Genomic DNA, 72,089 nt, shown 5'->3' on the forward strand with positions numbered 1-72,089 from the left:
GTATTTTACCACAATAAAATTTCAAACAAAACCAATAACCAAAGCCAAGAAGATAAGGGGATTATTTCTCAGGGAATTTTTCCAGCCTCTCCCTGTGCCTGGCCTGGCAGTGGGGACACCTGTGTGTCTGCGGGGTGCAAGGCCAGTAGGCTTTCCCAAAGACAGACTCCCAGTGTGGCCTCGGCTCACCTGGTGCACTGCCACACGGCCACTTTCCACTCTCTGCAGTCTTCCAACCATTCATGCCTCATCTGGGTGCTCCTCATCCCAAGTGCCGACAGGAAGCCAAAGTCTGCTCCCTCAGAAAACCCAGGATGACTTCTCTAAGCTCCCCTTGGAAAGGTCCAGAACCTAGATCTGCCCTGCCCCACCCCAACCCCAAGAAGCCAAGCATCTAGCTCCTCATGCACGAGTGACACACGACCCCTTCCTGGTGTGGAAGGATGATCATTGCAGGTCATGGTCAAAGGAAGGTGGCCAAAAGGAGGAGCCAGCTCAGGGTCACAAGCACGGGGCCAGAGGGGACTTTTGAAAGCCAGAGCACTCCCTCTACCCTCAAGGAACCAGACCCTCCCTCATGCTTTGGTGAGTGCCCCCCCAGCTGGGCTGGGAGCTTGTTTTGAGTGGATTATTCCAGTCCCAGATTGATGTCTAACAGGGCCATCATTGGATCTTGAGTCTGACATACTTAACCTAAACTCTAGTGCCCCTTGTTTACCTGAAATTCAAATCTAACTTGGCATCCTGGGTTTCACTCTCTCTTTTATTATATACCCTGAACCGCCCCCTCCCCCCCCCCACGGAGATGGCTCCTGCATTGTCTACTCATTGTTTTTGCTCGCTATTGTTGTCTGCTCACTGTCTGCTCATTGTTGCTCACTGTGTCTGCTCATCCTCCTTAGGAGGCACCTAGAACCAACCTGCTACCTCCCGTATTGGAGGCTGGCATCCTACAGCTTGAACCACATCTGTTCCCTGCTTGCGTTGTTTTGCTCATTGTTCATTGCTCCTATCAGTTGTCTGCTTATTGTGTCTGCTAACAATATCTGCTTGTTTTCTCTGCTCACTGTGTCCACTCGTGTCTCTCATCTGCTTGATGATGTACATAAAACTGAACCGGGACCTCCCATGTGGGAGGCAGGCATCCAGCTGCTTGAGCCACATCTTCTCCCATCTTTTTTTAGCCCTCCCTCTCTCCTGTGGTTTTTATTTTGTGTGTGCCAGCTGCTTCTCTGTGTCCATTCACTGTGCATTCTTCTGTGCCTGTATTTATTTATCTATTTATTTTTGAAATTTCCCTTCCCCCTTGTGGTGTGCTTGCTGTCTGCTCTGTGTGTCCATTCCCTGGGTGCTCTTCTGTGCTCTCACTTGTCTCCCTTCTTTTATTGTGTCACCTTGCTCAGTCGGCTCTCTGTGGCACTTGTGGGGTGGGCGGTGCTCCACAGCATGTAGGTGAGCCTGCCTTCAAAAGGAGGTCCCGGGACATGAGCCCACGGCCTCCCATATGGTAGACAGGAGCTCATCTGATTGAGCCACAGCTGCTTCCCCTCTCTGTTTTTTTAGGAGGTAGCAGAGATTGAACCGATGTCTTCATACATGGGAAGCAGATACTCAACCACTCTACTCTCTCTTTTTGTAAATTTTTTTATTTTGAAATAATTTGAAACTTGAAAGCTCAGTTGCAAAAATAGTACAAAACTCATACAGAGAACTCCAACCACCTCCCCAGATACCCACATCCACCAGCCTAATATTTTGCCACATTTGCTGCATCATTCCATCATCTATCTGTCATCTAAGTCTTTTCTAAACCTTTCAGGGTAGATTGTGCACTCATGCTTCTTGAATACGTCTTACAGCCATGTCCATTTCCTAAGAAGAAGATATTCATTTATGTAAACACAAGTGCAATTTTCTTTTCTTTTTAAAGAAGGTTTAGGTTACATAAGTGATATGCCAAAAATATAGGGGGAAGTGCAGTTTTCAAGTTCAAGAAATTTTCCCTTGAGATAAAGCTGACAGTCTATAATCCAATTTTTTTTCTTATGTCCCAGAATTGGCCTCTTGAGACTTTTCCCCTCTGTTGTTAGATCCCATCCAGGATCATGTATTGTATTTAATTGTCACTCTCTCTTCAGTTGTTCTTCCCCAGTTGTGGAAACATATAAATGACATCAATTTTCCCATCTTGACCCTCTGGAGCATAGCATTCAGTGGGCTTGATCACACTCAGTGTTGTGCTTCCCTCATCACCACCCTTTACCAGAACTGTCCATCACCCCAAACAGAAACCCAATGCCCATTGAGCAATAACTCCTCCCTTAGACATGGCACTGGCTGTTCTACTGCCCTGGAAGGAGTGAACACCTGAAAGCTTACCCAAAAAGCATGGATGAAATCCAGTCTGGGTGCTGGCTCAAGTTTCTTCATTCCCAAACACCCTCTGGCCACTCACCTGGCCCACCCTTGCCTGCCCGTGGGGGAGGACAGAATCAGAGCTAGAGCGGACAGGGTTCTCTGTGTCTGGTGGATGGGCCTCAAGATCCCTTCCCACCCTCTTATTTGGTCTGTGCTTCTGCAGCAATCTGGGAGAAAATGATCAGAAAGATGGTGAGAGCCCTGGCGAGGCAGAGAAGATGGAAGTGGCCCAGCAGCGGGTGAGGCTGGGGCTGGCCTCGCAGAGGGAAGAGGCAGTGCATTCTGGGAAGCAGGTCCTTTGGTGGCTTCCCCACAGACTGGGCTGGAGGCCAGGCCGAGGATGGAAACTTTCTCAAGCAGGCACAGAGGTGACCTGCAGGGCATGGCCAGAGCTTTTGGGGTCCCTGAGAGGCACCAGGAGCCAGGAGCACAGCTGGTGTGCTCTGCCACCAGAGCTGAGCACCCAGTGGCTCTGTGTACTTGTTGCATCAGTCTGCTCGAGTTGCATCCTCTCTTTGGGAAGGCAAAAAGATGCATTAGCTGATTATGATTAACTTTTTAACTTCCTCTGGGCTCTGACATCCCCTGATATGGAATTATCAACCCGAAGATGAGAGAAAGAACTGGCCATTCTGGAAAAACAGATAACCCCAGGCATTGGTTGTTTAAGCATAATTGCCATGTGTCTATTGAAGGTGTGTGTACGTACTTTGTGCAGAATGAAGGATGTTACTCTCATCTCTAGGAAGTTATCATCTAGCAGAGATTTTCCCCCCTATGTCTCATTTATTTATTTATTTATCTATTCATTTTACACTTTTTAAATTAAAGTTAGTAGATCACAAAGAACATTACATTAGAAAACATTAAAAACATAAGAGGTTCCCATATACCCCAATCCCCACCTCCCATACCATCATTTTTCTAAATTGCATTTTTTGAAGATATATACATCACAACAAAATGTTACATTAAAAAATATAAGAGGTTCCTGTATACCCCCACTCCCCCACCCCACAAGATTTTTTTTTTAAAGAAAGAATCTCAGCCTACCCACTTTGGGTTCATACAAAATACACACCAATGAAGGTTAGAAACAGTGTAAGCAACTGCCATGCTGGAGGCCCCACAGGAGGCACAAAGAACTGGAATTCTGGTGCAGATGAAGCAGTTGGAGGACTTTGGGGAGGGTGAAAGTGAGAGCACAATGATCATCTTGTTGGAATTCCAACTTTGGTTCTGCTTTTAGTCCCCAACTTGTTCTTGACAAACCTACCAAGTGCACGTTCATGGCACAGAACAGTCTCTTCAACAAATGGTACTGGGACAACTGGGTATTTATAACCAAAGAATGAAAGAGGACCCATATCTCACTCTGTATACAAGAATCAACTCAAAATGGACCATAGATCTAAATATAAAAGCCAGGACCATAAAACTGTTATAAGAAAATGTAGGGAAACATCCTAAAGACCTGGTGGTAGGTGGTAGATTCTTGGACCTTATACCCAAAGCACATTCAATGAAAGAAAAAATAGATTAATGGGACCTTCTCAAAATTTAGCACTTCAGTACCTCACAGGACTTTGGCAAAAAGGTGAAAAGACAGCCAACACAATGGGAGAAAATATTTGGAAATCACATATCCAATAAGGGTTTAATATTTAGGATATATAAAAAGATGTTATGGGAAGCAGACTTGGCCCAGTGGTTAGGGTGTCTATCTACCACATGGGAGGTCTGCGGTTCAAGCCCCGGGCTTCCTTGACCCATGTGGAGCTGGCCCATGTGCAGTGCTGATGCACCCAAGGAGTGCCGTGCCATGCAGGGGATTGTCCCCCACGTAGGGGAGCCCCACACTCAAGGAGTGTGCCCCGTAAGGAGAGCCGCCCAGCATGAAAGAAAGTGCAGCCTGCCCAAGAATGGTGCTGCACACATGGAGAGCTGACACACAAGATGATGCTACAAAAAGAAACACAGATTCTTGTGCCACTGACAGCAACAACAGCAGACAAAGAAGAACACACAGCAAATAGACACAGAGAACAGACAACCTGGGTGGGGGTGGGGGAAAGGGGAGAGAAATTAAAAAAAAAACAAATAATAAAAATATTTTAAAAATAAAAAATTAAAAAAATTAAAAAAATGTTATAACTCAACAATAAAAAGACAAATGACCCAATTGAAAAATGGGCAGGCTGGTGCCCATCCTCTATTGGAGGCACAAGCCTACTCGGGAGCTCTTCCGTGACTGGAATTGAAAGCTCCACTTCCCAAAAACAGGGGAGGAAGAGACAGTTGGGCACCAACTGCAGCTACTGATGAGTAAACTCAGTGGGCTAAAGTATAATCCTGAGAACAGCTAAAGTTTCAACATGTCCAAGTCAGAAAGAGGCCAGGAGCCACGGGGAGCGGGGCAGACTAGGAATCCCAGTGCTGGTGGGGACTGGCTTCTTTCCATTGAGGTCGGAATGCAGCTCTAGCCTCGGCCCCAGTCCCACCTCCAGCAGGGAGGAAGCTGCGGGGACCTGCGCCAGCCTCTCTGGGAAATTACCGGGCAAGCCGCCGAGGTTAGTAATTGTCCTGCTCTGATGGCACGAGCCACCCCAGGAGCTGTTCTGTGATGGGAATTGGAAGCCCCATTTCCCAAAAACAAGGGCTCAGGAGACGGTGGACTGCTTTGGCTACTGATATGTAGACTCCAGTAGTTAAGGTATAACCTGAGGAACAGCTGGGGTGTGAATCTGCCCAAGTCGGAAAGAGGCTGGTGGCCGCCATTTCACTCCCCCCCCAGCCTGAGGGGAAGCCTTACTGACAAACTCTCTGTGTGGGCAGGAACCGGTTTCTTTCAAAGGAAAGGGCTAGCATTGGCTTCAGTCCCACCTCTGGCAGGGAGGAGGCTAGTGGGCTCTGCACCAGGCTACCCAGCTAACTGCAAGGACATTTTGGCTGGCCCAGACTGAAAATCAGAAGTCTACTGGGGCAACTGAGGTCATCTTGGATCCGCACTGCATAGATTGCTGCCCACATCTGCAGCTCCATCCCTGCCACAGGCAGGGGAGAAAGGAGCATGAAGCTTCACCAGTCTCTCTGGGCAACTACAGTCTAGGCTTGCATGACTTGGATTGTTTCACACAGCTGCGACTCTGTCCCTACTCCTGGCAACGGAGAAGGTGGGGAGAAGGATCAGTCCCTGGGGCAATGAGGGCAGCTTGAGCCTCCACAGCTTATAGCGCCAACTACACCCTTCACTCCTACTGCACAACCAGCAGGGGAGACAGGGCAGGAAGCCCTAAAGAGAAAAACTGCACCCAGAATAAATACTCTAATAAACCAGATGCCAAGACACCAACAAAACATTACAATCCATACCAAGAAACAGGAAGCTATGGCCCAGTTAAAGGAACAAGATTAGCCTCCAGATGATGTAAAGGAGTTGAGACAACTAATCATAGATGTCCAAACAGTGTAAAGAGACTAGGGATATTAAGAACACATTGGATGAGCGCAAAGAAGAATTTGAAAGCTTACGTAGAAAAATAGATCTTATGGGAGTGAAAGGTGCAATAAATGAAATTTTAGAAAACATTAGAATCATGTAATAACAGATTTGAGGAGGCAGAAGAAAGGATTGGTGAGCTTGAAGAAATGGCCTCTGAAAATGAACATAGAGAAAAACAGATGAAGAAAAGAATGGAAAAAATTGAATAAGATCTCAGGGAAATAAATGACAGCAAAAGGCAGGCAAACGTTAAGTGTCATGAGTGTCCCGGAAGGAGAAGAGAAGGGGAAAGGGGCAGAAGTAATATTTGAAATAATAATGGTAGAAAATTTCCCAACCTTATTGAAGGACCTAGATATCCATGTTCAAGAAGCACAACATACTCCCATCCAAAAAAATCCAAATACACAAATGCTGAGACACATGCTAATCAGAACGTCAGCTGCCAAAGACAAAGAGAGAATTCTGAGAACAGCAAGAGAAAAGCAAGGCATTACATGTAAGGAATACCCAGTAAGATGAAGTGATTTCTCACCAGAACCATGGAGACAAGAAGACAGTGTTCTGATATGTTTAAGATACTACCAGAGAAAAACTTCCAGCCAAGAATCTTATATCCAGCAAAACTGCTCTCAAAATTGAGGGTACGAATAAAATATTCACAGATAAACAGAAACTGAGAGAATTTCTAAGCAAGAGACCAGATTTTCAGGAAATACTAAAGAGTGTGCTAGAGCCTGAAAAGAAAAGTCAGGAGAGTGAGGCCTGGAAGAGAGTCTAGAAAAGAAGTTTATATCAATAATAGTAACTAAAAGTGCCAAAGGAGTGGTGAAAATAAAATATGACAGATAAAACTAAAATAGTCAGGAATAAACTTAACCAACAATATACAGCACTTGTATTCAGAAAACTGCAGCTCAATGTTAAAAGAAATTTTTAAAAAGCTCTAAGTAACTGGATGAACATTCCATTCTCATGGAATCGAAGACTAACTATAATTAAGATGTCCATTCTACTCGAATTGATTTAGAGATTCTATGCAATCCTAGTAAAAATTCCACTAGCATAAAAAAATTTTGAAAACATGATCATCAAATTTATTTGGAAGGATAAGTGGTCCTGAATAGCCAGAATCATCATAAAAGATAAACAAACCCATGTCTCCAGACTTTAAGTCATATTAACTAGGTATAGTGTTAAAAACAGCATGGTATTGGTGTAAAGACAGACACAGAGATCAACGGAACCAAATTTATGGTTCAGAAACAGATGCTCACATGTATGATCAAGATTTTTTTGACTAGCCTGTCAAACCCACCCAGCTCGGGAACAACAGGGTATTCAACAAATGGTGCTGAAAGAATTTGATATCCATACTAGAAAGAAGGAAAGAGGACTCCTATCTCACACCTCATCCAAAAATTAATAAAAAATGGAACAAAAACCTAAAAATAAAAGCAAGAACCATAAAATTTCTGGAAGAAATTGTAAGAAAATATCCTCAAGACCTGGTGGTAGGTGGTGGGTTCTTAATGGAGATAAGAGGAGGACTGAGATGGACTACTGATGTTTAATGTATGTAGAAGTTTTAATTAGCATTATTGCAAAAGTGTAGAAATGTATAGAGTGAATGGTAACACATAGTGAGTAACAGCTAGTATATAAAAGGGGACGTGGCTGAAATGGTAGTGTAGGGATGTAAATGCCAATTGACAGAATGCTAGAGAATAATCTAGGAACTGAATAGCACAGTAATCCAAGAGGTGGATGAGAATCATGGTTGATGGTAACAGATGCAAGGGTGTCCTTTGTGAGCTAGTGCAAATGTACATCACTAAGAATGAGGGAAATGCGAATCAAAGCAACAATGAAATAATAAAACAACAAAACAAAGAAAATAAATAAGAAAGAAAAAGAAAAAAACTGCAATGAGATATCATTTCACACCTACTAGAATTGTCACTATTAAAAAGACAAAGAACTACATGTGTCAGAGAGGATGTAGAGAGATAGAAATACTTAATGATACAGACACTGTGGAGGACCCTTTGGCAGTTTCTAAAGAAATTGAATATAGATTTCCCATGTGACCCTGCAATACCACTCTTGGGCATATACCCAGAACAACTGAGAGCAGTGACAAGAACTGACATCTGCACACCTATGTTCATAGCGGTTTGCCAAAAGCTGGAAACAACCCAGGTGTCCGTCAACAGAAGGATGGGTAAACATACTGTGATATAGTGAAACGTTGGACTGTTACGCAGGAAGAAATGAAGTAAAACATTTGCAAAATGGATGAACCTGGAGGACACTATGTTGAACGAAGCAAGCCAGACACCAATGGACAAGTACTGTATGATTGTGATACTATGAACCAAATATATTGTGGAATATATTGTACCATTGAAAAAAAATTATATGTATCCAATAAATTTAATTGAGAAATGGATGCTTTTATTCAAATGTATTTTCTTTTTTCCTTTTTAATTATTTATATTTCAATTATGAAATGTACAAAAGAAAGATGTATCATTTCACTTATATAAAATAAATATAAATCAATTTATAAAGATGAATTTTGATTAATGGTTACGTAGGGCTAGGGAAGGCATCTAAGAAGTGTGGAGTTTTTCTTCTCGGAGTAAAGAAATAATTCTAAAGGTTTTTGTTATGATGAATGCACAACTTTGCAATTATAATAAAAGTCATTGAATATACACCTTAGTATCGTACGTGAATATTTCTGAATAAAACCATTGAATAAATAAATAATTATATTATTATAGCCAGTACTAGCAGCTCTGTACAGCAGGGGAAACAGATTGAGGGGTGAAGTTTCTTGTTTTCATGTTTATTATTATGATTGAAATAATGAAAATACACTGCTAATGATTGAAGTGATGCATGCACAACTAGGCGAGTTACCAAAGCACTGACGTATGGTAGGATTTATTAATATGTATCAATAGAATCACTTTGGGAAAAACAAAGTTCTCAGAACGCTGGCCAGGGGAAATCATTCCTGAAGACTGTCCTGAGAAAAGCCAAGCTGCCAAGTCTGAGAAGGAAGGAGCGCAGGAGCACTGGACCCGCTGAGGGCCTAGGTCGGGCTGCGACCGGCCAGAGCCCCTTCAGATCGCGCTTCCCCCAAAGGCAGCCCGGCATCAGGGACCCAGACACGCCCGACCCAGGCCAGGCGGCCTCCAGGTGAATTGAGGGTGGGGAAACCCCGCTGTGGGGGGATCCCCATGTCCTGCCACTCTCCAGCAATGAGGCGACCAGACAACCTCGCGCTCAAGTTCTAAGCGAGCAGGCCAGGTTTTGACTAAGCCCGGGGCTCGGCCTTTCCGGGTGTTCCCACCCTGTGGCTGGAGCCCCGCCTCCGCAAGCCCGGGGATTCACCCCGCGCTCTGGGTGGCTGGTGTACTGCCAGTCACCGCATCCCCCGACCGCGTAGGCCCACCCCGCCAGCAGCACGACGACCTTCGCCAGACGGACCGCGCATTGATTGGATGCCAGGAACTGTCCGTCACGGGGCTGCCACGCCCCCTTCAGGGTGGAGTCCCGCCTTCGGGTCCAGACCTCATTGGCCGGAGGTGCTGTCAGCGCTGCCGCCGTCGGAGCTCCGCCCAGTGCACGTGGACGCCGCGCCAGAAGAGACCGCGGCGTTTGGGGGCGCCCGGAGAACTGCTGCGCGGCCTCCGGCGGAGCCCCCGGGACGCAGGAGGGCACGAGGGACGTGGAGTGGCCCGCGGCGTGGGCGGGCTGCGCAGAGCGCTGGGCCCCGCGCCTCGGGACCCCGCCCGCGTCCCCCGCCCCGCGGAAGCGGTAAGTTGTACCCGGCGTGGCGTCGGGGCGGGCGCAGGCCGGGCGGGGTCCCCCCCAGGCGCGGAGAAGTGGGCGAGCGAGCCTCCCCGTGCTGCGCTGAGGGGGCGCCCGTCCCGCGCCCCTTCAAGTTTCTGCTCGCTCGCCTTCGCGGGGCGCGGGGTCCCGGAAAGTTGTGCGCGGCACCGCCGCCGCCGCCGGTCTTGCGCCCCTCAGGGCCCGGGTGGGGGCCGGGCAGGGCGGCGCCTGGCTGGGTCGCTGCTTCCCCGGGTGTGGAGGGGACGGGCGGGGCGTGCAGGGTCCCGTCGGGGGTCCTCGCCCAGCCCTGCTGGCCTGCGGCGCGGGCCCGGTGTCAGAATAAGGGTCCCGAGGCCCACGGGCAGGGCGGCCTGCCCCCTCCCCCCACGGTCACTCCTCCGCGCAGGGTCCCTCCTACCCCCCCACGGACCATCCTACCCCCCGTGGTCCCTCTTGACCCCCAAAGTCGCTCCACCCCTCCCTACAGTCCTTCCCCCACCACAGCCCCCCACGGTCCCTCCCCTACCCCCACTATCCTTCCAACCCTGTAAAGTCCCTCCTCCCCTGTACTGTCCCTCCCCCTCCAGGATCCCTCCTGCCCTCCCCCTCCCGCCCCCTGGTCTCCCCATAAATAGACTTAAATCTGTTTAGGGATTTACCACCTTTTGTTATCCATGTCACAGCTAATAGACATTCCTGTTCGTATTTTTTCCCCCGGAGTTTTGGCTGCCGTGGACTTATCCTAGGAATTGACTCAGGGACATGATTTCCTTTGTCTTGGATAGTTTTCTTGGAGTGGAATTATCAAGAATTGTGGTAAGTTTATATTTTCAAGAAACTGACAAAATGCTTCCCAAAGTAGCAGCACCATTTTGCATTCTCACCAGAAATGGTTGAGGGCTCCAGTTTTTCCATATCTTCTTGAATAGTTGGTGTTATGTCTCTTGGTTTTAGCCCTTCTAGTATGTACAGCAGATTTCAACTTGTATTTCCCTAGTGAAAAAATGGATTGAACTTTTCTTCTCTGGTCAATGTGTATTCCCATTTTTTCCATTTTTAAGTGCTGTTTGCCCTTAAAAAACAAAACAAAACAAGTTTATTCGTACATATCAAGAAAGCATACAGTTCATCCACGGTGTACTATCAGTGGTAGTTGGCACAGTCACATAGTTGTGCCTTGATCACCTCGGTCATCATTACAGTGTTCTCATTATTTTAGTAATAATAATGATAATAATAAATGTAAAGTAAGAAAATCCATGCCCTCGCCATCTCTCTCGGCTTCCCTTGCTGTCCACAGATCCCATTTCTGGCTATTTTTGCACAAATATATTTTTTCCCTGTATAAATTGTTTCATATTCATTTTATATAAATGGAAGCATACATTATGTTCCATAATCCACATAGGTCATTGTAACACAAGCTTCCTGCATTTGTCCTTTTGTGTCTGGCCTGCTTCCCTCGACCAAAGTCCTCCGGGTTCATCCATGCTGTCATATGGTTTATGACTTACTTTCTTCTTACCTCTGCACAAGAGTCCGCCGTGTGAATCCACCACAGTTTATCTGTTCATCGGCTCATGGACACCTGGGTGGCTTCCAGCTTTTGGAAATTGTGACTAACGCCCCTGTAAATGTAGGTGTGCAGATGTCTATTCGTGTTGCTACTCTCCGTCCTTAGCCTTATTGCAGGATCCCGTCGCAATTTTCTATTCAACTTCTTCAGGAACTGCCAAACACAGGAACTCCTCCACAGTGGCTGTACCATTCCGCATTCCTACCAACAGTGAATAAGTGTTCCTATCCCTTGACATCTCCAACACTTGCAGTTCTCTGGCTTTTTAATAGTGGCCATTTTGGTAGTAGTGAAATGATATCTCATTGTTTTGATTTTCATTTCCCTAATCATTACTGATGTTGAACATTTTTCATTTTGTATTTCTTCTTTGGACAAATGTCTATTAATATCTTTTGCCCATTTTTTAATTGGGCTATTTTTCTTTTTATGGGTGACTAGTAACATCTCTTTGTATATCCTGGATATTAAACCCTTTCGGAAGTGTGATTTCCAAGTATTTTCTCCCATTGATTCGGCTGTCTTTTCACCCTTTTGAGAAAGCCCTGGGAGGTGCAATAGTGTATTTGTCTGTTAGGTCTAACTCATTTCTCATATTGTTTTTAAGTTCTCTTGTTTCCTTCTTGATCTTCCGTCTAGTTCAATCTAATGATGTGAGAGGTGTGTGGAAGTCTCCAGTGATTATTGTAGAGATGCCTATTTCTACTTTCGGTTTTCCCTGCACTTATCTCATGAATTTTGGGGAATCTTGGTTAGGTGCATAGGTATTTATATCTGTTCTATCTTCCTGGTCAATTGTTCTTTTATTAATATTTAATTGCATTCTGTATCTCTTAAAACTTTTTTGCATTTATAGTCTGTTTTGCCCATATGTATATATGGACTATCCCTGCTATCCCTGGTGTTTTTTGGTTACTATTTGCATGGAGTGTCTTTTTCCAGCCTTTCACTTTCAGGCAGTTTGTTTCCCTGGATCTAAGGAGGGTCTCTGGTAAACAGCATATGGATGGCTCATGCTTCTTTTTTTTAATACATCCTGTCAGCCTATACTTTTGATTGGAGAGTTTAATCCATTCACAATCACTGATATTACTGTAAATGAATTATTAATTTCCAGCATTTTGTTCCTTGGTTATCATGTGTGATATCAAATTTGGGTCTGTCTTTTCAGACTTTGTTTATCTTTTCTGCTATTTCTTCTTCTGTACTCTTCCCCAAGATTCTCTCCTGTCTTGTTTTTTCAGGTTCTAAAGCTTTAGCTCTCCTTCAAGGTGGATTCTTTATTAGAACTGTCTCAGTTCCTGTTTGCTTGTGAGTATTTTATATTCTCCCCTGAATATTTGAAGGAAAATCATGCAGAATGCAGAATTCTTGACTAGCGGTTTTTCTCCTTCAGTCTCCCCATTGTGTCATACCACTGTCTTCTCTCCTCCATGTTTTCTGGTGAGGAATCTGTACTACATTTTACTGGATATCCCTTGGAAGTGATGGTTCCATTTTCCCTTACTGCTCTCAGAATTTTCTCTTTATCTCTGATATTTGACTTTCTGAGAAGCATGTTTCTTTGAATAGGTCTAATTGGATTTATTCTAATTGGGGTATGGAGGGCTTCTTGGACATGCAGGTTCATTTCTTTCTTGAGAGTTGAGAAATTTTGAGCTATTATTTCCTCAAGTACTCTTTTTTTTCTGCCGTTTCCCTTCTCCTCTATGTGGAACTCCTATGACATATATATTGTTGCTTTTTGTGTTGTCATTCAGCTCCCTGAGCCCCTGCTCAATTTTTTCCATTCTTTTCTCTCTTCAGTCTCACCTGTTCTGTCTTCGGTGTCACTTCTATCATTTCAAGTTTGCTGTTGTGTGGCTTTAATGAGCTTTTGATCTCACCTATTGTGTCTTTCATTCCCATGAACTCTGTTACTTTTCTCTTCTGGATATCAAATTTTTCTTTGTGCTTGTTCAGTATCTTTATGATCTTGTTTATTTCTTTAGCCGTGTTGCCTTCATTTCATTAATTTCAGAAATTTGTGTGAATCTCATTGATTAGTTCTCTGAAGTTCTGCATTTCTTTGGGGCTTTGATATCTTCCTTTTCCTGGAATTTTCTTAGTCTTGTCAATTTTTGCTGATGTGTGAGCATCTGATTAGGATGCAGTTTATGCACATGCTTAATATCTTTTTCTTTTAGTGGGATTTAATGCAGGAGGTTGTGGCTTACTGCTACTCTGTGATTCTTGGTTCAAACTGGATTGTTAGGGTTTTCCCTGTTCGTTGCTCAAAACTGGACTCTGGTCCCACTGTATTAGTCAGCCAAATGGGTGCTGATGCAAAGTACCAAAAGTCTGTTGGCCTTCATAAAGTGTATTTATTTGGGGTAGAAGCTTAGTTACCAGGCCATAAAGTGTAAACTACTTCCCTCCCCAAATTCTGTTGCCCCGTGTTGGAGCAAGATGGCTGCCGACATTTCCCAAGGTTCAGGCTTCCTGGATTCCTCTCTTCCCAGGATTCATTTCTCTCCAGGATCTCCTCCTCTGTTTTCTCCACAAGGTCCACTGTACTCTGTGGCTCTTTAGGCTTTGCCTACAGGCAGACAGCTGTATCCTCTCCCTGGGGCTTGAGCTGTGTCTGAGGAGCTGTCTCTGTTCCTCTGGTGGTGGTCTCCTGTGTGTTCACTTCCTGGGCTCCAGCTGAAAATCTCCAACCGTCTCTTCTGCCATGTTTTCTGTGTGAGTCCCTGCCCACCAAGGGGGTAGGAATGCAATGTCTTACTGACACGGCCCAATCAAAGCCTTGATAGTTCTTTAATCTTGTAATCCTCGGAAACCAGTATAAACTAGTATGGCCAGAGGAAAAGACCAGTTTTCAAACATAATCCTATATTTCTTTTTTGAATTCATCAATCATATCAAAGTGCTGCAGCCAGTAATGGGTTTTAGACCTGCTTCCTAGGGTCTTGGGAGGGACGGCGGAAAGGCCAGCGAAACCCTAACTTACTTATTTTCTCATGTGTACTACCTATTTCTGCCAGCAGGTGGCACTCCTTGGCAGCCCTTCCAGTTCAATGCAGGGTTGGAGTGTTTTTGCTGTAACACAGACTGGAGGAGTGTGATGGAGGTTCCTGCCTGGAGAGTAAGAGCCTTGTAATAGACACTTTCTCAGAAACAGTTCTTCAGCTTTCTCTGGCAGCCCTCTCCCTTTTCCTGGGTAGGAAATGATTCCACTCCCTTCTCTGTCCTCAACAGTCATTCCTCTTTAGTAGAGAAGGAGACTGAGAGGGTCAGATCTCTTTAGTCCCTTGCAGGCTCCCAAGGCAAAGTATGGCACAGCCCCACCTGGCCCAGTAGGGCTCATGGGACACAGCAGATCAAATTTGTGGTTCAGAAGCTGAGTCAGCCTTAGGCTGTGTCCCTCTCCTGTTTCCTGGGGAGGTGCATCCTCAACAGTCAGTCCAGGGTATAAGAGCAGGAGACTTAGAGTGTCCGATTTCTTCATCCCTGTTTAGTCTCCCAAGGTAAACAACGGTGTGGTCCCACCTGACCTGGAAAGGCTGGTGTGGACACAACCGACCAGATTTGTGGGTCAGTAGCTGTCAGCCTTAGGCTGTGTCCCTCTTCCTCTCCTTTGCAGGTGTGGTGGCTCTCCTTTGTCTAGAGTTCACTCAGAGACCTGAGTATTCTAAAGACTCTTTAGAGTTAGGGAGGGTGCCAGGAGCAGAAGCTGCTGCTTTCATCTCACAGTTTTGCTGTGTGGTTCCCTTCCTTTGTCCCTCTCTGTTCTGGGTGGTGTCCAGCCTTTCCCTGCTGTCCTAAACCCTAGAAGATCTTTTTCCAGCCCATCATCCCGTGCTCCAGCTACTTTTCTAGAGGAGGAGAGTTCCATGTATTTCTTGTCCATCATCTTCCTGAAAGTCCTCACTAGTATATTCTTGCCATCTCCAGTGAATTCAGCCTCCATGGATCTGCATAAACTGACACTGCATTTACCATATATCCTACAGGAATTTCTACTTGATTAGAAGCAAAGTTTTTTTTAGGTGGAATCATTTGAATCCTAGGCAATCTATTCTGTCACATTTATTCACTAATCTTTGTGGTAAATACAATAATTATAGATTTGAAAATATTGATATCTTAGCATTTAAAAATAATCACTTAATAATAGTGTATTTTTCCATCCAGTCTTCCTTTTCTCCACATGTGTTTTCATTGATTGAATTACTGACTCTCCATCTTTGGCCATTAACAGTGGGACAGTCATGGAGGATGCGTAGGGTCAGTGCTGGCTCCCTCTAATGCAGATCTCCGGTTGCATTTCAACAAAAGTTTTGGACACCAAGTTAAGAACCAAGTGGAATCTAAGTTCTTCTTTGTCAGAAATTTGAGCCTCTAGAGGGTCCACATTAATTATATAATCCAGTACACTAACTTTTCTTCCCAATGCCTGTGCTTTTTGGAAGAGCTCTTGGCTGTGGTATCACTGTGATGGTTGACAGGTCATTGTATGTGATGCCTCACAACTCTCAGGATTTTGATCTAACCCAGAGTGATATAAGCTTTCTTTTAGTTTTGGACAGCAGGATCTATGCCAGTATTACAAGTTATCTGCACAGCTAACCTCCCTAGGCCGTGTGATCATGGAGGCCACCTTATAAAGATGGACAGCTTGGATTCTCTGTAGGCTCAGTAATTTTAAGCACATGCACGGATGGTGGAACTCCCTTGCAAGGTTTCCTTTTTTTTTTTGTTTTGGTTGTCTTTTGGTTCTTTTTTTAAAAAGATTTATTTTCATTTCTTTATATCTCCCACCCCCTCATTGTTTACACCTGCTGTTCTGTTTCTCTTCTTTTGTTTCTTTAGGAGGCACCAGGAACTAAACCTGGGACCTCTGATATTGATGGGAGGTGCCTAATCGCTTACACCTCCTGAGTTCCATGTCCTTTTTGTTTTTGTCCTTCTGTTTTTCCTCTTGTGTCTCTTGTTGCATCAGCTTGTTATGTCAGCTTGCCATGGCTGCTTGCCTTGCCAGCTTGCTCTCTTCAGGAGGCACCAGGAACCTTTTCTCCCTGCTTTGTAGTGTCTCTCATTATGTTTTTCCTCTTGTGTCTCTTGTTGTGTCAGTTTGCTGTGCCTGCCCATCATGCTAGCTTGCTGTCTTCTTTAGGAGACACTGGGATCCAAACCATTGGCCTCCCATTTCATAGGTGGGAGCTTCATCTCTTGAACTACATCCTCTTCCCTGCATGGTTTCTCGTGGCCCCATGACTGAGTGATGACTGCAGGTCTGAAATGCAGAGCATTGGAGCTACATGCTTGGGGTCACATTAAGGCCCATCCCCTTTGAGCGCCAGATCTGGAGCAGTCCACCTCACCTGGGAGAATTACACACAATAACCCCCACAAGCTCACACACAGTCTCATAGTCTGTAGCAGTTTGGTAGAATTATGAATCCCCAAAATAGGTACTGAATTATGTTTGTAAATTGGTCTCTACCTGGGCATGATTGAATTTTGATTGGGGCATGTCAGTAGGGTATTGAGTCCCCTCCCACTGGTGGGTGGGGACTCAGAGATGAAAGACATGGTGAAGTACAGAGTTGGAGAATTTGATTTTGGAGTTTTGATGCTGGAATTTGGAGCTGAAGCCCCAGGAAGTAAGCACACAAAGGAGCTTGGTTGGGGGGAAAGAGAAGCAAGCCTTTGGAAGAGAGGAACCCTGAGATCAGAGAGAAGAAAGCCTTGGGAAGAGAGGAACCCTGAGCCCATAGAGAAGCAAGTCCTGAGAAGAGAGGAACCCAGGAAGCCTGAACCCTGGCAGATGTCAGCAGCCGCCTTGCTGCAGCCCATGGCAAAAGACTTTGGTGAGGGAAGCAGCTTATGCTTTATGACTGGTAAATGGAAGCTTCTACCCCAAATAAACACCCTTTCTAAAAATCACCTGATTTCTGGTATTTTGCATCAAGACTCCTTTGGCTGACTAAAACATAGTCACACAACGGAGACTTACACATGGATTCCCTTAAGCCTTCTCACAGCCTAACCTGTAACCCCCAAAAGGAACAGATTCACTCCAGAGGACTGTGGAAGGGAGGGCAGAACTCTTTACTGGAAGACCATTCATCCTATCCCATATCCTCGTTTTACAGTGAGACTCCGATGGGCTAGGTCTCCAACCTAAAGTTTGCAGGAAGCCCCTTACTTTATCTCAGTTTCTCCCACAGTTTTGGATAAGCCCAGAATATCCACCATTTTTATTTGCTCTCAAGGTCACCTGCAGTGGTAGAAAAGAGAATACAAAGAGGGCAGGATCATGTTGTGTTGTTTCTTCAGGTCTTGGTGATTTATAAAAACAAGATGGGAAACTGTGGTAAAGGCAAACACCCCATGAATAAGCTCAGCACACACCTGTGGGAAAGGCTCAGGCTCTTTCTGGGGGATGTGATTCTCAAGTCCATTTTCGTGGCAGTGACAAACATCTTAGTCAAACGAGGGAAAATGGTGCTGAGATAATTAAAACAACCTTTCAATTTGGTTTATAACCAGATGCTGCCATTTTTAAAGCCCTCTTGTGCCAGGGATCTGCTCATAGGATTCTCCCTTTCAGCTCTTCCTTCTACAAAACATCAGCAAGTATGTGTAGGTATAACATCATATAATAAGATCTGTACTCAATGTGAAAAGAAATGTGAGAAAGAAACACTTCTATCTTAGACAAAAACCTAAGGTGAGGTCAGGTGGCCTTACCTCAGCATTAGATGGAGTCTCCTCCTCTGCCCTGTCACCAGGAGGCCCCTCAATCAGGTCTTCCATGGGAGCTAGGGGACCCAGAGGAGCCTCAGGGCACAGGGGTGCAGTTCATGTAGGACCTAGGGAACTTTGCTGGACTAGGACGAGGGGCTACAGCGTCCAGGGCTGGTTGGTTAGAAAGCATTATGTGAGGCCACTCAGACTTCCTTTGTGCAAGAAAGACTAATGAGGATGGGATAATAATCAGAAATAGAGTCCTTGGCTTTGTAGCTAAAGGCAGTCAAGATGAATATGAAATCGTTCGTGTAGTAAAGGTGCTAAAGTACATACTGACTCGAACACAGCCTCTACCCATGTCCTGCCCATTTTGAAGCCCAACTAAATTTCTTGTATGTCCTTGATTACTGATTTCCCTGTCCCATGTATTTTATAAGATTTTGATAATTTTACAAGTTGATATGTCTATAAGGAAACTTTCCATTCAAACCATTTATATCGGTACACTTAATTCATTGGCATTAATTCCATTAACAATCTTTGTTAACGTCACTGTTAAACTCCCAAATTTCTTCATTACCTGAAACAGAAACTCTTTATGTATTAACTATTAATTTCTTGCCCCTTTCCCGTAATTCTAATATTCCTTAATCTCTTTTCCTTCTCTATTTTCTTTATCTAGATGTTTCACATATACAGAATCATACACCCTTTTGTCTTTTTTGTCATCTCATTTCACTCACTATAATCATGTTGATGTCAGCCATGTAGTAGGATGTCTAAGAAGTTCTTTACTTTCTGTAGCTGAATTCCACAGTGTGGAGGTAGCACTTTTTCTTTTTTTTATCCATTCACCTTCTGATGGATACTTGTGTAGTTGTGACCTTTGGCTATTGTGAATAATGCTGCTGTGAACATTGCTTTGCAAGTATGTGTTTAATCCCACCTTGCAATACATATGTATACCTATGTATATATATGCATGTATATACAGATTTTGTTAGGTTGCCGGTCATATGGTAATTCTTTGTTTCTCTTTTTGAGGGACTGCCCAACTGTTTTCCACAATACAGAACAGAATACATTGGTCAGCATTCACAGCTTTTCAACGGATATTGAACCTATATTCAACGGATATAGAGGTAGATGTATTGATACTGGCTCTTTAATTTTGCAAACTAAAGAACTAATGTAGGATGCTGAGCAAGAAGATGAAAGATGGGAAGGGAAGATTAGGGAACTTTAGAAGTATCCATTAATTTTTATATTAATCTAAAACTGCTCTGAATAAAGTCTGTTAATGTTTTCAAAATTTGGAAGCATTATTTCAGGTGTGTTAGTGAGCCAAAGGTGTGCTGATACAAAGAACTGGGAATCTGTTAGTTTTTATAAAGTGTATTTATTTGGGGTAGAAGCATCCAGTCAGAAGGCCCTAAAAAGTCCCTTTCAAGGTAGTTTAAGAGGAGCATTCTCATTTGCCACATGTTGAAACATGATGTTGGGAATGTCTGCAAGGGTTCAGCCTGCCTTCTTAAGGCTCCATGATCCCATCTTCCTCCCAGCTGAGCTGTAGGCTGGCATGAGGCTCAGCTCCCAGGGATTCTCAGCTGCTCTCTTCTCTTCACCTCCAAACTATCAGCCTCATCTCTGTGTTTTTCTTCTGTGCATCTTATTCACTGTTCTCCCTGAGTGAGCATCTGCCTAATCTTGATTTCGTAAAGTAAAAGTGAAACCTTTGAATTTAGTACAAAGGGGTATCATGCCTGCAGGAACAGACCAGCTTACAACCATGATGAATATCTCTTTTTAGAATCCATAAACAATATCAAACTGCTACAGGAGGGATGTATTTCATCTAATGTTCAAAAATAAACTAATGGCCAAACTTTAGGTTGAAACACTGCCCATTATTAGTTGTGAACCAATCTTGAGTTGTGAATGCATCCTTAATTGGTGTGATTGTGGCACTTCTGATTTAATTATTAAATTACACTTTTCACATGTAAAAGAAGAATATGACTTAGGCATTTTATGGATTTTCCCTGTGTTTGGGGCTGAGTAAGCTACAGTTGTCATTCTTGAATCGACATAATGATTGCTTTTCCACATTACCTTCTGTAGGGCAGTGGCTCGATGATATCTTCCGGTACTCCCTCTTCTAAGCCAGATAGTGATTTTCATGGTACTCTCGGACTGGGTATCATGGGCAGTAGGTTTTTTGACTAAGAAGCAAATTTTCATTTTTTAATCTTGAGGCAAATACCTGGGAAAATCTTTCATGATTGAAAGAGCTATTGACAACTTAGAGTGAAATGTAGGAACATTATTAATGCTGTATTTAAAGTTCACAGTTTTCATCCCCTTATTTATAAGTTGCCTAGCGGACCTATGTGAATTAAAGTTGGGTTTCAAGAAAATCTTGTTGTTTTATGTTGACTTAAAATACGCAACGCATAGATATAAAGGTTTGTGAAATTTGCAGTAGGCGAAGTGACTACTTAGTTGGGCAATATTTGGAAACTCTGTAGGCTTGGTAAATTTCAGCAGTGTGCACAGATGCTAAATCTCCTTTGTGTAGACTCTACTATTCCCATTTCACAGTTTCAAGGGTAGGTTCATTGTATCAACATTGAGGTTACTTGATGGGGTGCATATTAGGCTCTTCCACATGAGATTGGGCACTTTTGTCTCTATGCCTGGGATCCTCCGTCTGAGTTGTGTGTATAATAAAGAAACCCACTACATATGGCTGTGATGAGGACTGAATGCATTCCTCTATGTAAACTTTGCAGGGTAAGATGCGATTATATTCTTGATGTAGTTGACAGTGGCAATTGTCCTGTGTAAATAAGACCTATGTCTAGGAGAAATATACAGTAGCACACATACATACAAACATGCACAATCACACTACACATACATTGACAATCTGCAACTCCACTTTATGATAAGCCAGACCACCCTAAGGGAACCTAGCTGATTCCAGGAACTGTAGTAACATGATGAAAGTTATTTTCCTGAAAAATCAGTTTCTCTCACCACACCCATAATCCTTGTTCTCACATGGGACGTGGAATCACTGCACTACCCACTCTAAAGCCAAGAAGGAAGCCCTGTCGTGGTTGTATTAGCCAGCTGAAGGGGTGCTGATGCAAAATACCAGAAATTGGTTGGTTTTTATAAAGGGTATTTATTTGGGGTAGGAGCTTACTGATACCAGGCCATAAACATAAGTTACTTCCCTCACCAAAGTCTATTTTCACATGTTGGAACAAGATGGCTGCCGATGTCTTTGGGCATTCAGGCCTCCTGGGTTCCTCTGGCTCAGCTCCTCTGTTTTCTCCACAAGGTCAGCTGTAGACTATGGGGCTCTCTAGACTTGCCTGTCTCCACAAGGTCAGCTGATTCACTTCCTTTCACGGTGGAGTCACTTGCACCTTCTACGCACCTTCTCGAATCTCAGTGAGTGGAATTGCACAGATTACCCTCTCTCTCTTCTCTGCCTGTGCCCCTTGGTCTGCCTCCTCTAACCTGGCATAATTAGGTGAAGATCCGTCCATGGGGTGTGCATCATACTCCACTCCTCTTTATTGCTCAGTAGGGTTCTGCGGTGCGGACAGGCCACATTTGCTTCATGCTCTACCCTTTCGCTGGGCATCTGGGTTGACTCCAGCTTTGGGCCTCTGCAGATAAAGCTGCTGTGACCTGGGGACACATTAGTGTCAGCATCCCATTTGATCTCATTTCTCTCGGGTAAAAACCTCGGAGTGGAATGCAGGGGCCGTGTGGCAGTCACTGGGTCTGGACATGCTGCTGCACCTGTTTCCTCCCTTCCCCCCAAGTAGCCACCCCAGTAGTCCTCATGGCTTCTTCCCTCCTGCCACACCCCAAACAGGCTCCAAACTGAGAACCCCCAGTTCCTTGCCATTTCTGTACACAGGACCCCTTTTCCAATTGGTCTCTCTGACATCCAATTTAAAATTGCTCTGTGCATGCCCAACATTTCAGATCCCCCTTACTCTGTGGGTGTAACACTCAGCATGTCTGACATCCTGTTTGTCATCGTCACCCTCCCACCAGCACCTCTCAGGGCACAGAGCTGTGTTCCCTGTTGACACCAGTCATCCCGATGCTTACTGAAAGGTAGGAAGCACTCACTGGTGGCTGTTGATTTCTCGGGTTCCCTTTTCCAGCTCTCCAGACCTGGTACACACCTCCTCTTTCCCCAGCCCCGTGTCTGCTGCGGGGCTGAGCGTGTACCTGCCCTCTGGTGAGGTGAGGCCCTCCTGTGTGGCTCCATTTGTGTCCTTCCTACCACCTGTGTCCACTCGGGAAGGATGGGGGCAGGGAGTCTTTTTAACTTTTCTGAGCTGGAGACAGTATGTCTTGGGTGAGTTAATTCAGAGAGAGGAGAGTGGAGGAGCATTCTGTCCTGATCTGCTTCTGCTGCTTGCTGCGTGCCTTAAGGGCCATCACTGCTCCCTCCCAGTCCCGGGGCTTCCCTCCTGCTTTGCGCCCACCTGGTGTGGCCAGCTTAGCTCCTCTGGCTCAGACCTTCGTGCTAGTGCTGTCAGCTCCCCAGGCAGGACAGGCATCCCTGGAAGGCGCCAGCAGAGGCCCTTGAGGTGCAGAGGGCAGAGGCGCCTCCTGGGGCTGGCAGGTTATGGCTTTCCTCAGGCGCCACAGGCTTTCTTTCTCCTCTGGGGAAAGCATCTTCCAGAGCAGATGCTCTTTCCATCCTCCTTGTTAAAAACCACTCACTGATTAGTGACAATCTAGGGCACATTTCATGAGTGGAATCCCAGACCATAGTTGGGAACCCTGGGCCCGCAGCACCGAGATGCCCAGCTAGAACTTTCCATGCCCCTGTAGGGGCACAGGCTAGTTGGAATCCAGGGAGCTGGATCTCCTGCTGCTCCCTGCCCTGCCCCACCTGTCCTTTTTTGCCTGGAATTGTCAGGTCCCCTGGGTTTGGGACTTGGTCAAGCACCTACCCAGGATCTAAGTCAGCTTCAGCCCAGATTAAACAGAACAAAGAAGAGGTAGAAAGCACCGTTTGTTGATTATTTTGACAGATTTTTTTTTTAAAGGGTCACCCCTCTCACTCTGAGTCCTTTATGGGTTTTCAACCAGATTTTGTCAAGGAGAAAATCGGGTCTCTTTTCCCATTCTTCTGTTTTTACTGTATATAGAGGGGAGGAAATCTGTAAAATGTCAGTTAAATCCCCCTCTTGCAGCAGTGCTGCCAGCTGTGGGCCAGAACGTGTCATTTTATTAGTGTGTGTGTGTAGACTTGCTAGTTTATTAACAGTGTTGTGTTTGCGGGGGTATTAGTTTATTTCCTTGCTCTTTTGTAGTTTCTTTCATTTCAGCCCTTTCCTCTTCCTTCCCATCTTTCCTCACATGTTTGCCACACTCTGTTGAACACAACCATGTGTGTATTTCCTGTGTGTGCAGGCATGCCAAACGCCACTGTACACACGGGGCCCTAGAGTCGTGCAAATTAAATTTCTCCCTATCTTTCTGAGAAACCCTAGGTGTCTTCTCTGTAACACAAGCAAATGCTAATGCTGTCTTTCACCTTCAAAAACACAGCCCACCTCCACCTGTTCAGCAGGGAGGTTCATGTCTGTTGTCAGGTCTGTCCACAGGCCTCCTTGTTCTCAGCCACAAGCTGGAGGCAGCGGTGGGGGAGGCGTTAGACCTTCCCTTAATTCAGAACACCCATGTGTCCATTCCCAGAGCACCAGGGCTCCTGGCCTGCTGGGCCCTCCCCTTCCAGGAGCTTGTCGTGGTGGTCTGAGCAGAAGTGCCCAGTGCCAGGCAGCAAAGTCCCCAGTGGGGCAGGAGGTCAGCTCCTCTGGTGACTGGCGGCATGAGAATGGTGAGTGAGCAGCACTGCGTGTTCTTTAACTGATGGCTGATGGGATTACCCACCTGTGTCTCACTAAAAGACACCTCTTGGCTCTAGGCGTTGCCCAAATCCATGGCTCAGTGCTGCAGCCCTGGCTGTGATTTGTTTCTTGGGGGCCTGGGATGAGGAGATCATGAAAATCATCCTTTACAGACAGACACTATCAAGATTATTTGGTTCCCTTTAAACAGTCAGCTCTTAACTGGCAGGTGTGGGTGAAGCCAGGAAAAGGGCAGGCATGTGCCATGTCTCAACTGAACCCCAGTTCTAGGAAGCATCTCCCGCTCCAGCTGCCCCACGTCCTCCCTGATCTTACCTTGTAATAGATATTCCCCAACTAACCATCCAGTAGTGGCATCTACCTGCAGACATTTCAAACATGCAAATTTTATATGTAAAAATGAACAAAGATTAAAGTCTCCCCAAAAAAGTAACAAAAAAGATACCTTATTGAGAGAAATATAAACTAAAAATGTTAAATTAGAAACACGAGAAATTCCTCTCAAATTTCCAATTCAATTGTAAATGAAATGTCAATAACATAATGTCACATACTGTGTAAGATGCTATAATGTTTATATAATTTCCCTTATCAAAAACAAATGTGAAGTTGGCTTCCTGATTTCTTTAAGATAATTAATTTTTAAACCTCTTCTAGAGAGTTGTGTGTGGTTTCTACCATAATACTTCCACCTGCATTCTTCATCTGTGTAACCATTTTATTTTTGTCACATCACTATGCCTGTTGAAAATGTTTGTATTGATCCATATTCCACTGATTATTATTTACAGATTTATTTCAGAGAATTCCATTCTTTTACCTATAGGGACCCAGTGTATTAGGTTCCCTGCTGACCCTCCAGGATGCACGTGACGTCAAAAGGGTTTATGAGTGTATAAAGGAATGAATGAATTTTGGAAAACTGTCCTTCACAATGGCTTTATGTATCCAACATCGGATGAGGGCTATAGTTTTGCAATCATCTGGTGAATCCAATCAAGAAGGACAGTGTCTGTCCCAAAGAATGAAGCATTGACTAGGTTTATTATATGTGTAATCAAGTTGTGAATCCTGGAATATAGCCCTTATTAGATTTATGGACTGTGTTTTCAATGGAATGCACAGCAGAGGTTATATTCACCTTGAGCAGAAGAAGCTGGACAGGGCAGGACTTAGGGAGAAGAGCAAAGTACTACTCTCTTCTGGAACTGGCATCACTACCTAATTGGCCTCACCCTGTCTTCCAAGTTTTGGGTTCTGATGAGTTCTCCAAACAATAGATGTGAGAAGACCTCATTTATTTATACTTTTATGAGCCTGACTATATTCAGATTTTTTTTATATCAAAGGACCATCTTACATTTTCTTTGGCCAACCTCTGCCTCACCATATTCATGTCCTATTTTGGCAGTTCGTGTGGTTTCCCTATTTTTGTCTTGAATCTGTTTCATTGCTTTAATTGCCTCTTCCAAGATTCTAAGTCTTTGGTGTTCACTGCTGTAAGCACTAGCCACATTTGGCTATTAAATTTAAATTAATTAAATTTAACTAACACTAACAATTTAGTCCTGCAGGAGCACTATACAGATTGCAAGTATTGAATAGCTACATATGGCCAGTGGCTTCTGTAATGCATTGTGCCAATAAGGAACATTATTTTCATTGCAGAAACTACTCATAAGCATATTGATCTTAATTGTAGGTATTCTATTTTTCTATTTATTAATGATTATAAGTCATTTATTTTTCTTTCTGTTAATTCCCTTCTGTGTATTTACTCAAATTATTTTTATTGTATTTTGTTTAAATTCTTAAGGTAAAGGGTATATATCATTTAAGTATTTCTATTAATTAATAGAAGTGTTTCTCACTATGTCAGGCAAAGAATTTTCCTGGGAAAATTGTTTATTCTTTGTGACTTTGACACTTTTACGTAATATATTCAACTATTATTGCTTTTCATAATGTATACTTTTAAATTTGTGACAGGATTATTTAGAAGAGATTTATTTCCCTTAAGTTTCAGGTCATAGATTATATTTTCTGTTTTCATTATTTTCTGGTATTAATTTCTTTTGAGTAGGGAATGTTGGTTATATCTTCCAAATTTTTGAAGTTTCCCTCCATCTTATTTAGTGAATCATTTGTATGATGTCCTTGAACTCCTTCGAGATAAATTTTCATTCTTTGGGATGTTGTACTTTTGTATATACATTTGTTGAATAATCGTGGAATTCATTCTACTTATTTTGAGAAACTGGTATTGCCCTTATCAAAATATGTAAGAGACAAAAGCATAACAGATGATAAATAAGTTTAGTAGGCCCAACATGGTGACTTCATGCTAAGTCTGTATGAGTAAACCAAAGCCTAATTAAGTTCCTGTGTCTTGTGAAGGGTTCTTCTCCCAGAACCTGAAATCTGAGAATACCCAGTCATGACTCACCAGCTCGTTTTTCCTCCTGTAGCTTAGTTCCTCTAAATAAAAGCTAAGCCAAGTAAGGTGAACTATCCTTAAAACTATGTTCTTTAAGACTATCTTACTCTGCGTATATGAGCCTTGCTCTTGGGTTGAATGTTACCTAAGTCAAGAGTCAGTTAATAAAGGTATAAGATCCAAAATATTAATCTCCTGGGTATTTTTTTGCACAGTTTTGGTGATGAGAACAGAATCTGAATGCACCATGAAGGGCCCTGGAGACAAGAAAGACAGAAGAAGGTTCCTGCTGAACTGAGTTTTCTATCCTGTCCACCATCTCCAAGATTCATGAGTGAGTCCCTCTTGGATCTGAGCTCCACTCGTTTGTGTCTGAGCTCTCCAACATCACAAGCTTTCAGTCTAAAGGTCATGGGTCAGTCTTTTTGATGAGAAAATTCAAATTTTGACCCTGAGTCTTTAGCCTTAAGGTTCAGTCCACAGTTTCATTTTCCCTGTGACTGGTTTCTTTGACCTGTACATGAGTTAAGAAGTGAAATGGTAAAGATAGGATACTCATACTCTTAAAATTTTGATTCTTCACCCTCTGGCACACTGGCATATTACATGTTCAAATATTACGGTGCTGGAAGCTGTACATATCAAACAAATTGGCAGTATCTGACCAAAGATAATCAAAAAAATTTTTTTATTCCCCCATTGTAACCTTTTTTTTGCATGCTGTCTGCTCTGTGTGTCCATTTTGCTGTTACATTCTTCTGTGTCTATATTTATTTAGTTTTCCTTCCCCCTTTGTGGCTTACTTGCTCTTTGCTCTCTCTGTCCACTTGCAGGGGGCTCTTCTGTGTTCTTGCTTGTCTCCCTTCTTTTGTTGCGTCACCTTTGCTGAGTCAGCCCTCTGTGGTGTCTCCTGGCTAGGCGGCGCTGCTCAGTGTGTGGGCAAACTTGCCTTCACAAGGACGCCCCGGGGTGCAAACTGAGGGCCTCTCATATGGTAGATGGGAGCTCATCTGACTGAGCCACAGCCGCTTCCTGACAATCTAGAATATTAATATCACTGTGAAACATTTCAAGTAGACAAAATTACTCATCCAAAGAGTGTGCTCCCTAATGGGACATCTCTCCTGTAAAGAGCTCTATTCAAATTGGCTTAGAGATACATATAAATATAATTTTTATGTAACATTTATGTAATCTAAAGCGTCTTTAAAAATAAAAAAATTAAAGAAATTGCAGTATTTTAAAAGTTTCATTGAATGATTCTTTGAAAAAGGCAAATGAGAAATTAAAAGCTAATGAGATGTCGATGTTTTCTTTATTTCTCTGTTTTTATGTTTGATTAGTGGTTTAAATTTTAAATTGGAAGTATAAACTCCAATTGTGTCTGTCTACTTGGTGTATGATATTTTCCTACCTTTGAATTTCATTTCCAAATTAACTTATAAAACTCCTTCAAAGAGCTCTATTCAAATTGGCTTAGAGATGACATATAAATTACCACTCCTAATGTTACAGAAATCAAGTAAGTCAAATGTTTGATATTGCCAGTGGGAAAAAATTGTTGCTAGAACTAAATCTAAATATTTTGAAGATAATTAAAGTTCACAAATTGGGATAAACCTTTGGAAAACAGGGCTCATTTACTATTAATAGTCAAATAATAATGGGCATGTCTTTGGAATTATTAATTTAAATACAATATAAACATATAATTTCATTCTACTTGGGTGTGTTCTTCCCAACTTTATGAAGTTACTGGTCAAATAAAATGGCATTATATCTAATAGATCTTTAAGTTGATGAAAATGTAAATTTATATTGAAAGAATAATTGTGTTTTGAAGGCTGTTAGCTTGAAGACTGTTTCCAAGATCTTTTTGCTCATTTAAGTATGTAAGGTTTGCAAGATGTGTTTTGTTAAGGGAAAGAAAGTTTTGTCTCAAAATGGAATAACTGGTGGTTGCAGAATCAGAAACAGGATTATGTTGGACAATCATGAATTGATACAGAAATTTGTATAAGTTTTGGAGAAAATGAATTTTATTTGTCATGGTCCTGGTTGGCTAAGACTTTATAGGTTTATAAGATTTTTTTTTTTTTTAAAGATTTATTTATTTATTTAATTTCCCCCCCTCCCCTGGTTGTCTGTTCTTGGTGTCTATTTGCTGCGTCTTGTTTCTTTGTCCGCTTCTGTTGTTGTCAGCGGCATGGGAAGTGTGGGCGGCGCCATTCCTGGGCAGGCTGCTCTTTCTTTTCACGCTGGGCGGTTTTCCTCACGGGCGCACTCCTTGCGCGTGGGGCTCCCCCACGCCTTGCGTGGCACGGCACTCCTTGCGCGCATCAGCACTGCGCATGGCCAGCTCCACACGGGTCAAGGAGGCCCGGGGTTTGAACTGCAGACCTCCCATGTGGTAGACGGACGCCCTAACCACTGGGCCAAAGTCCGTTTCCCTGGTTTATAAGATTTTGAGGAGTTTTCTTACCAGATGATATCTTCATACAATGCTAGAATTCGATTTTCTCTCTGTTAAAAGGAATATTTTCTTGATTATTTGTCTGCTCTTAATAAGAAGTTATGAAAAGTTTTCCTTTACTGAATATCTTGCTTAGAAGGCAAACATTCACATTCTGTATCTTATCAGAATAACTTCCTGTGCTTTATATTTAACTTATCATCCTTCATTGTTTTAGAGAACAATTCTTCTCAGTTTTGAAATAATTATGTATAATTTACAATCATGCTACCTCCCCTCCTTACTTTTTTTTTTAATTAAAATTATTTATTTTTACGAATTACATTCAAAAAACACGAGGTCCCAATCAACCCCACCGCCCCCACCCCCCACTCCCCCCACAGCAACACTCTCTCCCATCATCGTGAGACATCCATTGCACCCAGTAAGTACATCTCTGAACATCACTGCACCCCGTAGTCAATGGTTCACATCATAGCCCACACTCTCCCCCGTTCCATCCAGTGGGCCCTGGGGGGGTCTACAATGTCCTGTAGTTGTCCGTGAAGCACCACCCAGGACAACTCCACGTCCCGAAAACGCCTCCACATCTCATCTCTTCCTCCCATTCCCCAAACCCAGCAGCCACCATGGCTACCCTTCCCACACCCATTCCACATTTTCTCTGTGGACATTGGTTTGGTTGTGTCCACTGCACATCTATGTCAAGTGGGGGCTTAGATTCCACATGGATACTGGATGCACTCCTCCTCCTTTCAGTTGTAGACACTCTAGGCTCCATGGTGTGGTGGTTGACCTTCTTCAACTCCATGTTAGCTGAGTGGGGTCAGTCCAGTAAATCAAAGTGTAGGAGCTGAAGTCGGTTGAGGCTCTGGGCCTGGGCGTCTTATTATCAGTCCAGATATTCAAATCCCCTAAATATATCTTAAACCCCAGCACCAACTACAATTCCAATAAAGTAGCATGCAAGTCTTGTGGGAAGAGATCCCCTCCGAGTTCAATTCCATCATGTAGAAACACCAGCTCCAAAGAAGGGCCATCTGCCATGGCAGTGAACCCCATCTGCCATGACCTTAGAACCCGTGGGTCTCTTTATCCTCAGAAGAACCAATACCTGGGGTTGTATCTACTTTATCTGTCTCTTAGACTCTGCTCAGTTGTGCATAAGGGCATTCCTTCTGACAACCTCCAGGCTCTTTTTTAGAGACTCATAGCCTTATAATCTCATTTCTCCTTTCCATTTCCCTCTTATATTAGGTCAAACAGCATTTTGAAGTCATGTTATTATATGTAGACAAGGATATTCTGCTGATCCATATTGAACCTTTAATTCAAGGTCATTTTCTAGTTGCATCTTCAGCTAGTATGTGGTAGTGATCCCTCGGTGCCAGGGAGGCTCATCCCCGGGTGTCATGTCCCACGTTGGGGGGAATGCACTGCATCTACATGCTGAGTTTGGCTGTGAGAGTGGCCACATTTGAGTAACATGAAGGCTGTCAGGAGGAAACTCCCAGGCACAGTGCTACTCTAGGCCTTGTTCTTATTGCAGATGTATAGGCTCAAAAGCATAGCCATTAGTATCAGGAACCCACTGTTGGGCCCTCCTTCCTTCCTGGTTCTTGCCGTTGCCCCTGGCGGACTGCCGCTGCTCCCCAGGGTCCATGACCGTGAACCCCCGGCCAGGCGCCCAGTACCCGCCCCAGCTGTTGTTTTTAATTGTTTCCACTATGAGTATATCTAGACATTACTATATACCCTGGGCATATGCCCTGTATAACTCCCTGTCAGCCATATATATCCTGTCAATAACATCCTATATCAGTATTCCTCTGCTGCCATTGTTGAACCACTCTATATTCAAAACTTCCTGTAAAGTGAATCCCAACATAATGTCAGCTTCACAAGAGTCTTAGATCACCGAAATTCATATATACAATATACAGTACTTCCCCAGATCCACCATAAAACCTTTTCCCTTGCATAGCGATAATCTTTTAGCTTATTCATATCATATTTCCTGATACTGATGTACAGATTCCGGGACAATAGCTTTCAAACAAGGTGACATCTGTGCTTACTATGTGGTCCATACTTTAGATTGTACAGTTTTCTAAATTTTTTAGTTATCCTATGTTTTGCCTTATGGTTTACATTATTAGTCTGTCGTCCCCTATATGTTCTGGTGTAATATTATATGTTTTATATTCATCCTCGTGTACTCTCACAGAACTCCTTTCTTGCCCCCATATTCACCTTGGTTCCTTCCATTCCACATCCATTTTCCCCCTCCCCTTGAGGCCCACAACGCCAGCCAATCTCTATTTCCCAAGAAGCCCTGTTCAGAGATCCTTGCAGCAGTATTCAGGGCCTGACTTTCTCAACTGCCCTAATGCCCTGGGAGCCATCCTTTCTCTCGAGAGATACAGTTCTCTCTATTTGATGGCATTAGTCCTCTCCAGGGTGTGGGTCCACCCCAACTCTCACTTCTTGGGTCTCTTCCCAATGGTACAACCCACCTTGGCAAAATGAGCCTTCAGCTATTCCCCCGGAGTCCGTCCCGCATCAGACCATCCCCCCTGAGCATCCTAAACAGGTGTCCCTCCTACTTATACTTTGATACGATTTTCTCAACTTTTTGTTCTCAACGGACACCTGACACTCTCCCATGTTTGTATGTTGCCCCTCCCTCCCCCTAATTTTTGAACAATATTACCCCTCTTCCCATCCCCAGCCCCCCTCAAACCCACAAAGCCCCACCCGAAGGCAACCCCTTGCCCCCATTTTGTCCCTTCTTTTTGCTCATACTTACCGCCAGCTCATCACAGATTCCACCCCTACAGACGTTAACTCACATCCTTCCTCCACCCCCCGCTTTCCTGTAAGCCTCTTTTCCAGACTCTAGCTCTTTGAGGCAGTTTGCTTATTTCATATCATTGAGGTCATGTAGTATTTGTCCTTCAATGCCTGGGTTGCTTCACTCAACATAAGATTTTCTAGATTCATCCATGTTATCACGTGTGATTGTAGTGTATTTGTTCTTACAGCCGAGTAGTATTCCATTGTGTGTATATACCACATTTTATTGATCCACTCGTCTGTTGATGGGCATTTGGATTGATTCCAACTTTTGGCGATAGTGAACAATGCTGCTATGAACATTGGTGTACATATATCGGTTTGTGTCCTTGTTTTCAGTTCTGATGGGTATATACCCAGCAGTGGTATTGCTGGGTCATATGGCAGATCTATGGTTAGGTTTTTGAGAAACCGCCAAACTGTCCTCCAGAATGGTTGGATCCTTCTGCATTCCCACCAGCAGTGGATGAGTGTTCCCCTTTCTTCACATCCTCTCCAGCATTTGTATTCTTCTGTTTTTTTCATAGCTGCCAATCTTATGGGAGTAAGATGGTATCTCATTGTCGTTTTGATTTGCATTTCCCTGATAGCTAGAGATTTGGAGCATTTTTTCATGTGCTTTTTAGCCATTTGTATTTCTTCTTTGGAGAAGTGTCTGTTTAAATCTTTTTCCCATTTTTTAAATGGGTTGTTTATCTTTTTGTTTTCACGATATATGAGTTCTTTATATATGCAAGATATGTCTTTTATCAGATATATGGTTGCCAAAAATTTTCTCCCATTGTGTGGGTTCCCTTTTTACTTTCTTGACAAACTCCTTTGAGGTGCAGAAGGCTTTAATTTTGAGGAAGTCCCATTTATCTATTTGTTCTTTTGCTGCTCGTGCTTTTGGTGTGATATTCATGAAGCCATTTCCTATTACAAGGTCCTGTAGGTGTTTCCCTACACTGCTTTCCAAGATCTTTATGGTCTTGGCTCTTATATTTAGGTCTTTGATCCATCTTGAGTTGATCTTTGTATAAGGTGTGAGATGGTAATCCTCTTTCATTCTTCTACATATGGCTATCCATCCCCTCTTTACTTTTAAAAAGATCTTTTGTTTTTAAATTTTTTTGCCTTTTCAGTTATCTTTATTAAATGTTATTTAAAACACTGAGAATACATTGATATCATTTGTTGGGAGCGGTCAATACGAGTATACACTGAGTTCAGCAATGCTGGCAACATGGCCACCAGAGCAGAGCCCACTTCCTTGTTCTTCTCCCTCCCTGCTCCTTTGTTCTCCGTTTCCCGCCACTGCCCAGGCTGATAAGATAGTGCACAGGGGCAAGGCTCGAAACTAAGGTCTGCCTCCCACCCCGGCGACAGCAACAACCAATCCTTAGCCTCTACTACCTCACTCCCCGCTCCTCCCCCACCCGAGGGTATATATACTTTGCCCCCTTTAATAAAGTTGCAGTTTGATCAGAACCCTGTCTTGCTGTCATTCTTTGTGTCTCTTGTCCCACCATTCTTTCTCGGCAGGTTTCGGGTCTCCCTTGCCGTCCCGCGGGTCGGGGCAATCATTGACAATATAGTAATATTATTTACTCAAATTATATATATTTGAATTTGTATGCATTAGTAGTGATCGATTTTTGAATTTAGAAATGGAAAAATATTTCTACTTTATCTTAAGATCTGATTTTCTCCAATGTAAGTGAATTCACAGGTGAATTAGTCCCATCATGCCGTCATTTTAAAAATGTTTTTTATTTACTTTTAAAAGACATATTGATCACATGAAATGTGACACTGAAAAATATAGGAGGTCCCATATAGCCCACTCCCCAAACCCCCTACATTTCCCACATCAACAACTTCTTTATCAGTGTGGTACATTCATTGCATTTGATGCATACATTCTGGAGAACTGCTACACAGCATGGATTATAGTTTGCATTTTTAGTTTACACTCTCCCAGTCCTTACGGTGGGTTATGGCAGGATATATAATGTCCTGCATCTGACTCTGCAATGTCATTCAGGACAACTCCAAGTCCTGAAAATGCCCCACATCACAACTCCTTTTCCCTGTCCCTCCCTTCAGCAACTCCCATGGCCATTGTGTCCATATTGATGAGAAAATGAGAAAATTTCTTCGGGAAACGGACTTGGCCCAGTGGTTAGGGTGTCCATCTACCACATGGGAGGTCTGCGGTTCAAACCCCGGGCCTCCTTGACCCGTGTGGAGCTGGCCCATGCGCAGTGCTGATGCGCGCAAGGAGTGCCACGCCACGCAGGGGTGTCCCCCGCGTAGGGGAGCCCCACTCGCAAGGAGTGCACCCCGTAAGAAGAGCCACCCAGCGTAAAAGAAAGTGCAGCCTGCCCAGGAATAGCGCTGCCCACACTTCCCGTGCAGCTGATGACAACAGAAGCGGACAAAGAAACAAGATGCAGCAAATAGACACAGAGAACAGACAACCAGGGGTGGGGATTAAATAAATAAATAAATATTTTAAAAAAATGTTCTTCCATTGCAAGACTCACAATAACTTGGTAGTAGAATGCTAGTAAGTACACTCTAGTCCATGTTTTATTCTTCCATTCTGAGGACCCTGGGATGGTAATGCCCACTCTACCTCTCATTTGAGAGTTGGGCTTTGATCCCACATGGCTGGTGGATGGGACTCTCATGCCCAACAGCTGTAGTAGACTCTCTCAGTTTCTTGGTGTGGTTTCCATCCTCACCTCCCTGTCAGCTGACCTGGGTAAACACCTACTCTCCAGGTCATTGGACTTACCCAGGTTGGACTTTTTAATCTTTTTATTGGAATTATCATTCATATGTGATCATCCATAAACAGTAAGTGTAAAGTTTAAGTTGTGATTTTGTAAAACAGATATGAATATCATCATATATTCAGGTCTCCCATCCATGACCCCACCACCAATACCGTGTATTGTTATGAAACAGTTGTTACAAATGATGAAAAAGCATTGTGAAAACATTATTACAAATATAGCCAGTATCTTTTTTCCCCTTTTTTATTGTCATTTTTTAAAGATACATAGATCTAAAAAAAAAAGACAATTAAAAAACAAATGAAAATAGTGCTATTAAAAAATAAAGATACATAGATCACAAAAAATGTTACATTAAAAAATAGAAGAAGTTCCCATATACCCCACATCCCACCCCCACCCCCAACTTATGCATCAACAACCTCCTTCATCATTGTGGCACATTCATTGCATTTGGTGAATACATTTTGGAGCACTGTTGCATCGTATGGATTATACTTTACATTGTAATTTACACTCCCCCAGTCCATTCAGTGGATTATGGCAGGATATATAATGTCCAGCATCTGTCCCTGCAATATCATTGAAGACAACTTCAAGTCCCAAAAATGCCCCCACATCACATCTCTTCTTCCCTCTTCCTGTCCTAAGCAACTACCGTGCCCACTATCTCCACATTAATAATAGAATTTCTTCCATTGCTAAAGTCACAATAGTTCTCAAGTAGAATACCAGGATGTCCACTCTAATCCATATTTTATTCCTCCATCCTGTGGTCCCTGGGATGGTGATGTCCACTCCACCTCTAAATTGAGAGAGGGCTTAGATCCCACATGGTTGATGGAAGTGATTCTCCTGTTTCTAGTTGTGGACACTCTCAGTTCCCTGGTGTTGTGGTTGACCATCTTCCCTTCCCTGTGTGCTGACCTGGGTAAGCCCAACAAACTGGAGAGTAGGATTTGCAACTCTGCTGAGGCTCATTGCTCAACTGGCACATGGTCAGTTCAGAAATTGAAGTCTCCTGAGTATACACTAACTCCAGCACCAATCACAATTTCAGTAATAGTGACAAAAGAGAAGCATGTATAGAAATGTCACATCTGAGTCCAACTGCATCACACTCAGGAGCACAAAACCAAAGCAGGGCCCAGTGACAAGGCACTGAACTCCAGAGCCGTGACCGTAGAACCTGTTTGTCTCCATAGCCCTCAACAACACCAATACCTGGGGTTGTATCAAATTTGGCTATCTCTGGGATCCTGCTGAGACAAGTGTAAGCGCAACCCCTCTGATGACCTCCTGACTCTTTTTGAAGTCTCGTATCCATATAAACTCATTTGTCTTTACCATTTCCCCCTTTTATTCAGGGTCTTTTTATAGTGCATCACCAGCTGGTAGTTGGTAGTAATTCGTCAGCACCAGGGAGGCTCATCCCCGGTAGTCAAGTCCTGCACTGCGGGAAGGTAATGCATTTACACGCCGAGTTTGGCTTAGAGAATGGCTACATTTGAGCAACATGGATGCTCTCAGGTGGTAACTCTTAGGCACTCTGCAGCTCTAGGCCTAGTTGAAATTTCAGGCATATAGACTCATGAGCATAGTCATCAGTATCAAGGGCTCATCACTGGAACATCCTTCTTCACTAGTCTTTGCCCTTGCACTTGGGGGATTGTTGCTGTTCCATTGAGGAATGTGGCAGAGCTCCTGTGGCTAGGAACTCAGCCCTCCCTCAGTTGTTGTTTGTAACTCTAACTACTATAAAAATACCCTAGGAATATCCTAATATATTTATATACCTTATATACATACCCTGGAGAAATCCCTCCCAACCATGCATCCCCCATCAATGACACCACACACCAGTGCTCCTTCCCTGACATAGTTGAACCCCTGTGTGATCTAGAACTTCTTCAGTAATGAAGCCAAATATATTGCCAAATCAATTAGTAGGAAAATAAAATAGTAATGATAGGTTTAAAGATTAGAAATAGAATACATACTAATTTAGAAAAACTAAAATGAAGTGAAAAATAAGTTGGGGTATACCTTTGGTGTAGTTTTGCCCAAACTCACCCAGTTAATAATATCCTGTTGTTAGTATTATAGACTTGTTATAGTTTATGAGAGAATATTTTTATATTTGTTTCATTAATCATAGTCCATCTCCTACCACAGGATTTGTTGTGTTATACAGTCTCAGGCTTTGTACAGTCCATTCAGAGTGTACACTCAGTCGCTCTCAGATTCATCACAGAGTTGTTTTGTCATCACTCAGTCAATTTTCGAACATTTTCATTACTCCAAAGGGAAAAATCCCATATCTGCTCATACCCCTATTGTAGTCTGTAAGAACTGATATAATATCTTTGCCATTGCTGCAAAAATCTTACAATTTCACTGTTAACTCTAATCCATAGAGTTACATTTGTTGTAATTTTCCCATGAACTACCATATACTTAACAATTTGTAGAGGAAGAACTTTTCTTACACTATTAACAACAGTCTTCAACAACAGCACTGAAATCATTGTTATATAATCCCTACATTATTCTCTAGCTTCCTTTCAGTTGAAATATTATATCCACAGACTATGCCTTTCTGCCCCAAACACATTTATAAATCTATAGTTATATTCACTATAATGTATTATGGTCACCCTTATTCGTTACCGTACATTTACAATAATTCTTATAAAAATTGTACAAATGTTAGGCATCAGGTCCCGCTCTTAACCCACATTCAATTTCCTAGTAACTTATACTCTAGAATTTACCTCTGTGAGTTTACTCATTGTTTTAGTTCATATTAGCGAGACTGTACAATATTTTTTCTGTGTTTGACTTATTTCATTCTACATAATGCCCTCAAAGTCCACCCTCAAAGCCAAACGTGATAACATGACATATAACATTCCCACAATCAAACCATAAATGATGTATTCTTGAACTCATACCATCGTTGGGATTTTCCAGAGAGTCCCTGGAAAATCACAAAGAATTTTTTCTTTCACCTTGCTAAAACTAGTTTTATTTATTGATATGTTATCAGCTGCATGAGAAATAGTATCAAATTGAAAAGGATTTTCTAAGATTCCTTTGGTTAATTTATGTGACAAAATGTCATCAGTATAGTAATTCCAGAAGTTTTATAAAGTTCTTAGACATTTCTCAATATGCTCACTGTCTTGGAGATGTCTAGGTATTTGTGAACCTGATATTGGACAACAATATTATTTCTGTTCATAAGTTCAGTTATTCTTAAAATAATGTTTAGGGAAACGGACTTTGGCCCAGTGGTTAGGGCGTCCGTCTACCATATGGGAGGTCCGCGGTTCAAACCCCGGGCCTCCTTGACCCTTGTGGAGCTGGCCCATGCGCAGTGCTGATGCGCGCAAGGAGTGCCGTGCCACGCAGGGGTGTCCCCTGCGTGGGGGAGCCCCACGCGCAAGGAGTGCGCCCGTGAGGAAAGCCGCCCAGCGTGAAAAGAGGGAGCAGCCTGCCCAGGAATGGCGCCGCCCACACTTCCCGTGCCGCTGACGACAACAGAAGCGGACAAAGAAACAAGACGCAGCAAATAGACACCAAGAACAGACAACCAGGGGAGGGGGGGAAATTAAATAAATAAATAAATCTTTAAAAAAAAAAATGTTTAATGAACTCTAAATCATTTACTTTTTTATCTTTTAAAACATTTATACTTGTTTTTATTTTTTTAAAGATACTTAGATTACTAAATGTTACATAAAAAATGTAGGAGATTCCCATATGACCCACTCCCTAACCCTCCTACACTTTCCCCTGTTGACATCCTTCATTAGTGTGGTACATTTGTTATAATTGATGAGTACATATGGAAACATTGCCACTAAGTATGGATTATAGTTTACATTATAGTTTAATGCGTCTTCACAATTTTGTAAGTTATGACAAGATATATAGTGGCCATATTTAGTCATTGCAGCATCATTCAGAGCAATTCAAATGTACAGAAAATTCCCCCTTATTACACATATTTTCCCTTCTCCCTCCCCTCAGAACCTCTGGTGGCCATTGCTTCCACATTAGTGATAAAAGTTTTTCCATTGTTAGAACAACAACAAGTGTATAGTAGAATAACAATAAGTCTACTCTAGTCCAATCCCCCAATCCTGAGGATTCTTGAATGATGATACCCACTCAGTCTCTGATTGAGGTTGTGCTTAGATCTCATGGGGCAAATAGATGGAACTATCTTGCTTGCAGTTGTAGACTCTCTCTTTTCCTTGGGATGGTCATTGTCCATCATCATTTCCCTACTAGTTGTTCTTGGTGAGTCCAATGAACCGGAGAGTAAGCAGTGACACTGCTGAAAACCAGGGCTTAACTGACACATTGAAAGCCAAAGATTGAAGTCTCTTGGACATAAACGTATCAACTCTAGTACCAACTATAAGTTGAAATAGAAAGGGAAGAAAACCATGTGTTTGGAAACCACAAGTCAGAACTCAGTCCAACTCTGTCACACTTAGGAGCATAATTGCCAAAGTAGGGCCCACTGGCAGGGTGTCAAACTCCGGAGCTGTTAGCCCCACCTGTGTCTGGATGTCTCCAGAACACTCAGGAGCCCCACTATTTGAGGTAATATTTACTGTGGCAGTCAATGAGATCCTGCTGAGACATGCATAAGCATAACCTCTGGAATGATCTCCTGACTCACTTTGAAGTCTCTTAGACATATAAACTGATTTGTCTTTATCCTTTCCCCTTTGGGTCAAGGTCTTTTTCCGGTTGCATTGTTAGTTGTTATTTGGTAGTAATCCCTAGTGCCAGGGAGGGTCATTGCTGGGAGTCATGTCCCACACTTGGGGGAATGTAATGCATTTATATGCTGAATTTGACATAGAGAGAGGTCACATTTGAGCAACAAGGAGGCTCTCAGGAGGTAACTCAAGCAATCTATAATACTGACTAAAATTTCAATTTCAAAAGAAATGGTTCCTAAGTACAGTCACCGATATCAAGGACCCATCAGTGGTCCATCGTCCCTCACAAGTCACTGCTCCTGTAATTGGGGGTTCTTGCTGCCCCATTAGAGAATGTAGCAGAACTCCTCAGGATGGGAACTGGATATTCTTTCAGTTGTTATGTGGCTCTTCACCCACTGTGGCAATGCCCATGAACACTTGAATACACGCATATGCCTTATAGGTATGCCCCATCTGAACCTCCTCCCATGCATCCCCCATTGTTGATACCCTGAACCAATGATCCTCCCCTTCCACAGTTGTAATCCTTCTGTGATCCAAAACTTCTTTAAAAATGAAGCCAAAACACAAAAAATAAAATTTATAAGAGAATGAAATAACATGGCTTTAAAAATAACAAAATACAAAAATTTTTAAAATTTTTGATGTAATAAAAAAATTAAAAAAGAAAATTAAATTTTTTTGGCATTTTGTTTATCAGTGTAAGATCTTTTATCTTGTATGTATAGTGATATTTTCTTCCATTTATTTCCCCAGTGTCCAACACTGTCGTGTTCCTTGCATGAGTCTGCACCCACTGCTACCACTCGCTATGGCAGGATGAACACTCACATACTCCCTAGAAGCCTGCCCCAGATGCACCCTCTCCTGCATTCCTGCCACATCCAACACCCTAAACCAGTAACCCTCCCCTTGTGTGTTTGCCAAAAGAACATTCCCAACATTATAGTTCAACCACATACCAGAAAATCCCCTGTGCCCATCTGTTCCCTCCCCTAACCCTACCCCAGTTCCATGGATAGTGCAGACCAACCCTCCGCCCTACCATCCTCACAGAGCAGCACCACCCAACCCAACAACATCACTGTACCGCTGCCAAGCCCATCCACTGCACAGCTACTCCTTTCCACCTTATCATATATTTTGCCCATATTGGCATTAGCTCACAATCATCTACTCTTTCTGTCTCCTGTGAACCTGTCTTCCAGAATATAGTTCTGTAAGTCTGATCAATTTCTTTAATTTATAAATCTGTGAGTTCATATAATATTTGTTCTTCATTGCCTGACTTGCTTCACTTAATGTAAGGTCTTCAAGGTTTATCCAAGTTATCCCATATGTTAATACTGCATTCCTTCTTATAGCTGAGTAATATTTTATTGTAGGTTAATACCACAGTTTGCTTATTGATTCATCTGTTGTTGGACATTTGGGTTGTTTTCAACATTTGGAATAGTGAATAATGCCGCTATGAACATTGGTATGCATGTATCTGCTCATGTCCTTGCTTTCAATTCTTCTGGGTATATACCCAGCAGTGGAATTGCTGGATCACATGGCAGTTCTATACCTAGCTTCCTCAGGAACTGCCAAACTGTCCTGTACAGTGGTTGCACTATTTTGCGTTCCTACCAGCATTGGATACGTCTTCCAATTCTTTCACATCCCTTCCAACACTTGTAGTCCTCTCTTATTTTAAATAGCCACCAGTCTAATGGGAATAAGATGATATCTCTTTGTAGGTTTGATTTGCATTTCCCTAATAGCTAGTGATGTTGAGCATCATTCCTGTTTAGCCATTTGTGTTTCTTCTTTGTAGAAGTGTCTGCTCAAATCACTTACCCAATTTTTAAATGGGTTATTCATCTTTTTATTTTTGAGGCTAGGATTTCTTTATATATGCTGGATATGTTTGTCATCTACAGAATATTTTAATTCTTATGGTTCTCTTGATACAGTTGAAATGAGTTACAGGCCAGTGTGCTTCTTCGGTAATAAAGGACCACCTTAGAGACCTATGGAAATGACTATATGCCACATTCCCTAAGGCACCAGATTGCAATGACATTAAGTAATTTTGAAAGAATACCACTCAACTATGTCAAGATTTCCATAATTCTAATGAAGAAGCTGATGGGTTCATGGGATTGCTAACAATATCTTTCCTCAAGAAATCTGAATTCTTATGAGATCCTTCTACTTTCCTCATCTTCACCTAAAGTGCTGCAATTTTCTTAACCCTACTGCTTTGCTGCTCTTAACTAATGAGGGGGAACCCCATGACTGTAAACTGGTAAATTCACAATTAATGGCTTAATATATGCTCTTTTAGCCAACCCAGATGCCATTCTGATTTTTAATGCTTCTTATGATAGAAGTTCTAATGGTCAGTTCCAAGCAGGCAATGTGGTTACCACTCACTTCAGTGAGAAAGCCTTCGACAACACTTTTCTTCCCAACATGATGACCCCTGCTCTTACCTGCTTTCTGTCTGAAGGAAAATCTGTTAAGATCTACACTGATAACAGATATGCTCTAGGTGCAATCCACAATTTGTCAGCCTGCTATTGAAACAAAGGTGTGCCTTACTTCTGGACCTCCACCTAAAAATGTCTAAGTAATCATTTCCTTTCTGCCATTTTACTCCTAGCCATGGTTGCCATCATTAATATATAGGCTCACACAAAAAGAACTGAGCCTGAATATTAAAAAATGTCCTTGCAGATTTTTATGAGGTATCAGCAACTACTAAACTAGCTGAGATTATAAACTTAACCTAAAACTGTTTAAATGAATTGAAGAAAGTGGTTTTCCCTGGCCCAAAGTTTTACCTTTGCTCCTAATAATCATTCCTAACACTCCCTTTGGGAAATACAAACTCTCCCCATATGAAATTAATATGGGGGGTGGGGTGGGGAGTATATGGGGACCTCATATTTTTTTAATGTAACATTAAAAAAAATAAAGACAAAAAAAATAATATGGGCAGTCCTATGCCTCTGGGAATAAAGAGACTAATCACTTATGGTGAAATCATGACATGAACAAATTTGCAAATCTTCACTGCATTATGCTCTGATTATCTCTAATAGGTAAAGGTTAACCTTCCTTGTCCACATAACAGACAACCCGTTAATCATACTATGGAAGCAAGAGACTTGGTGTACTGGAAATGAGACCAACAAAGGCTAGCCCTTGAAGAAAATTATGGGGGGAGTTCTGGGAAAATGGCATTGATGTAGGTAGGCACTGCTCAGGTCTTTCGTAAAAAATAGCAGAACAGGGGCAAAATCCTACCTGAGTAGCAGTTTTGGGAATCCACAACAGAAGCAGAAGGCTACAGCGTATTGTTAGGGAGGAGCTCAACAAAGAGATAAATAGCCCAATGGGAAACCATGAGTTGCTCATCCCTGTGGCAGGAAACAGCAGATGGATAAGCCCTACCCTCAAGGCAGATAGCTCCCATGGATCCCCTGGCTCTCACCAGCCAGCTGAGTAGGAGGGAGCATTTCCTGAGAGGAAGAGGGGTCTGATGAAGGGTGAAGAGTGGTTTCATTTCCATGGGAACTGGACAGGAATAATGGACAGAAAAAAGGGAAAATTCATATATGGAGATTCAATAACACACACTCTAGATTAAAGAAGAATTTGTAAGAGAATTCATCAAATATCTTGAGATGAATTAAAATGAGAACATAACACATCAGAACCTACAGGAAGTGGATGTAGTTCAAGTGGTTGACTGCCTCTTTCCAATGTAGGAGATCCTGGGTTCAATGCCTGTTACCTCCTGAAAATAACTACGGGACACTGAAAAGGCAGTGCTGAGAGGGAAATTTTGTAGCCCTCAATGCTTATATTAAAAAGAAAAAAAAACTAAAATTGAAGACCTAACTGCATACTTGGAGGAACCAGAAAAAGAACAGGAAACTAATCATTCATTCCCTTGCATACCTGTTTGAGTCTGTTCACTTTTGAATGCTAATCCCAAACCAAACTGAAGGAAAGAAGTAATAAAGAGAAGAAATAAATGAAATAAAATACAAAAATAAATCCAAAAAACAGTGGAAAGAACCAACCAACAAAACCAAAAGTTGGTCTTTGCAAAGTTCAAGAAAACTGAGAAACCCTTTGCTACATTGATGAAGAAAAAGGAGGGGAGATGCAAATAATCAGAAATGAGAGAGAGACATTACCACTGACCCCACAGTAATAAGAGAGATCATAAAAAGATTCTATGAACAACCACGTGCCAAAAATCTAGACAATGTAGACGAGAACAACAATTTCTCCCAAATGACAAATTGAAGAATTTGAAAACATAAAATCAAAAGTGAATAGATTGGGAACCGGTTATGGCTCAAGTGATAGAGCATCTGCCTACTGTATGAAGGGTCTAGGGTTTAATATCGAGGGCTTCCTGACCCATGTAGTGAGCTGGCCCATGTGCAGTCCTGCTGCATGCATGGAATGCAATGCCTCGCAGGGGTGTCCCCCATATAGGGGTTCCCCACATGCAAGGAATGCACCCCGCAAGGAGAGCTGACCCATGTAATAGAAGCGCAGCCTGCCTAGGAGTGGCGCTGCACACACACAGAGCTGATGCAGTAAGACGATGCAACGAAAAAAGTGACATAGTTTCCCAGTGCCACGTGACAGGAATGCAAGTGGACACAGAAGAACACACGTGAATGGACACAGAGAGCACACAACGGGGTGGGGGGGAAGGGGAGAAAAATAAAATAAATCTTAAAAAAAAAAGTGAGTAGATTGAGATAGTCATCAAAATCTTCCAAAAGATGAAAAGCCTGGGAGCAGATTGCTTCACAAATGAATTCTAACAATCATTCAAAGACAATCAAATACCGTTTTGTTCAAGCTCTTCAAAAAAAAAAATACAGAAAAAAATCTACCAAATCCTTCCACAAAGACCAAATCATCTTAACATCAACACCTAAAAGAGATACTACAAAAAAAGAAAATTACAGAACAGTATCTATAATGAATATAAATGTAAAAATCTTGAACAAAATACCTGCAAACTGAGTCCAAAATACATTAAAAAATCACCATGATCAAGTGGGTTTTATCCCTGGTATACAAGGATCGTTTAACACAAAAAAATCAATTAGTGTAATGAACCGTATTAATAAACTGAAGAATATAAATCACTTTATCATCTTGCTTGATGTAGCAAAGGTATTTGCCAAAGTACAGCACTCTTTCCTGAAAACAAAAACCATCCAAAGGATAGCAATAGGAGGACACTTTCTCAATATTGTAAGGTGCATATATGAAAGACCTATAGCTAGCACTGTACTCAACGGTGAAAGAAAGATGTCCTGCTGAGATCAGGAAAAAGACAAGGATGTCCACTCTCACAATTGTTACTCAGTACTGTGCTAGAAGATCTGGCTGGAACGATTAGCTAGAGAAGGAAATAAAAGTCACCAAAATAGTAAAGGAAGAAGTAAAACATGCACTATTCACTGATGATATCACCCTTATCTAGAAAATCCTAATAAATCCACTATAAAGCAACCAGAACTAATAGATGAGTCCAGAAAAGTAACAGGGTGCAAGATTAATAAATGAAATCAATAACAGGGAATTCTTGAGAAGCTGCTGAGGACATGGGCCTCCTGTCCATGTCCACCTGTGGCTGCTTATGCAATTGTGATGTCCTGGCAACCTGAGTGAAATTGACTGCCTTGAGGAGCTGAACCTCTACAGATATCAAGAATTCATCGTGATAATATTTCATGGCAGTATCTTCTGTTCAGGATAAACACCCTTGAGTGGAAGAAAGTTCCCAGTGGCCACTCCTCTGCTTCTCAAAGAAAATTTCTACTTCTCATTTAATAGCAAGAAACAAAGACCAAACCTTTGAACTGAAAACAGGGAATGAAGTGATCAAGGGCCATTGCCCTTCAGAGGAAAAACTGAAGAAAAGAGAATGAAGTTCTCCTGAGATGCACATCTTCCCCTCTTCTGTGATGGATTTCACCTTTGTTCAAGGGAATAATCCAAGATATTGAATAAAGTATCGTCTTTAGACTGACCTTGATGTAATTACATTTGTGAAGGAAGAAGCCCATTTTCTCCTACAAGGAGTAGCCTCCTTCATCTTGTTACCACATGCACATTTCTTTACCACAGACACCAAGCATGGGCTCCACAACAAAAGGATATGTACTCGCACTAGGACTTTCCTAGTTAGGAGAAGTCATTGCCTGGCTTCAAAGCTTCAAAGGACAGACTTACTCTTTGTTAGGCACTAATGCAGCTGGTGATTTAATTTGAAGGTACTGCTCATTTACCATTCTGAAAATTGTAGGCCCTTAAGTATTATGATAAATTTATTTGAGTTGTGCTTTATAAATGGAAAAAAAAAAAAAACCTGGATGAGAGTGCGTCTGTTGATAACACAGTTTACTGAATATTTTAACCCCTCTGGTGAGAACGACTGCTCAGAAAAGAGTCCTTTAAAATATTATTGCTCATTGAGAGGATTTGTGGGAAGATGGCAATGGACTTACCAGCAGAGCTGAATGCTCTCACCAAAAAAAGAACAGAGAAAAAGCCAAAAGCTGTCCAAGGGACCTTCTTTGGGGGTCAGCAGACCAGGATAGTGTAACACAATTCCCAGGATGGTGTGGGACAGAAGAAGGTGAAAAGACAAACATGAAGAACCAAGCTCCTGCAGCAGCCACAAAGGGCTCCCTTCCACCCCCAGACATACTAAGGGTGGGGTAAGACCCTTGTGTCACTGTGGCTGACTGAAAGGGGAACAGACAACTTCTTCCTTGTCAGTTAATTCAAGGAAAAAGGCAGGGGAGAGTGGGATGCTTTTCTGCAGTGAAATCAGCCAGTAGAGTCTATTTTAAATCTCTGACCTGGAGATTCAATACAGGAACATAGGAAAGCCCAGACTGAAACACCTCTGTGGAAAGGGGTGCTGACTAGAAACATCTCCTGGCTGGTCTGGAAACTGCATGGACAAACACTACTCCTGCTTTGTGTATCTAATCCCAGGGAGAAAATTTGTGCACCACTAGTGAGTACCTGGCCTGATTTTGAAAACTTAAGCTGGTCACTTTTTAAGAGTGAAAATATGTTGACCCAAATATGAAGAGTTGTGGAAAAATAAATGAGGTGAGAGAGAGATTAGACATCAGAGTAAATACAGCAACATATCCAGATGCCTAGACATCATTAAAAAAATACAAGCCATACTAGAAAACTGGAAGAGATGGCCCAACCAAAAGAACCATCCAAATATCCTAAAGAGATACAGGAGTTAATACAATTAATCAGCGATAATCACACAACTCTCCTAAGTCACTTAAAAGAATTTAAAGCAAATATGACTAAAGAAGTAAAGGATATTAAGGAGATACCGGGAGAGCAAAAAGAACAATTTGAAATCCTGAAAAGTAATAGACACTGTGAGAATGAAAGACATGATGTATGAGATTTTAAAAAAACATGTTAGAAGAACATACAAGCAGATTTGAATTGCTTGAAGCCAAAATTAATGATTTCAAAGATGAAACATCTGAACTGGAAAAGACAGGAAAACAGGAAAAGAAGAGAATGGGAAAAAATGGAACCAAGTCCCAGGGAGTAGAATGACAATGAAAAATGCTGAAATATTTGCATTATTGGTGTCTGAGAAGTAGAAGTAAATGGAAAGCGGGCCAAAAGGATATTTCAGGAAATAACAACTGAGAACTTTCCAGCCCTTAAAAAGGACACAAATATCAATATCTAAGGATAACACACCCCAAACAGAATAAATCCAAGCAGACCTACCTCAAGACACCTACTACTGAAAATGACAAATATCAGAGATGAAGAGAGGATTCTGAAAGTAGTAAGAGAAAAGAAGAGCATCACATAGCAGGAAACTCAGTAAGATTAAGTGCCAGCTTCTCATCAGAAACCACAGAGGGGAGAAGAAAGTGGTATGATGTACTTAAGCTACTGACAGAGAAAAACCGCCAGCCAAGAATTCTGTGTCTGGCAAAGCTGTCCTTCAGAAATGAGCATGAGTTCAAAGTCTTCACAAAGAAATAAAAACTAATAAAGTATGTTACTGAAGGGCCAGATTTGCAAGAGATACTAAAGGGGGTGCTTCAGCCTGAAAGGAAAAGCAGAGATTTGGAGAAGAGTTTAGAAATGAAGATTATTAGGAAGGGCAAACTAAAGGATAAGAAGATAGACAATAGAACAGTATGACAACAGAGAGCTGGAGGACAAAATGGATGAAGCTATTCAAAGTTTTCAAGTAGCTCTTCACATCTATCCAATGAACCCTGAAATATGGAAAGAAGAACTTTCTTGGGTAAGAACCCCCCAGGAGCAGCGCAGAGTGGCACAGAGTATTAAAAAGAGTGAATTACCAGCAGAAGTGATGGATTTCTCATGAAAGTCAGTTCCTGGCTATGACTCAGAAAGTGATGAGATTGTTGCTGTTTGTGCAGCTATTGCTGGGAAACATAAGACATTTTGACACAAAGAAAACAGTGGTTGTTTTGTCTGCTTCTGGGAAGGTAGAGACTGTAACTGAGAAGGAAGATGGTGCTGCAACAGCAGACGGCTCTGTTTTTACCAAAGCCCCATGAAGGAACATGCATAGCATGAATTATCTGACTCTGTGTTTTTTTGATTATCATTTAAAGTTTTAAACATAGAGACATTTATTCTGGAGAAACAATGCAAAACTCCTCTTTGTAAGAAATTTTACGGATGAAGCATATAAATCTAAATGGGAGCATTATTTTCTAGTGTTTGTGCTATGTTTGATAAGTTATGGTTTATACTTAAGATTAGGATTCTGAGGAAAATATTTTTAAATTTATTGAAGTATATCTCTCATACATGAACATACATAAGGAATAAGTGTATAACAATAGTTGTGCACTTACAAAATGAACTTATATAACATCATACAGGACTCTCATAATTTACCCTACCACCCATAACTTGCACTGTTGTTAAACCTTTTAAACTAATGAGTAAAGAGCATTGTCAAAATATTACTACGATCCAAAGTATTTTTCCCCAAACAACACTATTATCATCTTTATATCATTTATATGTGAACATACATAAACAATTAAATGTATAGTAAAAGTTGTGAACTTACAAAGCAAACATGCATAACATCATACAGGGGTCCCATACATCAACCCTCCACCAACACCTTGCATTGTTGTGAGATGTTGGTTACAGATTATGAAAGAATATTGACAAAACTTTACTACTAATCATAGTCCTTATCTTACATTTGTGTGTTTTTCCCAGCCCACCTTATTATTTTTTAAATATGTTTTTTATGACAGAGGTTATAAACTTATAAAACAATCATGCACATGTGCAAAATTCTCAAACAACAGCCCTCCATCAACACTCCACACTGTGGTGGAGCATTTGCTACAGATAAGATAATATCATCTGATTTTTACCACATCCATAGTGTACATTTGGCACACATTTTCCATACTGCCCCATTATCAACACAGTACATCTTTGGGATAGATGCAAGATTGTTACATTATTACTGTTAACCACAGCCCATAGGACACTCCACTTTTATTTTTCCCTTGCTTCTCCATATTCCCACCTCCCTGCAATAGTGATGTACAGTTGCTCTAGATAACAAAGGACACAATCTGTTCCATCAACCACAATTCTCATCTCTTGGATTACTGTGCTATTCAGTTTCTAGATTATTTTCTAGCAGTCTGTCAGTTGGCATTTACATACCTAGACACCCATTTTCAGCCACATCCCCTTTTATAAACTAGCTGTTACTCATGTGTTACCATCCACTTTGTACATTTCCACTCATTTACTGTAAAGGTAATTAAAACTTATGCATACATTAAACATAGTCCATCTCAGTCCTCCTCTTATCTCCTTTAAGAATCCATGACCTACCACCAGGTCTTGAAGATATTTTCCTATAATTTCTTCTAGAAGTTTTATGATTCTTTTATTTTTAGGTTTTTGATCCATTTTGAGTTAATTTTTGTATAAGGCGTGATATAGGGGTCCTCTTTCTTTCTTTCGGCTATGGATATCCAATTCTTTAAGCACCATTTGTTGAATAGACCGTTCTTCCCAAGCTATGTGGGTTTGACAGGCTAGTCAAAAATTACTTGACCATACATGTGAGGGTCTCTTTCTGAACCATAAATTTGGTTCCATTGATCTCTGTGTCTGTCTTTATGCCAGTACCATGCTGTTTTAGCCACTATACCTAAGTAATATGATTTAAAGTCTAGAAGTGATGGTTCACTTTGCCTTTTTATGGTGTTTCTGGTTATTCAGGACTCCTTATCCTTCCAAATAAATTTGATAATCATGTTTTCAATTTTTTTAATGCTGGTGGAATTTTTATCAGGATTGCATTGAATCTGTATACCAATTTGAATAGAATTGACATCTTAATGGTATTTAGTCTTCCAACCAGTGAGCATGGAATGTCCTTCCAATTATTTAGACCTTTTTTGATTTAACATTTTGAGTTGCAGTTTTCTGAATACGGCTGCTTTACATCATCGGTAAATTTGATTCCTATTTGAGTTTTATCTGTCATATTTTTTTTTCACCATTCTTTGACACTTTTGGTTACTTTTATTGATATAATCTTCATTTCTGTCCTCTCTTCCAGGGCTTTCTCTCTTGTCTTTTCATTTCATGCTGTAGCACAACCTTTAGTATTTCCTGACAGTCTGGTCTCTCACTTAGAAATTCTCTCAGTTTCTGTTGATCTGTGAATATTCTACTCTCACCCTCATTTTTGGAAGACATTCTTGCTGGATATAAGATTCTTGGTTGGAAGTTTTCTCTCATAGTATCTTACATATGTCATACCACTGTCTTCTTGCCTTCATGGTTTCTGGTGAGAAATGAGCACTTTGTGCATTTTTCGGTAAGTATTTGTGGCAATAGTATTAGTCCAGAAACAATAGCCCGACTGGCTTTCTCCCTTGTATTTATCACTACATTTTTCTTGGGTATGTTTCTTGTCTCTTCTACAAGGCTCTTGAGGGCAGCCAGACTGCTTGGGATTGAATTCCAATAGTACCCCCTCCTCAGCTGTGTGGCCTTGGGCAAGTCCCTTCACGTTTCTAAGCCTTAGTTTCTTCTCATTAAGTGGGAGTAAATTAGAGTCTATTCTTCAGTATTGTTAGTGTCTGAGCACCATGCTAGTATATGCACACTGAACATAGTAAGGGCTAAGCTAACATTAGCTGCTATTGTTGTTACAGTTACTGGGATTATCAAGAATAATTTCCCCCCTGAGAGCTGAGCCCACATATGGAGCTCAATAAAGTCTGCTAAGTTGACAGTTGATCCCCTCCAGGTCAGGTAATCAAATTACAGGCAGTGGGTTCCTCTTACCTGGAAGGAACATGGTGCTGCTGTAATATGTAAAGCAGATGATCCAACACCCCACCATGGCCGATCTGGGAACAAGAATCTGGGGCAAAAACAGACATTGAAATATGTTGCTCCCGGCCCAATAAAATTGTCAGATGAGCTGCTCTGAGCAAGTGCCTGATTAAGTGATTCTAAGTGCAGCATTGTTTTCTTGGCAGCACCGATGATGACGAGCTTGGAATGGATCATCCGGGCTGACAGCAGAGGTGGTGTAGGGAGCTGAGGGTGTCTGAGCAGGAGATGGTTGGGAGAAACAAATGAATTGTATCTCCAGGGCTGCCCGACAGAAAGGCCATAAATCATAGCGGTAGTCAATTCCTTGAGGAGTAGTCAAACCTGAGCGGGGTGCAGGGGTTCCAGAGGAGGTGGAAGGAACCCCATTTCCAGTGGAGCCCTATTGGAACAAGCCACACAGCCTGCACAATTGATCTGCTCCTAATCATGTGAGCTTGGCCTAGTCACTCAAACCTGCAGACACCATGTCCTCATCTACAAAACAGGATTATGAACACCTCACGGGTCTACCCCACTGCACTGTCCACTACAGAAACATGGCAAGTCCAAGCTGAAATGTGCTGTAAGTGTAAAACTACACACCAGATTTTGAAGACTTAGTATGAAAAAATGAACAAAATATCTCTTTCATACTTTTTTTCGCTATTGATTGCATTTTGAAATAACATTTGGATAGATTGGGTTACATAAAATATAGTATAAATTATAAATTACTTTCAACTGCTTCTTTCTACTTAAAAAAAAAATGTGGCTACAAGAGAATCTAAAATTACCTCTGTGGCTTTCCTTAGGTTTCTATTGACAGGCATGAGGCTAGGCCTTTCTTTCTGTCAGACGTCCTTTGCTTCTTGAATTTTGATGAGCTTTTGGTGCTAGCCTAAACAAGTCAGTCTTCCTCCCTGAATCCTAATGTCCTCATCTGTCAAAAAGAGATGATAATCGTGATTAACATTGACTTACCATGTTGCAGGTACTGTGCTGATCACGTTACGTGCATTCACTCATTTACTCCTCTCAAGTACCATGTGAAATAGACACTAAACCTATTTCACAGGTGAAGAAACTGAGGTTCTGACTGGTAAAGGTCTTACGAAGATGTGTAATGTGTAGGAAGCAAGGAGTTAGGATTGGGACCGGTTTGGCCTCACTCTGAAACCTCCGTCTTCCACTAGTACTCTTTTTTTTTTTTTAAAGACTTATTTTATATATTTCTTCCCCCGCCCCCCCCCTCCAGTTGTCTGTTCTCTGTGTCCATTTGCTGCGTGTTCTTGTTTTTGCCCGCGTCTGTTGTCAGCGGCACAGTAATCTGTGTTTCTTTTTGTTGTGTTATCTTGCTGCATCTACTCTGTGTGTGCGGCACCATTCCTGGTCAGGCTGCACTTTCTTTTGCTCTGGGCGGCTCTCCTTACGGGGTGCACTCCTTGTGTGTGGGGCTCTCCTACACAGGGGACACCCCTGCGTGGCTCGGCACGCCTTGTGCGCATCAGCACTGCGCATGGACCAGCTCCACACGGGTCAAGGTGGCCCGGGGTTTGAACCGCCAACTTCTTATGTGGTAGGCGGACGCCCCATCCATTGGGCCAAGTCCACTTCCCAGTGTTTTTAAATATCAAATAGGTGTGATAATGCCCCATTCTTTCTGTTGCCTAGCCTGACAACTCCCTGATTCTTCTTCCTCTGTGCCACATTCTTTTTTTCTTCATTTTTAAAGGAGCTTTAGATTACATAAACATACCATTGAAAATTGAGGGAATTAACCATATACCCCACCTCTGTCCCCTCCCACATCTCCCCCATTATCAACATCTTTCATTCCTGTGGTACATTTATTACACTTGATGAATACTATTGAAGCATTGTTACTAAGCATGGTCTGTACTTTACATTGTTTTATACCTTTCACTTCACATTTTTATAGGTTTTGACAAAATGTTTAATGACTTATATCTGTCATTTCAAAGGCATGCAAAAGCTTCCAAAATCTTAAAAATACCCCCATGTTTCACCTATTCTTCCTTCTCCCTCCCCTCAGAACTTCAGGTGACAACTGTCTTTATTTCGGTGTTACATGTTCTTCCATTACCAGAATAATAATAAGTCTACCTTAGTCCATAGTTGTATTTCCCCCTTATGTTTGTTCAGTCCTCTACTTTGGGGATTTGGGGGATTGTGTCACATTCTTAGCATTGACTATTTCACATATGTACAAAGCCTGACCACCTGGTTTCCCTATCTGCTGGGGCACTAAGCCACCATATCTCTCTCCTGGACTACGGTGATGACTCCCTAACTGGTCTGCCTCTTGTGCTGCTGGCCAGTGCAGTCCATTCTTATCTAGGAGCCAGAATAATTCTGTTAAACTCTAACTCAGGTCTTGTCCCTTGTTACTTTTTGCTGAAACCGCTATTCAGTCCCAGCTTCCAGTAGAATCCAAAGTTCTTATGCTGGACTACAAGGCTCTCTATAATGTGTGCTCCAAGTTTTAAAACCAGTTTTATGGAGATATATTCACATACCATACAATCTATCCGAAGTGTACAATCGGTGACATTTAGTATCATCACAGAGTTGTGCATTCATCACCACAATCAATTTTAGAACATTTTTATCACACCAGGAAGAAAAGCCTATACTCTTTAGCAGTCACCTTTCAACTCTTCTGTCATTCCCCATCCCTAAATAATCACTAATATAATTCCATCTCTATTTTTATTTATATTTACATTTTACATGAATGGAATCATAGAATATGCAGTACTTTGTGTCTGATTTCTTGCACTTAGCATAATTTTTTTAAGTATTTGCAATTTTTTTTAAATTAGGGAAGTTGTAGATTTATAGAAAAATCATATAAAAAGTACAATCCTTGCATATACCCCTCTATTTTTAACACTTTGCATTAGTGAGGTACTTTTGTTAGGATTGATGAAAGAATGTTAAAATATTGCTGTTAAGTACAGTCCATAGTTTATATTGTGTATTCTATCCCAATAGGATGTATACCATCCTATTATTAGCACTATATAATAGTGTCATGTATTTGTTATAAGTCATGAAAGAACAATCTCATATTTGTACTATTAGCCCCAGTCCATCATTTTCAACAGTGTTCACTGGGTTATACAGACCCATGTTTTAGATTCTGACTTTCCTTCTAAGAATGTACATGACCCAAAACTTCCCCTGTCAACCTCATTCAGAAACATAGTTCATCACAGTTAGGTACATTCACGGAAATGTGCTACCATCACCATTATCCATTTCCAAATGTTTAGAATCAACAACAACAAAAATTCTACACAACTTAAGCATCAGCTCTCCATTCACTACCCCATTTTATCCCTTGGTAACTTGTATTCTAGATTCTTATTCTGTGAGTTTGCTTATTATAATTAGGTCATATTTGTGAGATCGTGCAATATTTGTCTTTTGTGTCTGGCTTATTTCATTCAGGATAATGTCCTCAAGGTTCATCCATGTTTTTACATGCATCAGAATAATATCTGCTGAATAATATTCCATCATACATATTTACCACATTTTGTTTATCCATTCATGTGCTGGTGGATATTTGGCTTCTACCTTTTGTCTGTTGTTCTGTGAATGTTGGTGTTCAAATGTCTGTCCAAATTCCTGCTTTCAATTCTTTTGTATATATATCAAGAAGTGGGATTGCCAGGTCATATGGTAGTTCTAATTTTAACTTTTTAGGAGCTGCCAAACTGCTTTCTAAATTGGTTGCATTATTTTACATTCCCGTCACAGTGTACAAGATTTCCTATTAATCTGCAACCTCACCAGCACTTGTTATTTTCCAGTTTTTAAAATAAGAGTCTTTTGTGTGATCTATGTACCTTAAAAAAAAAAGATAATAAAATGAAAAGAATAAAATAAAATGAGTAATTTTCCTGAGTGTGAATTGATAATTCATCATGCTTTTGATTTGTCTTTCCCTAATGGCTAATGCTGTTGAGCATCTTTTCATGTGCTTATTTGCCATTTTTAGTCTGCTTTGAAGAAATGTCCACTTAAATATCTTGCCCATTTTTAATGGACCTGTTTGCCCTTTATTATTGAATTGTGAGAAATCTTTACATAGCCTGGATATAAACCCATATTAGATGTGTAGTTTCCATATGTTTTCTCCCATTCTGTATGTTGTCCTTTCACTTTCTTAAAAATGTCCATTGATGCACAAATTTTTAAATTTTGAATATGTCCCATATATGTTTTTTTAAACTTTTATTTCTCATGCTTTCATTGTGAAGTATAAAAATCCATTGCCTAACAGATGGCCAGAAAGCACTTGAAAATGTGCTCAACATCATTAGCCTTTTCATGGGTCCCTTTGACTGAACCCATTATGAGATTGGCTGCTCTTTAAAAATGGAGAATTACAAATTTTGGAGGGAGTGTAGAGTTGGAACAATTGATCATTGTTGGTGGAAATGTAAAATGGTGTACCTGCTATATAAAACAGTTTGGTGATTTCTTAGATCATTAAGTAAAGAATTACAATATGACCTGTCACCCCACTTCTAGGTGTACACCCAAAAAATTGAAAGCAGGGACTCACACATATTTGCACACCAATGTTCATAGTGGCATTATTCAAAATTGCCAAAGGATGGAAGCAACCCATGTGTTCATCAAGAGGTGACTGGATAAACAAACAATGGTTTGTACATAACATGGACTATTATCTAGCTATGTAAAGAGTAAAGTCCTTATACATTCTACAATATGGATGAACCTGGAGGACATAATGTTGAGTAATCAGGATATAAAAGGACAAATGTTAAATGACCTCACTGATATGAAATAATTAGATTAGGAAAATACATAGAGTCATAAATTAGAATGTAAGTTACCAGGAGCAGGGGATATAATGATTAAGTTTTTCAGAAAGTTTCTATTTGGATTGATAGAAAAAGTTTGATAATGGATGTTGGTGGTGGTAGCACAACATTGTGAATGTAATTAATAACACTGATATATATTTGAATGTGGTTGAAAGGGCAAATTTTAGATTGTATATATATTACTAGAACACAAATTTTAAAGGAAACATAGAGCTGTAAAATAGAATGAAGCCTAATGTAAACAAACGATGACAGCTAAGAGTGCAGGTATAAAAATGTTCTTTCTTCTGTTGTAAGAACTGTAGCACACTAATGCAAGGTGTTAATAATAGGGTGGTATAAGGGAACTCTGTGTTTTATGCATGAGTTTGCTTTAAACTTGCTTTCTCTAATAAAAAAATAAGAGTCCATTGCCTAATACACTGTCCTAAAGATATTTCCCTATGTTTTCTTGTAAGGGTTTTATGTTTTTAGATATTACATCTAGGTTGTCCATCTGTTTTCAGTAGATACTGTGTTTTGTGTGGTCACATTTATTCTTTGTCATATGGATATCCAGTTTTCCCAATACCATTTGTTGGAAAGATTGTTCTTTCCCCTCTGAGTGGACTTGGCACCCTTGTCAAAAATTAATTGGACAGCAATGAGTGGTTGTATTTCTGCACTTGGAAGTCTGTTCAGTTGGTCTTGTGTGTATGTCTGTCCTCATCCCGTATCACATTTTTTTTTATTACTGCAGGTTTGTTTAAGTTTTGAAATTAGGAAGTGTGAGTCCATCTTGTTCTTTTTCAAGATGTTTTTGATTATTCAGAGTCCCTTGCTCTTCCATATGAGTCTGATGATTAGCTTTTTCATTTCTGTGAAGAAGGCTATTGAAATTTTTATTGGAATTCCATCAGATCTGTAGATAGCTTTGCATAATATTAACATCTTAATGATAGAAAGTCTTCCAGTCCATGAGCACAAAATATCTTTCCACCTATTTAGGTCTTCTTTAATTTCTTTTAGTAACGATTTATAGTTTTCTGCATATCAGTCCTTTACATACTTGCTTAAATTTATTTGCATTTATTTTATTCTTTTGGTTGCTATTGCAAATGGAATTGTTTCCTTTTTGGATTATTCAAATCCATTTGTAGAAACAACACTGTTTGGTATATTGATTTTGTACCCCACCACTTTGCTGAATCTCCTTCATTCTTGAAGGACAGTTTTTCCAGGTAGAGAATTCTTGGTTTGATTCCCCTTTCTTTCAGGATTTTATATGTAATCCCACTGTCTTCTGGCCTCCCTGACTCCTGATGAGAAATCACCAGTTAATCTTTCTGAAGATCCCTTGCATATGATGCGTAGCTTCTCTTGTGTTACTTTCAAAATTCTTTTTCATTTTGATGTTTGACTGTAATGTGTTTAGGTGAGGCTCTGTTTGAATCTGTCCTGCTTGTTTTTTGTGTGTATCTTGAGTGTGTAGATTTATGTCTTCCATCATGTTTGAGAAATTTGTGCCATTTTTTCTTCAAAGAATTTTCTTCCCCTTTCTCACTTCTCCTTCTGAGACTCCTATGATATATATGTGATGAAATGCTTTAGAAGGATTGCAGTTTTAGCTATTCAAATGTAGTGGAGACACTACACAGAATGTTGTTTGGGGTCCACCCAACTTACATGGAATTAGAATTCTGTGGTTTGATATTTGCCACTGTTTACTGTAGAGTCAAACTCATATGAATCTAGGATCTAGAATTTACTTGTTTGAAGATTAGACAAATTACTTGAAATCATGGTGCCTATTCCTCACTTGTAAAAGTGAAGATTTAAAAAAAAAATACCTACTTCAGAGGATGGCTGTGAAATTTATATTCCTTTTGAAAATTATTAGCTAATTTTATCTTGTTCCTTTCATCCAATGGTCCCATCCATCTTCGTTTCTGACAAAATGAATAGCTGTACTCAGGGGCCATGCTTTTTTTTAAAAGCAGGTTGACAAGAATTGCTCGGGAATAAGTTATATGCAAGACATGGGAAACGGACTTTGGCCCAGTGGTTAGGGCGTCCGTCTACCATATGGGAGGTCCGCGGTTCAAACCCCGGGCCTCCTTGACCTGTGTGGAGCTGGCCATGCGCAGTGCTGATGCGCGCAAGGAGTGCCGTGCCACGCAAGGGTGTCCCCCGCGTGGGGGAGCCCCACGCGCAAGGAGTGCACCCCGTCAGGAGAGCCGCCCAGCGTGAAAAGAAAGAGCAGCCTGCCCAGGAATGGCGCCGCCCACACTTCCCGTGCCGCTGACGACAACAGAAGCGGACAAAGAAACAAGACGCAGCAAATAGACACCAAGAACAGACAACCAGGGGAGGGGGGGGGTGGGAATTAAATAAATAAATAAATCTTTAAAAAAAAAAAAAAAAAAGTTATATGCAAGACTTGTCATTTTCCTGTGTTTCAAAGAAGTGAGGTTTCTTTCCTTATTTGCATCAGCCCAGGAATCTTGATACAAGTGCCAAACTCTGGTGTTAGAGTGAGGTGCAGTGTTTATGGATGATTTTCTAGGTCCAAAATAAAAGGAAAAAAATCTCCCCAAAGAAAGTGCCCCATTAAAAATCCTGAATGAGTAGAGTGTGAATTCCTAGTGAACATTACGGATGCTTCCCCTGCAGCAAGGGCAGGGAAGTGTTTGAGGCACAGCTGATCAATGGGCAAAGGCAAGTCTCCTTTCTGTTCTCTATCCTCAGCCCATTTTATCTTTGGCTCCCATCCCTTGAACTCCGAGCACATTTGCTATCAAGTTGTGCTCCTTTCCACACTGCATTAGATGGCTCACTGAGGACCTTTAAAGTTATGTCTGGCTTAGGTCTAATTTAACATGTCACAACTCATACAATTCAGTGTGTTCTCTACAATTAATTTACAGAGCATAGATGCATAAGAGTTACATAAAGGAACAAGTACAGGATTTTATTAATAAAATATATAGAAGACAGGCAAGGATTTTGGGAGAAAAATGCAGAATGGAGGAAAGAAATGGTAGACAGCATGTGCATCTTGCCTACCCCAAGTCTGAAAGGAACAGGGCTGAGGGCCTCCTTCTCTTATCACAAGGACTCTGGCTACTGGCATCTGCCAGGCTAATTGCCTCAAACCCCACAAATGTAGGGAAAATCTGCAGGAAAGGATGTAGACACTGAATGCTGGGTCTCTGGGGAGAGAGTTGACTGACTTGGTCGGGTTGTGGGTCCATAGGCGCAGCACCCTCTGCTTCCTCAGATGCTGAAGGAACCCAGGGCAAAGCTGGATTCATGATCGTCTCCCAGTGATCATCCATGAAACCCAGTGAGAAAATACCCCAAAACCTGGGAAACAGACCGCTGGGTTCTGAAGAAGGGAACCATCTGTCAGCATTGAGTCCTCACATTCCCACAGAAAAATCTTTTATACACATTGTATATACACCTCTCTGTCTGGAAGAGACCAGGTCCTTCAGGTTGAGAACCATGAAAAGAGGGAAAGGTATAATGGGGAGGAGTTTATGAACAATAAAGAGAGAGACTATAGAAAGAGACAGGGGAGTGGATGTGGCTCAAGTTTTGGGGCACCTACGTCCTACATGGCAGGTATGGGGTTTCATTCCTGGTGCCTCCTAGAAACAACAACAACAACAAAAACAAGCAAACAAATGAAATAACCAACATGGAGCCAATGTGGCTCAGTGGTTGAGTTCTGACATCACACATATGAGGTCCAGGGTTCAATCCCCATTCCTGGTACCTCAAAAAAAAAAAAAAAAGAGAAAAAATTGCTACTTTCTCTTGTTTGAAATACTCTTATTCTGAAAAGTTGGCTTGTGAACAGACCAAAGCACTTGCAAACAGGGTGGGGAAGCTTGGGGAAAGCGGGGATAGAGTTGGGTTCCTGATGTCCATGGCATGATGTAGCCTGACCCCAGGGCCCAATTCTATCCTCACCGCTATACTTCTCCTCCAGGACCTCAGTCAATTCACCTCTGCAGTTAATGAGTCTTGGAGTTCCAGCATCCCTTTTCCAGCCCGCAGATATTTTAACTGTGCCAAGGAAGTACACCGGTGTCTTGATTGTTTAAGAAGAGAGTCACTGTCTCCATGTCTTTCTGTCATGATATTGCTTGGTATAAGGCCCAATATCATGTGTGCCTTGACTTTGGAGAATACCTGGAAGGCCTCAGAAGTCCTAACCAAAAGTTCACCTCCCTGTGCTGCTCTCATGGATAAGGATCCTAACCAAGTGATCCTCCTTTTCATGGGCACCAGGTACTATTCCTGCTCACCCCTCAGGAGCAGGCTTTAGGTCCCTCCCAGCCTCCATAATCTCTCAAAGAAATCAATCCCATCTTCATGCCAAGAACCAGGAGTCACCTCACCCCTTTGCTCCCTTTCACAAAGCCTGCCTCCCACAGCCCCCTTTGTGCCATGTGATCCCAAATACAACACACGTGTGGCCCTGTGTGGCATCCCGTGTTCCATTCTCCAGGCTGTTGTGTATGTATGATTAACCAACTGCCATAGAGCTCATTTGTCAGTGGCAGGTGTTGTGTGTTTGGCTCTCCCCAAAACCCTAGGGGGGAATCCCTGCCTCATCAATGGAGTGAAGACAAGACTTTTCAAACACTTTGCCTTCCCTGACTTCTTCTTTCCCTCACCACCTCCCTGCCTCTTTTCTCTAATGACTGCTCATTTCCTTTCTCCTTGTCACCCTGCACCAATCACATTGCTCTCTGGTATGGGACATTGGAGGACCGATCAATTATACACTGCCACCTTCTGCCATCAATTGATTGATCAATGAACCAATCCATTCTATTCAGAGAACACATGAAAAGGCCTGAGGTTGTGTTGGGCCTTGATTCAGGAAGACCTCTTGATTCTCTCATTTTACAAGTGTTTCTTACCCCAACCCACAGAAACCATGGCTGTCATAAGGGCTGAGAGAATTTCCACATGACAATGTCAGTTTCTATTCCTGGTAACATTATTTTAAGTGCAGTGCTCCACCTCAGTTGGTGAAATGTTGAGCACGTTTCCCCCACCTATGCCTAGAGGTGTCTCCTTACTCAGATACCTCTCTACCAGGTATAGCGTGTGGCTACACCAGAGACTAAGTGCAGAAGAAAGGAGCCAGTTCTAGCACTTGGAGCTTTGAAGATGTTGAGATGGTTAATTCAGAGGTCTCCTGTAATTAAATAGGCTTGGCAATGAGGGAAGGAATAGGAGTGTCCTATCTGTGGGGGAAATTCCATTCAAATGCCAAAAGTATTTGAGAGAGTAAGGACTCAGTGATTACTGCAGTCTCAAATTGGAAGTTAAAGGTCTTGCCCAGAATCTCATAACTTGTTGTTATAAACTACTCTGTTTTAACCGACACCCAGTTTTGAATGGATCAGACACTGGTATCAAAAAGTGCTGTTGGTGACTGCCGGAATCCATTTTCTGTAGCCACTTCGAAAGAAAGGAGCAGGATTGTTCTCCAGAGTGAGCCAGTTATCCGACCTGTTCTTAACGGATACAGGTCAAATGAGTTTACTTCATGGAGGGTGCCCTCTGTGAAAGATGACCATCTTGCATCATTTATTTGTCATAAGATTAAGTGCTTCAAACCTGAGACAGTTGCCAAATCATGTAAATGAACACAGCTTAGCTTTGAGCCTGAATGAAGGGTTAAGAGAACCAATTTCCAATGGTGGCACCATCTGAAATGGACAATGTTTCCTCCCAATGTGTGTTGTGGGGAGTGAGGAAGGAGAGTATGTGGATTCTGAGGGGACTGGTTTTGAAAGACATAAGAAGGAACTTGACCAATGTGGTATCATATTAGACTCCTGAAAATTAGGATATGAGATTGGTGAAAAAACAGATAATATTTACTGAATGGGGACTTATCAAAGGACCCCAGAATTAATTGGAAAATCTAAAAAGAAAAGAAATGAGGAGCACAGTTAGTTAACTATTGTTGTAAAGCTATTGTCCAAACTTTTAACTAAAATCTGAAGAGGGAAAAGAGAAAAGCAAGAGACAAACTTAGGCAAAATCCAAAACATTCACAATAAAATTGGCACAAACTGTAATAGGGGAAAGGAAATTAAATTCGACCTGTTCCAAAATGAGAAACTCTCCCCAAGTGAGAATAGTGCATATATGGAGAAATACATGTTTACTCCCATATACCAGATCTAGAAGAGAGTTGCAACAAGGATGATGGACACCAGGCTAAAATCAGGCCTTCTTTTGAGTTCTTCCTTGTCACTGTCCCTTGTGTGTTTGGCTCAGAATATTTGAGTATTTCGAAGCCTCTTGAAAATGCTATCAAATAATATTAAAATCTCTTCCCGATTCTTATGCATGGTGCAAGATGCTGAGGAGTGACCTTAGCACTGGCAGGGGTTGATGAAGTGATGCTTTGTGGTACTTCCCAACTGTCAGCATCTGTAAACTGACTAGAATCTCTGCACTTTCTATGTGCTTTTTAGACAGCCACCAAAATGCCTAAAATGAAAGAGTCAGTGAGACCAGTTAGTGAGCTGGGGTGGAACTAAACTCTCTTCTGTGGTTGGTGTGAGCATAAGGTGTGCACTCTATTTGGAAACTCTTGATCAGTTTTCACCAAAGGTGAACTTAAGCATCTCGTATGACCTCTTCATTCCTCTGTGCAAAAATACCCAATAGGGAAGCAGACTTGGCCCAGTGGTTAGGGCGTCCGTCTACCACATGGGAGGTCCGCGGTTCAAACCCCAGGCCTCCTTGACCCGTGTGGAGCTGGCCCATGTGCAGTGCTGATGTGCGCAAGGAGTGCCCTGCCACGCAGGGGTGTCCCCTGCGTAGGGGAGCCCCACGCGCAAGGAGTGCGCCCCATAAGGAGAGCTGCCCAGCTTGAAAGAAAGTGCAGCCTGCCCAGGAATGGTTCCACACACACAGAGAGCTGACGCAACAAGATGACGCAACAAAAAGAAACACAGATTCCCATGTCGCTGACAACAACAGAAGCGGACAAAAAAGAAGACACAGCAAATAGACACAGAGAACAGAAAACCGGGGCAGGGAAGAGAAATAAATAAATAAATAAGTCCTTAAAAAAAAAAAACAAAACAATAGAAATGCTTGCACCGTCCCAGGAATACACATTTGCAGGAGTGTTCATAACAGTATTATTCATAAGTTCCCAAACTGATAAACTATCTTGTATTAGTCAGGTTTCTCTAAGGAAATAGAATCAACAAGAGGTATCTGTAAACAGTATGCAATTCTGTAAGACTCTCTTACGCAACTGTGGGGATGCACAATTCCAGGTTCCACAGGCAGGCTGCAACCAGGGGCTGCACTGAAATTCCAGTGAAGATTCTTGATGAGTTCTGGGAGATGTTGGCTGTCCAAAGATGAGCTGGGAAATTATCAATGCTGGAATCATTTCCCTTTTTAAGGCATTCAGCGATTGGGTTAAGCGTCACTCATTGCTGCTGGCAGTCTCCCTGATTGATGTAATTAGAACCAGCTATCTATGATTTATCATTGCAGTAAAGGCAATGGTGACTAAAGTCCATAAATGCCTTTGTATTATAGTTAGCCCAGTGCTTGCTTGATCAAACAACTGGGCACAATTACCTGGCAGAGTTGACACAATAGCCTAACCATCACATACCCAAACACTTATCAACAGTAGAAGATATAAATTTTAGCATGTTTCAACAATTGTAAGCTTTAGCTCAGTAAATGTGAATGATCCTTAAGTATATACACCTATATGGGGGAATATTATAAAAAGTAGAGCAAAAGAAGCCAAATACAACAGGAATCATGATTTCATTTCTTTGAAGTACAAAACCAGTTGAGATTAATTGATGGTTAGAACAGACAGGAGAGTGATGACCACTTTGGATGTGAGCTTCCAAACTAGAAAGGGCCACAAGAGGACTTCTTGGGTGCTGGGTTCCAGTAATTTTTTAAAAAAATCTCTAATCTAGGTGTTAATTACACAGTTTGTACAGTTCATGAAAAGCCATTGAGCTATAAAATTATGATTTGAGAGTCTTTGTTAGTTATGATACTTGAATTAAAAGTAAAAAAGTTACTTTTTCTACATGATGTGAATCTCAGTAGTGCTGTGTGGTTGCAGACATGGTAATTGAATACTCCATCACAAACCCCAAAACACACAACTTTACACGAAGCATGGAAGTTGCATTAAGGTTTTTAAACAAGTCTTTTCACAGCACTGAAAAGCCCCTGGTGACTGCAGACGCCTCCAAGCCTTCCAGTGAGCCTCGTGGCTGGGACGACCCAAGGCAGCCCTGCCCCGCACTCCCTTTGACAATCTCTGAGATCTGGGCAGCAGAGTCTTTGACATCTGCCTCCTCCCAGGCGGAACCTCTCCAGTCCGCTGAAAGGCTGAGTGTTACAAGTCTTGTTGTTGGGCGAGCTACTGACTTTTTGTGCATGTGTGTGCTCCAATAAAGTTTTATTTACAAAAGCAGGCAGCAGCCGGGTGGCGCTAGACAGTGGCTTCCCACCCCTGCCCTTGACGATACTGAGGAGACCTGGCTGCCCAGGGCACTGCTGAGCATGTCATCTACTCCGGCGTCTGTGACCTGCTGGGGTGTTTGTGGGCAGAACAGGGCACCATGGTCGGGAGTTTTCCTACCAAGTGGTGGGTGCAGAGGCCAGAGGAGGCGGTGTCTTCCTGGTAATTACAAGCACTAACTACCTTATTCCACGCCCTCCCACCCCCAGACACTCGAGGTCCCTATCCTTCCTAGGCGCCCCTGTGCCTTGGCTTGACCCGCGGCCCTGCTCTCCTGAGCACCCAGGTGTACCTCTTTGGTGAGTCCAGTGCTTCCTCCCCCGGGGCTTCAAGGTTCTCTTGGGTGATGAAGTTTCTCGCCGTCTCTGCAGTGGCAGCACTTCCTGCTCCTTGAGCTGTACCCAAACCCGTACCTTCCGGGCCTGGCAGGTTTTCTCCTCTGCCTGCTGCTGCTCCTGCTCCCGCGCCTCCTGCCGCAGCCTCGCCAGCCTGAGCTCCTGCAGCCGCTGGTTTCCACCTGGCTCAGGTCAGCAGCTCCTGATGCTCAGCGGCGTTCTCCGGGTTGGCGTTCTTCCAGGACCCGTGCACCGGCTTCGTGCACAACCTCTGACGGCCCTTCCGATAGCGTTCGGTCAGCAACAAGAGCACTTCGGGGTCCACTGCGGGCGGGGGCTGCACACACCCGGCCTTGGACTTGGCCCGGGGGTCGTGGCGGCTCTTGCAGCCGCGGAAGTTGAAGCAGCAGGGCCGGGCCGGGCATGGGACCTGTTTGTCCAGGCTGCTCAGCGCATGCAGCGTGACTGACGACCCCACAAGCTACTGATTTTGGTTGCTGCTGTTTATCTCATTCTATGCCCTCTCCATCAGGGACCTGTTTGCGACATCTGGAAAATTATATATTCACAGGAAATGCGCAAATTCTTTAGCATGGACTGGAACTCCTTTACTCCACTGTCCCTTTCTCACATGTATAACACAGATTGTGTCCAGCATTAATTATTTCAAACATATGTGAAACCTGACTACCTTGTTCCTTGCCACTGTTACCACCCTGTCCCAAGCTCCCCAATTGACTCTCACCTGAAACTTGCAATAGCCTGCTGTTCCAGGTGTCCTTTTTATCCTGTAGTCTATACTCATCCAACAGAGAGAATGATCCTCTTAAAAAACACATCTGATCATGGCCCCCTGTACTCTTTGCTGTCCATCCCTGGATCACTCACACTGAAAACTCGAGTTCTTAACACTGTGCAACACAAGCCTCCGCAGTCTGTGCCCCATGACTCTTTTGTCATCTCCTGTGCTCCCACCTGCTGAATCCATTCCAGCAGCATTGGGTTCCTAACTTTTTTCAGGCACCATTCATCCTTCCTTAATCATAAGTAGAAAATTCAAAAATGAAGGCACAAAACTCTGGCAAGTTTGAGCAAAATGGGAAAATCACTTCAGAAATGAAATAAAAACTAGGAGAAGCACAGTTAGAGATAATGCCTTATAAGAAACAGAAGGTGAAAAAGAAGAAATTATTTAAAAATCTGAGATAAAATTTATTGGAGATAACCAGTAGATCAGAAAAATGACAAAAGGTAAAGGTCCACATAAGAGATCTAATATATGAATATTTTGACTGCCTGAAAAAGAAAATCGAAATGAAAAATAAAATATAAAGATTACAATTTGTCTGGAATAAAAAGATAAGCTTTGAAACTTAAAGAGAATCCTGAGCATTGACTCAGAATGACTTATGGCAAGGCATATTTTAGTAAAATGTTTAAAGAAAAAAATAATCCTTTGTGCATCTAGAGAAAGAGGGCAAAAGTGATAAAACCAAACTAGAGTCTCATCAACCTTTTTTACAGTAATAATTTGTTTTAGATGTTTAAGATAATCAAGGAAAGAAATGATGAGCCATGAATTTTCTACCCAGCAAAAAGTGGCTTTGAGGTCTAAGTCATCCAAGATCTCGAGACATATTCCTTCCAAGATCCTTCCAGAGAAATGAACCAACTTGAGACAACAGAATTCCGAGAAAGGCATCAATACTACTGCAGGAGGTAAGATCTACATGTGCAGCTGCTTTGCTCAACGAAGCATAAATGAGGGTTCTACAAGAGAGGAAGTGAATATCTTATGATATTTCATTATTTGTTTAGAGTCCTTTTCTATATATGTGGTTTATTTTACAGGTAAAATATTTTAAAAATGACTAGTGGTAAATAAATATTGTTTAATGTAAACACCCAAGTAAAATATAAAGCATATGTCTAAAACTGATGGTAACACTCTGCTAATCAGAAAGGAAATAACTGGTTCCAGGTCAGCTGCTGCAAGAGGCATACTCATTGAGGAGCAGTAAGGAGTGTCTGGTTCTTTGGTGTCCTGTCTGATTTAGGGCTCCCAACACTATCCAAGCTCCATCAGATGGGCTCAAGCTGAGGCCTGCATTTCACAGCCTTAGCAGTTTTATCAGCCTCTGCAACAGAAACAGACCCAGCTGGAGTCTTTGGTGCCCTCTCATACTTTCCGCCTGTATTATTATCCTCCTTGTGTTCATCTATTGTGTTACTGATTTCTTTAGTTCTTTTTCCACATTTTCCTTAACTCTGAGCCTACTAAGGACTCCTTCATAATGTCTTTTGTTTCTACAGCTTTCATCTTCTTTTTGCTTGGCTCATCACTTTCTGTTTCTGCATATGTTTTGTCATCTGCTTGAAACCTGGCCATTTTGATATTTTAAAGTGCTATCTATGGAATTTGGACTCTGAGGCATATGTTCATTAGGCTTCTATCCAGCTATTATTCTGAAAGTTTTCCTTGAATGTCAGGAAGTAACAAACAAAAGAAAAAGTAGGACAAACAGAAAACACCTTTCCTACTCTTTGCACATTGGTCTGCATGGGTGCACACCTTCAGAGCTTATCCATACAATGAATTTAGACAATAATTGAAGCTACAGTATCGGGGCCTTGCTGGTCCTTTCTGCACACACATCTTGTGTTGGAAAGATGTGTTTGGTCCTAGGACCTCCCCTATTTGCACAGATACAGATGTCCTCTTTTCTCTAGGAAACTATTTCCTCATGATCCATCACACTTATGTTTTATAGGTATTCAATTATTAATGCCTGAGAATAAGCAAGAAATGATAGTGGTCACCTCCAGGGAGGGGATTGGGATGGCTTCAGGACAGGTGAATATGGGTGCTAATTTTCAGCCTTTATGTGGGTGTGATCTTTTACAGCTCATGGACATCTGCTATCATATTCTGTGATGAGACATGAGTCCAGTGGTATAGGCAGCACAGGGACTATAAACTGTTTATTATGGCTCAGCACCTGAACTTTAGAGAGGCCAAGTGGCTTGCTAGAGTCACGATACTGATAACCTCCAGGGTACTAGGCATGTCTCTCTCATCCTGCACACTCAGCGTGATGTCATCCATGTAATGAAGAAGTGGGATGTTCCTTGGGATGTCAGATGGTCCAGATCTCTGGGTTGCTGCTGCATCAATATATATCACTGTAAGGACATAGCACAATATGTCTATTCTTACTATACTTTATGGAAACTGTTATTTTTCATGATGGCTCCTTGGAAAGGTGCAGTTGTAATTCTGTACATTCCTTTGGGTGATCATAAGCATTCATGTCTCATTCCTGTCTCTTGGCTGTATATGGCAGGAGTGGGATTGCTGGGGCATAGATATACAGAAGTATAATTCATGCTGTAAAAACATTTACCAAAGTGACTGAAACATTGTACACCCCACAGCAACATTTGACAGCTTCCTGTCCTCTGCAATCATTGGCTTTAGTGCTGTTAACCCTAATCATGTCCCTTCTGGTAGGTGTAGGAGTGAGACCTGGCATTTTAATGTCAGGCACTTTTCTATCACTGGTGATGTAGAGCACATTTACATGTGCTTCATCATGCTGGACTCACTGAGGCTTTTCTATGACTTAAAGTATGTGATAGAAGGGCACGGTAATTATTTCCCTCCTCAGTAATCCCCCATTCTTCTGAGAACCCCAGCCTTCTCTCAGATCCCAAATTCCCCAAAGGAGACACACAGCCCTTTTCTGGGAGACCCCATATCCCTGTTTTCTCAGAGTGCCCTGTTCACTTAGAGCAGCTCCCCTGCTTTAAGGGAAACCCCACATTATCAGAGGAGAATCACATCCCTTACATCCCTTAAAGGAACTCACAAATTCCTGCATAACTAGATTGTCAAGACCTTAACTGAAGTCTTCCATAATTGACATAATTTGACCTATCACAGTCTTATAAGACAGAAAGTTCCCTGCCATTTTGTCCTCTTTTAGCAGACATGATAGCACCAGAGGCAAGGTCAACAAGAGCAGTGATGAATAGAAGGGAGCCCATCAAGGGCTGACTATGGAAACTGGGGGCAATGGAAGTTTCCACAAGATCTTGCAATGATGGATATAGGACATGTTATATTTCACCAAAAATTTATAAAAGTCTATAGGCTAAAATGTAAACCACAATGTAAACCATAATGTAACTAAAAATTTAGAAAATCATACAGTCTAAAATATAAACCATAATGTAAACCAAAATGGAACCATGTTTAATAGCAATCTTTTAATATCTGTATATCAGCTGCAGCAAATATAACATGAGCATGTAAAAAGATCATTGCTGGGGAAGGGGGGATAGGGTTAGATGTTGGATATATGAGAGTCCCATCTATTGTATATGTGACTTTACTGTGATCTAAAACTTTTTGAAGACAAAATTAAAAAGAAAAGGATGTGGACAATGAGGAAAGAATGAAACAAATTGCCTTGCCACTGTACATACAGGGCAACACCTATTACAGTGATGAAAGGCAAAACATCAAAAAGAAAGTTTTATGATATTTTTCATTGTTTAAAACCCAAATTTGTTCTTTATTTTAGTTTTTCAAATTAGTATGTATTCTATTTCTAATCTTTAAACCTATCATTGCTGTTTCATTTCCCTACTAATTTAATTGGGCAATACATTAGGCTTCATTTCTGAAGAACTTTTGGACCACAGAGGAGTTCAACTAAGGCAGGGGAGGAACACTGGTGTGGGATGTTATTGATGGGGGACATGTGGTTGGGAGGGAGTTCTACAGGGCATTTATAGAGTATATAAAAATGTTCAGATAAATGACAACTGAGGGAGTGCTGAGTTCCTACCCAGGGCAGCTCTGCGCATTCCCCAATGAAACAGCAACAATTCCCCAAGTGCAAGGGCAAAGACCAGTGAAGAAGGATTGTCTAATGATGAGCCCTTGATACTGATGACTGTTTATGGGCCTGTGTGCCTGAAATTTCAACTAGGCCAAAAGCTGCAAGGTGCCTAACAGTTACCTCCTGAGAACCTCCAAGTTCCTTAAATGTGGCCACTCTGTAAGCCAAACTCACCATGTAAATGCATTATATTCCCCCCAGCATAGGACATGACTCCCAAAGATGAACCTCCCTGGCACAGAGGGATTACTACCAATCACGAGTGATGCCACCAGAAAAATATCTTCAATAAAAGGGGGATAATGGTAAATACAAATGAGTTTATGTGGCTAAGAGTCTTCAAAAAAGAGTCTCGAGGTCATCAGAGGGATCACACTTTTGCATGCCTCAGCAGGATCCAAGAGACAGCCAAAGTAGATACAACCCTAGATACTGGTGCTCCTGAGGGCTGTAGACACACAGGTTCTTCAGTTGTGGCAGATGGCTCAGGATTTCAGTGCCTCATCAGTGAGCCCCCTACTCTGGAATTTGTGTTCTTTAGTGTGATGGAGTTGGACTCAGATGTGACCTTTCTACACATGCCTCTTCTGTCACTTTTACTGAAACTGTGATTGACACTGAGGTTGGTGGATACTCAGGAGACTTGAATCTCTGGGCTGGCCACATGCCAGCAGGGCCCTGAGCCTCAGCAGAGTTGTAACTCCTACCCTCCAGTTTGTTAGACTTACCCGGGTCAGCTAACAGGGAGGTGAAGATGGTTAACCACCACACCAGCAAACAAAGAGTGTCTACAACTGCAAGCAGGAGAATTGCATCCATCAACCATGTGGGATCCAAGTCCCTTCTCTAAATTTAGAGGTGGAGTGGATTAGAGTGGACTTACTGGTATTCTATTACAGAACAATTATGATTCTAGCAACTGAAGAAATTGTATAATTGATGTGGAGACAGTGGCCATGGTAGATGCAGAGGGCAGGGAGAAGGAAGAAGAGATGTGATGTGGGGGCATTTTGGGGACTTGGAGTTGTTGTAGATGATATTGAAGGGACAGATGCTGGACATTATATATCCTGCCATAAACCAATGAATGGACTGAGGGAGAGTGTAAAGTACAAAGTAAACTATAATCCATGCAGTGTAGCAATACTCTTAAATGTATCACCAAATGCAATGAACATGCCACAGTGATGAAAGAGCCTTTTGATGTGGGAGGAGTGGGTGGGGAGGGTGCGGGGTATATGGGAACCTCTTATATTTTTTAATGTAACACTTTATGTGATCCATATACCTTAAAAAAAAAAAAAAGAAAATTAAGTGGATTTAAAATGACAATGTTTTTGTTTTTTTATTTTCTTTTGAGGTACCAGGACTGGATATTCATCCCTGGAAGTCGTATGTGGGAAGCCAGCACTTAACCACTAAGCCACATCGGCTTCCCTGAGTTGTTTTTTTCTCTTGTTTTCTTGCTGTTTGTTTTTTGTTGTGGTGGTTTAGGAGGCATCGGGAACCAAACCCAGGTCCTCCACTGTGGGAAGCAGGTGCTCAACTGCTTAAGCCACATCTGTTCCCAACACTGGCAATTTTGATATCTGTGTGGAAGAGGAAGCAAAGTAGTGGATCAGGAAAGAAATGAGACTTTCTTAGGCTTTCTAGCTAACTGCTACCTACAGCAATGTGAAACAGTCAATTTACTAATTAGCAAAGAGCAAAATACACACTGTGATTCAAAGACAGAGCCCCATCACTCCTTCTGATCATCCTTTACCATCTACTTTACATCTTCCATTCCCAGGTCACCCTCCAGGAATCCACATATTCTGTCACTGTATTTATCATCTCTTTTACAGGATTGTATTGGTGGAATGGATCCAATTCTGGTAAAACATTCTACTGTATTTACTCACTAATCAATTATCATAAAGATAATCCATGTTAAGAAAACAGAAGGGAGAATTGCTATCCTACCATTTAGAAATAACGGCTTTGATGCTATTTTTCCTTCCACTCTTAGTTTTTTACACTATGTGGGTGTGTTCATTGAGTTGTGATGCTCTAAGCTTGCACTATGCCGGCAACAATGTGGAAGTTCATTGACGAGGGGAAGCATGAGGTTGAGCCCCACTTCTGTCTGACCCAGCTGGACAAGAGCGCTGCCACAAGGGCAATGGACACTGCACTAGGAACCATGTGATATTTGAGTTCTTACAGGTCACTGTCCATGGAGTATGTAGCTTACAGAATTTGGGCATGTGTAGGGCTCGTGATGAATATACATAAATACAATAAATTATCTCCATTTTTATTGAATTAGGACCAGGTGCTGATGAGTAATGCCAGCACTGACAGAGGTTGAACAGGTTGTACTTCTTGGTGCCTCCCAACTCCCAAAATCTGTGAGCTGACCAGAAGCATGTGGGCTTTCCATGTGCTTTCCACGCTAATGACCACATGAAAGACTGCAGGAAAATACATCTGGAGCAGGCCTGGATTGTATCACCCCTGAGGCTACTGCCACCTTTATGGGATGGGCAGGTTGGGAATTCTGTAGGCCCATGTGATTCCAGACATATACAGACACTGGAACTCTCTTGCTTGGCTTCAAAGACTCCCAGGGCTGAGTGACAAGTGCCAGTCACAGTTCAGAGGATCAACAAGGGGCACAGGCCAGCTTCATACTTAGCTCTTCCATTA

General features: G+C 42.0%; 1 long non-coding RNA gene across 1 annotated transcript; it reads left to right on the top strand.

Moving 5' to 3' along the window:
• The first annotated feature begins 9,676 nt into the window (after positions 1-9,676).
• Positions 9,677-26,882, top strand: LOC131274590 (uncharacterized). Its single transcript, XR_009181855.1, has 3 exons — positions 9,677-9,751; positions 10,487-10,582; positions 26,648-26,882. It is a non-coding gene; the product is annotated as an uncharacterized lncRNA (long non-coding RNA).
• The last annotated feature ends 45,207 nt before the right edge of the window (positions 26,883-72,089 follow it).

This window comes from Dasypus novemcinctus, chromosome 19 (genome assembly GCF_030445035.2).
Source record: "Dasypus novemcinctus isolate mDasNov1 chromosome 19, mDasNov1.1.hap2, whole genome shotgun sequence".
NCBI lineage: Eukaryota > Metazoa > Chordata > Mammalia > Cingulata > Dasypodidae > Dasypus > Dasypus novemcinctus.